A 70731-nucleotide genomic window follows, 5' to 3' on the forward strand; every position below is an offset into this window, starting at 1 on the left:
GAAGTTGTTGGTAAGCAACTTTATCCCCCCATTTTTATCATCGACACATTTTTTAGGCTTAGGGCACTTGCCATTACATCAATATCTGACTTTTTATAATCCAAGAAATTTTGCTAACATAAATGATTACTATTTACTACCAATTTTCATTCGTCCTCCAAATGGTGATGCCGCCGCACTTTGCATATTTCAAATTTCTTTCAAAAGACTTGCGTTTAGGTTTAGACGGAGGAAGATTGGAGCAAAGGAAAGAGCCAATTTTTTCCTCTCCTCTCTTCTTATTTCAAACATAACATACCCTCAAGCATGGGATCCACATGCTTGTGAGAGGTGCGCTTTCTAGTCTTAGTCATCAATTTAGCAATAGCCAACTGGGGCTCACATGTTCAACTCATTGGTTGTTATTAATTGTTAGAGCACACCATGGGTTTGTGGCTCGTAGGAAGTGAATTGACTAATAGTGATTTACGTGCCATGCTAGCCCACGAAGTCAGCCTAGATTCCACATCTTTGATTCAGATTATTCATACTTTTTCCCCTCAAAAAAGAAAGAAAAAAAAGAAAAAAAAAAGGTTATTCATACTTTTGGGAAACTGGTGGGATTTCCAAATCCACCGTTGAATAAATGGTGACCTAAATGTTTGTAAATGATTGGACCTTCCGAATAATATTCAACATTATTCAGCGAAAAAAGATAAAGAAAAGAGAGTATTACCAAACATTTACTTGAGAATCAATTCTTGCCCCCCAAAGAAAAATGAAAAGAAAAGACAAAAAACTAAATAAAATTGTTGCCACATGTTATGAATTATTATAAAGTTGTAATTTAAAAAATAACACTGGCTAAACCTTCATGAACATTTCTTTTTAGGTAAATAGAAAATTCTCTTGGAAAATCATTCAATACTCGGAACAATGCTCATCCTCAAAAATTATAGATCCTACCATCAATTTAATTAATGAAATCTGCTATTATGCTAGATGAAAAAGTATTACTCACTTTACTAGGATTCCTCCATGGTAAATACAAGAACTTTCTAACAAAGATTATTTAAGTCAATTCACAGTCCACTCAAACTATCTCATATTCTCATATCAGATATGATTCGTAAAAAGTACATAACTTAAACAAATAGTAGTCTAAACAAGAAGTGTATAGTGCCCTAAAATAAGACCATTTTGCTTGTTAATTTCTCAAGCTGCATTGAGTTATACAGGCATGATACAGAATCACTTAATTTCCAAATTCAGATGGAAAAACTCATCTCAGTGTCGAAAAACCATGTTATATCTATTCCACAATAGAGAGATATATATGCCAACATTCCAATCAGTAGAGACAATCTTTATCACAGTCCAGATACACTGACAATTGACAAAGATATCAAGACCAAGCATTTCCATAACATTATTTTGACAGTTCAGTGAATCATGAACAAGTAAACCCAAAACGTTTAAATGATCTAAACTGACAGATTCTGGAGAAATCCAAACAAAATAATTGAAACAAAGTAAAGGAATTGTATGTACAAGTATACAATCCATAAATTTTGATTACCCTTCTGAAACTATTAGTATGATGATGTGTAAATCTTCAAGAATGTGCAGATTTATAATAAACAGATTATTTATCAGACCTGTCTCAGCTCAGCAGCATTGCTTGATGTGTGCGAAATGAAGAATGTGCTGGATTCAATCTTTGTGCTTGCCCCATCATGAGCCACTCTAGAAAAGTAAATTTCTTCAACAAGCATGACTCTCTGAGTCAATAACTCTTTGCCGCATGTCTCTCCATACAACACCAATCACCCATGTCTTATTTGGCATTCCCCTTAAAACAGAAGAACTCTCTATTAAACACATCCAGCAGCATGATTTGCAGCTACAGACTTATGTTTCCCAACTTTATCAACATGTGAAAGATCTTTCAGCTTTATAGAATATGTCAACATATGAAAGATTATTGAGCTTTAAGCAAAAGTAGGAGCTTTGTGCATTGGGTACAAAACATCTTCAGCCCATCCAACATGAGTAAAACTGTTTCTCTAATCTGGAAAAGTTAGTGATATATTCTAAACTTCTAATCAGTGGCAAGTAGAAGATGTGAGAAACACCACTTTCAATTTGTATAAGGTCTGTATTTAAAATGCTAAGTTTAGCATTGTGTCTCACTCTGCCTTATATAGTCAGGTATTTTTTCTTTACACATATTTAAAACCTTTTGACGGATCTCTGGAGATAGTCTTGTCAAAAGATCTGATATGGCCAGTTCATGCTTCCTCTTTAACTCATTTAACTCGTCTTGCTGCTTTGTTAACAGAATCTCAAGTTTCTCAGCGATTATCTTGACATCTTCTGATTCAAGATAGTTGTCTTCCAAAGGATGACCTCCGTTGCTAGAATGTAGATCTGCAGCTGCACTACTGTTGTCGCCAAGGTGCAGATCAACAGGCACACTAGCTTCCCTCTCTTCACTATTATTGTCATCATCAGAAACACGCTCATCCTCAGACTCTTCATGCAAAGCATCAAAACATTGATTTTCTGTGTCTTCATGGGAATCAGGAGAGTTTTCATTATCTCCAGTTGAGCTAGATCCGGCAGCAACCGAATCCACCTGAAAAGACAAGTGTGAGGGGCTAGACTTTGCTGGAGAGCTTCCACCAAATGCCTTTGGTGAGTCAGACCAAAACTTACGACCTGAAGGAAATCTTTCCAATGCAAGATTGCCAGCAGAAAGGGTAGACTCACTCAGGAAGGGAGAGCCATCTTCCTTGGCTTCAGATGCACTGCTCTCAGAACTTACAACCTCTCCAGTAAAACTATCTTCAGGGAGTTCTTTTGACGCCCAATCTGAAATATGGGACCGGATTTCTGCATCAATCATTTCAGCAATCGTTGAAACATCTTGATCACTCAGGTCCAACTCCTCGACCATTTCACTAGCAACAGCAACTGCAGTGTCTTCCTCAATATCAAATGGGAAGTGGATATTGCGATAATGACCTGGTCCCATGTGGAAACTTTTCAATTTAACAGCTGTAAATGCTAATCAAAATATCTTCTTCTTTTGGTTTAAAATTAGAAGAACTAAAAAGAAACAGAGATGGATAGACAACCTGAGGAGTCCGCAATTCGTAGTTTCAGAAATATTGTGTGAACATCTCTCCTCTGACCTTGAACTGTGAAATCTCTACTAATCTCAGGAGATGAATCCTTAGCATTTTCACCAATATCAATCTGATCAAAACTGCCTTCTGTGTTTGACATGTCAAAATGTGAGGACAATAACATAAAGGCCTTTGATATCTGTAGAAAATACTGAAACTTACTTGAATGGCGGGTTCTAAGACTTAGAGAACGCCCTATACTTTCATAATCCTCATCTGATCGGAGAAAAGGATCCATTAGAAGTTCCTTGGCTGGCAAGCGTTCAGAGGCTTTTGCAATACATTTTTCTATAAATGCTCTAACTGAAGGGTCTGTCACTTTTGCCAATGATGCTGGCTTTATTCCCTAGAAAGAAAAAGAACTGATATGACAATCTAGATACCAATTTTTTTTTTGGATAAGTAATGAAAATATCTAGATACTAAATTTTTGATAAATAATAAGTTTTATTAAGAGAGATGGAATGCCCAAATACACATGACGCATGCTAGATGCACCTCACAACTAAGCCTTACGATTGCAATGATTTATAAACTCTAATAAGTTGAAAGAAAAGAATCCTGATGCTTTCATCCATTCAAAAAAGGTTCAGAGGAACTGCAATTACAGGTCTAGAATAGTCTGTTCACACCCCTACAAAATTCTAGCATTTCATTCCCGCCAAAGACACCACATCAAGCAATGAGTGATGGCTTTCCAAATCTCACCATTCTGATGTCTCCCAAATATTCCTTGCTAACAAGCAGGTAAATCTATAACGTATAACCCCCCAAGGCATCACCACTGAACCCCAAATAGGGAAAAAAATCATATCCCACAACTCTCTGGCAAGAGGGCAATGAAGAAGCAAATGCTCCCCATCCCCTTTACACATACAAAACCAACTCACCCATTTACTAATATAAAATAAATAATTTTCTTGCACAGGATTTCCCAAGGCTTCAAGTGTTTTTCAATCTTAAGACCTTTTATAACTCATCAAATTAAAAAATTTCAAAAAAACTTCAGTAAACAAAAAAAAAAATCATAAATGTCACAATGAAGTGGTTAAGAATATTTGATAGGATGACCCTAACTATATCTCTTTCTCTTTCAATCAAACAATCATCTCACATTTCCATATGAAATCATAAATCAGCTGCCTAACACTATTTGAACTCTATAGACCAGAAGGTTTTATTAGGTCAGCTACTAGAAACTACACCAACTCTCACTAAATTTAGGAGAGATCTCCTATGTGAGCAAAGAAAAGGGAGACCTATGTCAGAATGAGGACACGTATACTCTATTAACAACTTTCACATGCATCAACTAAATACAAGGGCTGAATTGTCCAGAAAGTGGAGATCCTATTCAGCAATGACTTATTTTCAGCTAATCCTAAACAGAATTTCAAAATTTCCCATAATAGCCCATAATGGCAATGATAAATACTGCCGGAAATTCTTCCACTATCAGTGCACTCAGAATGACATGGATTCTCTTCTTCCAAATTGTTTCAAAAAATCCTAGAGTGTCTGCTCATATTATTTGGTTCAATCTGTACCTATCTCTACACTTAAAAATTCTATCTGATTCGGTGATTTCCCCCCACCACACCCCCCCCCCCCCCCCCCGGCTCTCCTCCCCATTGGCTGTATAAAGGCATGCACATTTTTAAAAGAATGCAAGATTTCAAGAACATAAAGTATCCACTATAATCATCTGCATTTAGAATCTTGCAGAGACTAGAATATCCAATGACAAATGTACCCACATTGGCTGTGTAAAGTCATGCACTGGTTAAAAGCAAGATTAGCATGAAAAGACTATAAACATGGAGATGCCATTATCTTGCTTCAAAATTTGAACTTGTACAAACACATATATATCTTTACAAATTTGAATTTTCTAGAGCAACATAGAATCCAAAGGATCCAATGATCATATCATGTTACTGTTTTCAAAAAGACAGCTTTTCAAAGACTACAAAAGCTCTGGAATAAGACAAAGTCAAGCAATGTAAAAACATAATAGAAATTTTAAAACAAAATTCAACTGCAATAATAATTGAAAAGGATCAAAGATTATTAAGGCCTTACTGATGTCACTTTCTTGTATATTTGAGCTGCATTGGCACACTCAACATAAGGGTACTCGAAGGTGACCAACTCTAACAAGCACATGCCAAAAGCATAAATATCTACAAGCTCATTGTATTCCTCTTCATAAAGCTCTGGTGCCATGAACTCCGGAGTACCTGAAGACACAATAGCAATTATGTTGCTGCCCCCAGTAACAAAGTTTCCAAAATAAGTCTAATCTCAAAAGGACAATAATAAATAATAATACAATCCTCACCAATGACACTATGAGCTGAACGAGCCTGGCGAAGAATGGCAGCCAGGCCTAAGTCACCAATTTTCACCTCACCTTGATTTCCATTGACAAATATGTTATCACACTTCAGATCTCGATGAATAACTGGTGGGTCATGACTGTGAAGGTACTGAAGGCCCTCTAGAATCTGCCTAGACCATTTCTTCATAGCTCTCAAATCAACATATTTATGTTTCTTTCGGTATCTACACAATATTCAGAAATAAAACCCTCAACAAAAGCAAAACCAGAAACAAAAAAATGGAAATTAATAAGCTATAGTAGAATATAGAATCTCACTGCCGCAATGTTCCAGAAGTGAAAATCTCAGTAATGAAGTTAATGCTCTCATTTTTTGTGTCGACCCATGAGTAGTAAAACTTAATTATGTTCTTGTGCTTCAAAGTCTTGAGTAAATGAACTTCTGAATATAGACGCTCCAAATCTTCAGAGTTCCGTAATATATCTGCCACCTTAACCTGATTCCAAGCTACTTCAATTCCTTCCAATTCATCAAATGCTCGATATCTAAATTCCCATATTTGGATCAAGGACACAAAAATATTCCACATATAATGAACCTTGATTTTTCCAATAAGTCTAGGGACACAATATTTTTCATAAATGTTGATATGGCCTGTTATGATTTGTGCATAATAAAACTGGTGTCAGTGGTGGATCCAAGTGAAAGTGTGTCGTTCCAACCACAACCAGCCACATCAACCGTTAAGAAAAAATGTTGTGTCCTAGCATTACTCTAATTATTCACAATGCACCTAATTGCAAGGTTTAGTATAAATTCAGAATTTAACATAGCATATAGAACACAAGGATACACTTTCTTGAAAGCTCCTCTACCTAGAACCTCTTTGTACTGCAAAACCACCATTCAATTAAACAAAAAAAAAAAAAAACCCATCAATAAATCACCAAAACAAATCAAACCCTACTTGTACTTTGAACAACTAAAAAGCCATTAATCAAAGAGAAATGAAGCATTGACTAATTTTCCAAGCAAAAATAATATTTGAACAAATTGAAAAAACACTTCAATTATAAACAGCAACATAGATTAAACCAAAAAACAAAAATTGAAATTTTGAATGAAGTAGAGGAATTAACTGACCCGACCATATCGACCAGAGGGATCAACCTCAATGAACTCGGTGTCTGAATCGTCTGGGTCGTGGTCGGACGACAAGTCCTGTGGCATTCTCGGCTCCAATTCAAGCACACACACCGAAATCGGATACCCCCTAATACTTAGTTCAGTGAAATCCCAGATCAGAATTCAAAAACTGAGCCAAAAGTCACAATGAACCGAGTCAAAAAATGGCAAAAGAAACCGGTTTTTGGAAGAATCAAATGATACCCAAATGAGAAAATCAACAAAGAATAATAAATCCTAGAGAGAGAGAGAGAGAGTAAGAAGTAGAAGAAGAAGAAGATGAGGAAGCGTGAGAGAGAGCTGTTACGTCGAAGAGAAGAAGCTTTATTAATGGCTGAGCGAATCAGCCATTTGAGTGTGTCCAATTGACTTGTTGTAATTCGTTTTTCGTTTTTTTTTTTTTTTTTTGGATTATGATGGGTGAAAAGTTAAAACTGAAAACTGAAAAAAAAAAAAAAAGGAAAGTTTTGGCCTTTTGGGTAATGCAGATAGTGGGACCTACTTTCCCAAGAATATGGGGTGGAGGTGGGGGACCCAGCCAGAAGAGAAGTGATTTTGCTGAGATGGCAACAACTAGCCACCACTTCTTGATTGTCGCAGGTATGATTACCAACAGTAAATCTATCTATATACAATCCATTTCACACAACGTTTTTTTTAGTAAGTTTTTGGGGGTAAAAAACTTAGGTAGTCTCGGAGCACTCTGAACTCTTACAAAGTGAGCGGATTTAATACGTGGGTCTCACAATAAGATCCACCAACAGCTTGGAATGGTGCTCTGAAACTACTTAAGTATTGCTTAAGTTTTTAACTGATGAATGCAAAATTAATAACATTTCCAAAATTTATGTAACCGCTTCTTTATATTTTTTTAAGACTAAATTTTATGAATGCTTCCACCTATCACAATTTACAATCATAACATCTTGTGAAAAGTTATGAGATATTTCTTTTAAGAGAAAAAATATGTAATATGTTGTGTCACTAACACCGTTAATTTATGGCCGAAAGCTTGTAACTCGACTAGTATTCCTAATGTTTTTAATGGAAGCGTCCACATTCAAATCCCAATGTTTCTCAAAATAAAATAAAATAAAATCCTATCTCTCTCATTATAATGAGTAGAAAAAACATTTTTTTTTTCTCTCATGTAATTGTTAGAAGTGAAATATTTTTTTTGAGTAATGCTATAACTACAACATTTTCATGATAATTTCACACCAAATCCGATGGGGCTAGTTGTTTCTAATTTTAATTTGTGCTCATCACTGAAATCACATTTTTGTTTATCAAAACTAGCCAATAAAAACTTGTTACCTATGATATATTGTGGAATTGTTGTGAAAATGTTGTTGACATAATATTAAGCTAATATAGATATGAGATAGATGTTGGACTAATGCAAATATGAGAGGGCTGTTATATAATTTTGCTATATGCCAAAAGTTTTATAGCTCGATTGACACTTTTTTGTGTTTTTAGCTAAGATATTTAGGACATAAATCCCATCCCCAACGAAACTATATAAGTAAAAAAAAGAAATAAAAAACCAATGGAAAAACTGTATATCATTCTATATATATATATATATATAATATTTATTATATAAGGGGATAAAAATTCATAAACTAAAGAGTACTTTTCAGTAATTCAAAGACTAGTAAATTTAACTAATGTACACCCTTGGTGCGGTGGTCACTCCACAAGTATAAATGCTTGTGGGGTGTGGGGGGCAAAAGCCGAGATTAAAATTTCCAGGAGGAAATTTCATACACATATACACTTATATTAGACTAGAGTAGAAATTTTATCTTGTATAAAAAAAGACTAGTAAATATAGTATTTTAATCAACCAAGCATGTGATGAGTTACATGAGTACAAAATAAATTATTCTAACTCTGAACTATCGATATACCAAAGTATGATTCTCTAAAAAAAAAAAAAAAAAGAAGATATACAAAAGTGTATTTAAAAAAAAAAAAAAAAAAACTATTAGGTCATTTATAGTATCAAATAACAAATATATGAATTTGAAACATTTATAGCAATGTGGATGACGCTCTCAATTCCCATGAATTTAACAAATGACTAACATCAAGAATGGAGATTTTTCTTTTTTCTAAAAAAACTTTGGCATACCAGAAAAAGAAAAAAACACATGCAAGTGAAACACCTAAATTCAGCTAATAGTTTTGTAGTTTAGTGATATGTCCGATTCCTTTATAGAAGAGAACTTAGGCTCCAATCCTTCATTCTTTTTAATTTGTTGTAAGAAAGAAGGAAAGGCAATAAACAATAAAAAAGAGGACTTCTTGAGGCAAGAATACTCATATATGTGGGTGGTCTTTCACCAACTATTCAAGAGAGTGAACAGGCAATATGGTACCTTAACACCAACCATTCTAGACTCATAATGGGCTAATTGATATAACTAACAAGTAACAAACAATAACGTTGGAATTGTTGTGGCAAAGTATTTGTGAAAATGTATAGTATTAACATTATTGACTAACGAAAGCTCAATAGAAATGGGATGGCCGTACGATAACCGTTAATAAGAGTCATATATTCTTCAAAAGTATTACAAATTTACAATCATAAATCTTTTGCACGTACCTTGTAAGTTTGAATTGATCCACAGACTTGTATTTAGGCCTTCTTTAGATAAATGAGTTTAAGCAGCCAAAAAGAAAGAAAGAGAAGTTGTAATTAGGCATCAGAAAAATGAATATACCTTTTGTTGTTAGAGAAGCAATGCATGGGTACGCACGGCATGTTGCCCATTTCTATGTTGTGATTTGAACTAAAAAAACCAAATCTTTAGGATTAGGTGCCTAACTTTGCCTCAGTTTTCACGACTCTTGAAGCTTAAACCTAGGTTCGTCCAAGAAAACACAAAGATAATGAATCAATATATATACACGTACACACATATTTATATATATATATTATAATAATAAGCAAGAGAAAATGACATACTTATTTTCTTGTAAGAGGCAGGTGGTTTACTTTTGCAATTGGACAAATGGTATGCATTTTGAAAACGACTTCCCTTCGAATAAAATATTCAATCACTGTCAAAGTTTTATCCACAAAAGGAATTGCTTGGCCGTAAGTTTAATTTCTTTGTCCAAAATTAGAAAGAAAATAAAGAGAGCTTTTGGTTTCAAGTATGATAATCTACCGTGCTAAACTGCCTATTAGCCATGAATTGGCTTCTATTTTATAGGCAGAGAAGAGTTGGATTTGTATGCAAATTGGAGTTTCTACCAATCAGAAAATTATTGCAACGCATTGTTTTCACAAAGCCATTCATGCAAATATAGGTCACGCATGCCATTCTGAATTGTACAACAATGTTTGACCTCATTTATAATATCCATTCGTGGCCTTTCGGACTCGTTTTGTGGACAATTTCAACCTTCTTAAAAGGCATTTCTTATTATTAAAAAAAAATGCATATACATATTTTTAATGATTGTTTAATTTGGTAGATTCCTCTTCCACTCGGAATATTTATGCACACATGTCTAATCAACAATTCATATGCGCAGCTGATAAGTTTGATATTTTAGGGACAGATAGAATAACTTTATTAAATTTGGGTTTAAATGATAGGGACTTTTATACTTTTGTATAATACTTTACGCACACTTTACATAATGAAAACGTAACCAGGTTTATTCTGTCTGGTATAATCTCCCTAAGATACATTTAAAAAAGCTGACTTTTTTTTTTTTTTTTGGTTGCTCTTTTGTGACTTTTGTGAAGGATAAGCTTTTTACTTTAATGTTCTTGGAAAGAGGAGAAATTATATTTTAACACACTAAACTATATCTTAAATTATTCGAATGTATATTTTGCACCCTAAATTTGGATATTTATTACACTTTGCATCCCCAAAGTTAATTTTACTATTATGTTAGACAAAAATTAATAGCATGTGACTTGTATATGATATTTGCTTAGGTGGCACATAGTTTAAAGATAAAAACACCCACTGCCCAATAAATTAAAACAAAAGCTCTCTAGCATATCATCTTCCCGAAATAAAAAATCTGTCTATCCCGAAATAAAAAATCTAGCCCTCACATGTGCGTGTCCAACAGCTCCTCTTCTCCTCTCACAGGTTCCAGGTGATGCAACATTTTATGAGTGAGAAAAGGTAAGGCATTAAAGGACGTACACACCGACATGCAAAGAAACTCTCACCAGTCATGATCAGATGTGCATGCACTAGCACTAGACACAGCATAACAAATTAAGAAGAGGCTTTGTAATTTTGTTCCTTTTAATGACTCTTTGCTTTTCTCTCTGTCCCTCTTTTTTTTACCTTTTGTATTTTGTGACTACTATTTCAGCAAAATTAAAATTTTCACAGGGTATAAAACCAATTTGAAGAGTGAAAACCAACCAAACCTTAAAAATAGAAACCCAGGATGAAAAACCAAAGAAGGAAAAAATCGCCAACTAACTTAGTAGGCTGTCCTGAAAAATCGCCATAGTTTTGCAGAGAGGACAGAGACACTGAGAGAGAGAGAGAGAGAGAGAGAGAGGTGGGTTTCTCTGAGAGAGAGAGAGGGGTGTAGAATCTGTAGATACCCCCTTGTTCACTTCCTTAGCACAGAACGAGCTGTAGCTGGCTGCAGTTACTGCATACGCCATTGTTGTATTAGGTGCTGCAACAGATTTTTGATATGAGAGAGGAGGAAATGCAACACGTGAGAGAGCTTTTGTTTTTAATTGATTGAAGAGAGGGTATTTTTGTCTTTAAACTGTATAAAAATAATGTACAAGCTATGTGCTTTCAATTTTCATCTAATATAATACTAGTAAAGCTAATTTTGAGGTGCAAAGTGTAACAAAAGTTAAAGTTTAAGATGTAAAATATGCATTTGAATAGTTTAAGGTACAAAATGTAATATAGGGTATAGTTTAGAGTAGTAAAATGTAATTCTCTTTTTGGAAAGACGGAGAAGGATTCAATTTGTCAATCAAGGTTCTTTACGGACTTTAGAGTCCACTTGATTCCATAAATGGACACGATTCGTCATTCGTGTTCCAACTTGTTACAAAGACGAATAAGACTCGAATGAGAATTCATGGTCAAACATTGAACACGATAAGATTAAATTTTAAGCCACAAGAATAACATGTCAATTTGCTACAAATGGCAGCCAAAGGTTATATAATAAAAGAGTCTTATTATGAAAGTTGAATTCCATTTGAGATTGCTAAAGTTGAAGTCTGTCTAAGATTACTGCAGGGGCCGGCCCGACAAAATTTGAGACATAAAAAGGCGAAAATTTTATATGAGGTTTTTTTTATATATATAAATATTAATTAAATAAAATTATATAATATTAATTTGATGTAAATACAAAAATTGATGAATAATACTAACTAAATTAAGGTTAATTTCATATAGAATATTGAATATCATTGTTGAATCATAAATTTAAACAAAAAAAAACTAAAAAAATATTAATCTTTTAAAAAAGAAACTTACTTTAACTTGAATATATTACTGTGCATAGTTAAGTAAAGTTATAATCTAAATTTTAATTTTGTATATTCTTTTTAAGAGAAAGAGATAGATAGATATTATTTGGTGTGTGGCTTAGTAGGAGATTAGTTTACAAAAATTAAGCTCTCAAACTATTAGAGGAGATTAGTCATCATTGAAGATTTATCAAATTTGCAGCATTTTTTTTTGAAACATTTTAGGGTTTCAATTGGTTTAAATTTTTATTGATCTCTTATTTTGGAAGCCTTGTTAGAAATGAAAAAGAAAAATACTAAAGGTGTTACAAAATGTTCACAATATAATGAGATAATGACTGTAATTGATGAATTTCAACAACTTAATTTGTTTGTGTTTGAATTACTTTTTTTGTGATTGGTGACATGTCAATTAAATCTATAGTAAAATTTATTATATCTTTAGCATTACTCTTAAAAAAAGTACTAATTATTTAAAAAATGTTATATTTTAAAAAACTTTTGGGCCTTTTACAGAGGGAGATGGGGCATTTTTTTAGTAAAGATTTTATTTTATTGTTATTATTTTTTTGGTTGCGGGACCTTAGGCCTGCCCTGGATTACTGAATAGAGTTTTAAAATTAGAGTGTTTGGTAAGTTATAACTTAGAGAGCATGTTTGATAAATTGTAATAGGTATATAATAGCTATAGTAATATAAAAGTTATTTCTATGACTGAGCTGTTTTTTAGTTTGATTATGTTTTTATTAGATGGAATAGTCATTTCTTATGAATAATTATTCTTTAAAATGAGAAATAATCATTCTTCTTTAAAAAGGTTGCATAATAGTTATTCTTTTCTTTAGTAGGTGTAATAATTTATAAAATTAATATATTTCCAAAAATAAACTTTCTATATACACATAACAATTATAAAAATAAAAAATCACAAAAAATAAGTTATCTTTCTCTCAAATTTAAAATATTATTATTTTTAAGGAAATACAATTTGTATGAACAAGATATTTCCTAAAATAAATCTTGAGGTTATTTTTTTATTTTGAGAAACAAACACACACACACAAGGAAGAGGAAAATGGGTTCTAACACAAAAACACACCACAACTCCACTCAAAAGTCATGGTACATTTTAAATGAGAATGGAGTAAGTTATACTATACACGACACTTTCTTAAGCAATGTGAGACAATTACCTATTCTTTTATTTTTGAGAAACAAATACACATACACAAGGGAGAGGGAAAGAGGTTTTAAGAGCACTAGCAACAGTGAAGCTAAATAGCTATATAGCTATTTTAGTTTCACCAAAACACAAAAAATGCTCTCACAGCAGTGTATGTAAAGCTAAAAATTTTTAGCTTCAGGCTTCCGTACGAAGCTACTTTTGGCTTCGTACGGAAGGTGAAGCTAAAAGTTAGAAATATTATTTTAATTCCTAGCTCTATTAAAATAATATTTTTTTATTCTTGTTCTTTTTGCTCATTCTGCCTGTTGTGCTCTCATTCTCACCCTCTATCCTCAGATCATCAAACTCTCAAACTCTCAAACTATCGACTCTATACCAGTTCGACTTGGCCGCTCTAGAACCCAAAACTGACACAAACAAATCGAAAGATGAAATTTTGGATTTGGGTCATGATCGTTTGGTGAGGAGGAGCAAGTCTGACAAGGTTGGTGGTGTCATGGTTTGTCGTCGATATTCATCTTCACGCGGATCTTCATCTTCATCGTCGATCTGTTCTGGGTTTGGTGGTGGTTTGATTTTATTTTATTTTTTTCTTGTCGTGGGTTGTGGTTGTCACATAGAGGTTGTTGCTGGTGGAGTGGTGGTGGAGGTGGATGTGGCTGGTTGAAAGGTTTTTGTGGGTGGTTGTTCTTGGTAAGCAATGGTTGTGGATTGTGCATTGATCGGTTTGTGGTGTTTTTTTTAGTGGAATGTATTATTTTATTGTAGTAGATATATTATTTTATTGTGTTGAAAGCTAAAATAGATCCACTATTACTAGATCTTTGGTAAAATGAGTAGGTATAATAGATAAAGTAACTTTTTGTGATGCCAAATAGCTAAAAAAATAGCTCCATTGCTGTGGATACTTTAAGAGCATTAGTGGAGCCAAAGCAAAATAATTTGGTTCCACAGGTGCACAGCTACTTTTGGTTGTGCATTGTAGTTCAAAGGTAAAATATATATATATATATTCAGTCTCTCTCTTATTTATTTTTTTTTTCTCTCTTTCTCTCTCTGGCTTCTCTCAATTCTTCTCAACTTCTCTTTCTCTCTAGCGTTGCCTCTATCTCCCTTTCAACTGAACCAAGCCTTTCTTCTCTTCGTGATGTCACCTAGGTTCGTTAAGATTGCCAATGTGGGTTCTTGGTGTGGTCCGGTGTAGGTTCGTGGTGGGTTCATTGAGATCGCCAGTTTGGGTGTGTGTGTGTTTACCGATCTATATTTGGGTCTTTCTGTGGGTTTGGTGGCTGTGGTGGTGGTGATGGTGGTTGTGGTGGTGTTTTGGTGGCTATGGATTTGGTGGTTTGGTGTTTAATTTTTTTTTCTTCTGTGGGTTTGGTGGCTGTGGTGATAATGATGGTGGTTGTGGTGGTGGTTTGCTTTTTTTTGTTGGTTTGGTTGTAATTGTGGGTTGTGGTTGAAATGATGGTTTGGTAGCTGTGGTTGTGGTTGTCATAGTTTTGGTGGTTGTGGCTGTGTTGGGTGGTGGTTTTTTTTTCCCTTACCTTGGGCTATGGTTGAGGTTGTTGTTGGTGGAGTGGTGGTGGAGGTGGTTGTGGCTAGTTGAAAAGTTTTTGTGAATTTTTTTGTGAATTTTTTTATTTTAATGAGTTTTTTACATTATTTTAATCAAATAGCTAAAAATATAGATTCATTGATGTTGGGTGTATTGTAAAGTGAGAAGGTAAAATAGATAAATTAGCTTTTTGTGGAGCCATATTGCTAAATTTATGACTCCACCAATGTGGATGCTCTAACACAAAGACACACTACAACTCAACTTAAAAGCCATAGTAACTTTTAAGAGATGATGTGGACAAGTTATACTTTACATAACACGCTCTCTTAAGCAATGTGGATGCTCTAACACAAAGACACACTATAACTCAACTTAAAAGTTATGGTAACTTTTAAGAGAGAATGAGAACAAGTTATACATTACATAACACGCTCTCTTAAGTAATATGAGACAATTATTATTTTTTTTTTTTGAGAAACAAACACACACACACAAGGGAGAGAGAAAATTATCATGACTTTTGAGTGGAGTTGTGGTATACCTTTATCTTGAGGTTACTCTAATGTTATAACTCACAATTAAACTTATGGATATGTTTACTTATTCCATTACAAGTTACAACACATTTTATTTCCAGTAATAAAAATTACTATTCTTGTCATAATCCTCATTTAGTATACCAAGGGTCTGTTTAGGATCCGCTTATTTTGTTAAAACTGAAAACTTTTTGCTAAAAATACTGTAGATAAAGGTAAAAGTTAGTTGAAATAATATAATGAAACTCATGAATAGTACCAAAAAGTGTAGTGGGCCTATAAATAGTATAAAAAATAAACTGAATAGTAAAATAAGTTAACTTTTTAATTTTGGCCAAACATACACCAAATGTGCCCTTACAATAATAAAGCCTCTTGAACAAACTTGTTTGGTAACTAAATTAATGAAAAGTTTTGTCTAAAAACAATTTGTATGGGCTAAAAGGAAAAGAGACCAACGGCCTTGTGAAGATGGGTTGGACTTTGGCTAAGGCCCACAACAATTAATTTTTAGAGATGGGTTTTCGGACCAATGGTGTTGCTCCCAAATTATAGCTTTTTGACAAAGTAGAAAAAGAAATAAAGATCTTTAAACAAAGAATATTTTCTGAGTAATTCAAGTTTAATTTATGTTCCTCGGTGTGGCCAAGGAAACCTTTCTACACTATTACAAGTGGGAATAGTTGTTCTAATGGGTATTTTTCTAGATTCCAACCCTTAAGCATGAGAGTTTCCTTCCCTTTTATAGTGTTTCAACTCTCATCTTGCCTTTCCACGTGGGGGTTTACTGGCCCTTCTCCAGAATACTTGTCTCATCCTTCCTTTTTAGGTCATGCTAGGTGGGATATAGGTTGTCTTTACACTATTCAGGTGTCATTCAACCATTAATGCGGTTGGCATGGTTGGTGCAATGTATTCAATGCAGAGCTGATGGATGCTTTTCAGGAAAGTCCTCCTTTGTAATTGGCATGGACCGTGAGCTGTCTTCCTAGGAGGGTGACTGCCAATCTAGCATGAGTCCTTTCTTTACACGAGCTTCCTTCTTCGGGTGGGATACTCGGCCCTCCACTCCTCGTCGGAAACCATGGGACCCACTCCATAATTGGTGAGTGGGCTTACTAGGCTTCTCAGGCTCTTCGGATAAGGCCTAGAGGGTCCAGCTTCTCTAGCCTCTCACAAAATTTAATAAAAAGTTTTTGAAGGTGAGAAATGACACAATAGGGATACAATAAAAGTATTTTATATTTTTATACTTAGACCTAATTAAGTCAATTAATGACCAATTATGATTACTATTAGTAGCATTCTCTCTCAAAATGGGTATCCTTGGAGTCATTTTGAATAATAAATATGGACATTTATGCTAATTCATTGTTTATATTAAAATTCAAAATAATATATTCTAAACTCTTCGAATTTAAAATTTAAATTTAGTTTTTGTGTTAGAATCTCTTTTTCTCTCTCTTGTGTATGTGTGTGTGTTTATTTCTCAAAAAAAAAAAAAAGGTTTGAGTTGGGAAAAGCTCTTAAGAAAATTACCAATGGGTGGTATCTCATTCACGCAATTGTGTGCAAAAGATAATTATTGTAATACCAAACGAGATCAATATGAATAGAGACCCGTATTTTTAAAAGTTGAAATACAACTCACAACTCTCATGTATATGCAAGATTTTATTTTTTTATGATAACTTGATAATTGGGAGAGAGAGAATTTGAATCTTGGATATCTTCATTAGAATTACTAATAAGTGTCAATTGAATTATAAAGCTTTTGACCATTCGGATGGAATTCAAATCAAAGCTGGTGATTCATTTAAGTAAACATAATTTAGTTTAATCTTGATGCATTTATGACAACCAAATTAATTTTTTTAATAATCCCCATTACCGAAGGGATCTTTTAACATATTAAAATATAGGCCACATTTCTACTTACTAGGCTCCTAGATAAACATTAAACAAAAAATGAACAAATTTGACGGCCTCAAAAAAAGAAAAGAAAAAAAGAGCAGGTATTGACACCTCTTTTATTTTCTGGCCACAGAAAAGAACAAACCTGTACATGCCTTTGCATAAACAGAAGGTTTGGTGCATATTATGGTCACAGCTCTCAATGACATTAACAGAAGACAGTTTGGTGCATGGGGCAACTTCCAAAATTTGACACTAACCCACTAATCTTGTATATAACCCCACCGTATGAACAACTTAAATGAATGATCACCTCATATGTCAGATCAATTTTTTGCTATTCCCCCATAATCATATCTATGAATATCCACCAATAATACAACAGATCCAACAGAAACAAGTAGATGACACAAGCCCATTTAATATTTGTTATAGAAAACACAAATACTGCATGCATTAAAAAGATGCAGAGTCCCTATTAAAGAACATCTACTTGTGTAACAATAAATAAACCAACAATCACTTTCGTAACATTTCTTAACCTCAGCATAAGCTGTGAACATCTCAAAGATAACAAATTTGGCAAATTTCCCAGAACGCTTTTGGAATCCTCATCTCTTCCACCCACCTAAACATTTTAGAGAGATCTTAAAAATAAGCCCGACTCAAAAATAGAAAACAAAATCACAAAGAGTTAAAAGAGATCTTTTGCCATTGGGAGCCAACCCCATTACTTTTTTTCTTTTTTTGCAAAAAAATTGTTGATCTTCCACTAGTCACCAAGCTTCTATTGCTTCTTAAGCGCGTTCATTTTGTCCCTGAGATAGTAAAGCTTGGCCCTCCTTACTTTCTTCTTATCCAGCACCTTTATCACCTACCTGTCATGCATTACCCAATCCTTTGGCCATTATGCAGATTCACAAGTTATCAACTTAAAACAAACAATGAGGATCACTAACAACCACAGACATGTGACAACTTCACTACTGAAAAAGGGAACACACCTCACATAGGTATTAATAACAAAAGAAAAAGGAAAGAAAAAAAAAAAATCAGTTATATTGCTCAGTATAAGTATACCAAATAATTATTTGATTCTTCTAAGAAAACATAGAAGCAAGTAAAACCTCAAAATATGAACATCTGGGCCAAGTCTCTTTTGCAATTTTAATACTGAGTCCACAAAGCATCAGAACCAAACAATAATGATAATTTTGACCTAAACGGAATTTCCTTGTATATTTTTGTCCACAGCAAGCCCATGTGAGTCCATTTCATACTGTTGCAACAGAACTGCATGTAAGATTTGTCAAAAGATAAGCACCACCAGTCTTTTTCTCACGTCCATTTATTTGACGATAAGTACCAGTTGAGCTATGGCTCATTGGCATGTTTCTCTGGAAGGTTATGTTATTGTCAAATCCTTTATAATGAGAGTTGAGTAGTATCTGATTGCTTCTGCCAGGCCATCAAAAGTTTCTTTTCCAGTTTAAAGCAGCAAGTCAAATGCAAATTGAAGTTTCAGGAACTCCAAAATACTTACAGTAGGAAGAGAGACTCAACTCCAACCCCAGCCACAAGTCTCCTAATTCTGAATGTAGTGTTTAAACCAGCAGTACGCCTTGCTATGACAATGCCTTTCAGAATTGAAACGCGTCGCTTGTTCTCAGGTACTTCCTGTCCACATGAACAATCATATTGAACAGAATCAATAATTAATTTCCTTCACAAAAGCAACACAACAACATAAACAATATCCCCTTGAAAAGAACTTGTCTTACCACTTTGAGTTGCACAATATAACCAGGCTTTATATCAGGTATTTCTCTCATCATCCTCACTTCCTCTACATCTTCCTTATCTAATATCTGCAGAGTGTAATACCAACCACCGGCAACATGAGGAAGAGAAGAGGTTTTTATTGATTCCTACAATACCAGCGCAAAGATGCATGCCTGCATTATGTTCTTGGCAGTTTTATCAAGCCTCTTAAATTTAATGCGGGGAGCCAGATCAGAGACAGATGAAGAATAATCCTGAGACACTGATTCAACAGGATTTCCAAACGTTGTAATGCCTCTGCTGGTAAAACGAGGTAGCACAGCTGGCCATTGGAACAAACCAGCCCTAGAACTTCTGCATGACACAGATACTGATGGTAAACCATTATTAGATGGTGTTGGCGGCACTGCTTGGGAGCGAATTCTTATCTGCTACAATAATTTTGTAGGCATCATACAATGAGGTCTTGATTGAGAGAAGACAAGAACTAATAATTAATTCTCTAGAGTTTATGCTCCAAATGTATTACACAATGAAAATATTGAAGTATTATGGCCCAACTGAACTTTTATAATTCATGGTCTTACTGGTTAAGTGGCTAATAACTCATTTTTTCTCAAATTGGTAACCATATAACAAAAACTAATGTGAAAGTTCTGCTGGCATCAAATCTCAAGATTTTAAAGTCAGAGAAGTGGAGTAAAAGTAAAATAGCTAGTGAATACAAGACACTCTTCGTGAATGACATTAACAAAATCACAATTTACCCTGGTCACTTTTGCATCCATCAACAGTGACATACTTGCCAGAAGCATCTCTATATTGCATCAAAGAGCCATCATATTTCAATCAAATAATCAACCACTTAATCTCAGCTACAGTATGCATTGGAGAGAATGGTGACACCCACTTATATAATACCACAAACGAAGCAGTTTTAATAAAGTAACCTTTTTTATAAGTACTTTTAGTTAAAGCAACCTCAGATTCAGAAGATTAACAATTACTATTTTGGCCAAAGCCAGATTTCATGTGAAACAATTGTCTTGTGAGCATGAGCAGCTCACACCATCTAGAGGAAATAAACATTTACATATGACTGTGACTCAATAAGAAAATCTAAAATATAAGGAACAAAGATGTAAAGCAAAAAATTACATAAAAATTCTCTACCTAAGTCTATCTTCAACAAAATGTAGATATATCATACATGGTCCTGGACTATATAGCATCTTTTCAATCATAATAGTGTAACAAAATTGGCAAATACCAAACACATACAAAAATACAGGACAGTTCTTAGTTATATGAAAATATATATGTATTTTGATAGATAAGATAAGATTTGAAATCCATGTTTGGTGTAGGTGGGGATTTAAACCTAAAATCTCCTATTTAACGACAAAAGGCTTTATCAATTAAACTAACTGGAACCTACTTAATTCTGCAAAAATATGTAACAATAAGAGAAAGTAGTTCTACAACAAATTCATGGAAATGGTATGTAAGTCGTCAATTGAAAACAAATCAAAGATATGTACTTAAATCTCTACAATAATGCCAATACCAGTTGAGGCATTACAGCTACTGGCGTAGATTGAATCATCCAACAACGTAAAGGAAGCTACAATGAAAACCTAGTCACTGACACACACTAATAAAAGTGTAAAACTTTATCCACTCTAAATTATGGGGTGATTTGCAGTGTTCACCATAAATTACAAATTTCTGCATTCAACATTTTCTAAGTTGAGGTTAACTCGCAACCCCGCCATCTAAAATTAGTGGGCTGATTGGGGTAGACATTGCAATTTAATGGGCACTAATATGTTAATTTTGAACCATGTTCGTGCACTCCACCACTTACCTAATCAAAAAATTTGTAAATTTTGATGCTAATTATTTAAGGAAGGGTTGAAATTGCAAACTAATCTAACAGTGTTGATTGAAAAAATTTAAACTTTAAGGCACACAATGCAAATGACCTCATAGTTTAGGTAGATAACTACAATTAACCCCTTCATTCACCAACTAAACATGAAATATATACAACATTAGTCCAATGACCAATCTCATTTTGTAACATAAGTTACAACCTTAAACCTGAACCACTAAATTAGCACACTGAAACCCAAAAACAGAAAGCAAGATTACAGAACTAAAAGCATGCTAGTGCAATAGAGTACAATGAGTCAGAATTTAGAAACATACACCAAATGTGGAAACTTTTGAAGACCCATTTGAGCTCCCAGCAAATTTGGGTACACCAAAAAGAGACCCATTTGAGTAAAACCGAATTGATTTCAAATCAACGTTGTTTGAGCTGCATATGTTTTTTTTTGTCTCAGGACCAATCGGATGCTCCCACGTAAACATTGCATTGTTTTTTTTTTTTGGAAAACAAAATCTGCATTGGTTGAAAAAATAAAAAGACTAGGCATAGAATGATTTCATTTTGAATATACAGAAAAATAAAATTATTTACCTGGAGAAAAAGCAACTTTGGTCTTGCTTTGGAGCATATATTATAGAGTAGAAGTGTAGAACTAAACTGAGACTTTGAGTGGGTTTATGAATGGAGGGTTGGAACTTGGAAAGACTACCCCTGATGGAAATGAAAGATTGGAGAGATGGGCTAGTCCTGGACCTATGTTTGAGTTGGTCAGTTGGATAAATAGTTGCCATAGATTATGAAGGGCCCATATTTTAGACACTAGGGATTTTCATCCTTTTTAGCCACATGAACAGGCCCATTGGATGGCCCAATAAAGAATAATTCCCTTACCAATGAGATCAAATTCTCTCTCTCTCTCTCTCTCTCGCAAATTAATTGTTTTTGAATTTGGGTCTCTTAGCTTCAAAAGTTATAATTTATACTATTGACTACTACAATATCAATATGCTCCTTCTTTTTTATTTTTATTTTTATTATCATTAATCTATTTAAAAACAATGTTTACCTTCTATTAATATCCAAATGATCGACATTGTCTATCATGGTTAATGACAAAATTTTAATTGATATTGAAGAAAGAAGCATATTGACAATGGTGTAAATTTAGACGTGTAAATAATACGTCTTTTAGGGCCTTTTTTATTTTTATTGAAGGATGACTATACTTGTGGCCTAAGGAATCTCAATAGAAGACAATGTTGTGGAGAAGCATGCGAATGAGTTGGTGAGTTTCCTGTAGATTTCACCCAAAAAGAACGAGTGATGTCCCGATTAGTGTGACTTGAGAGCCTTAAATAGTAAAATAAACCTCAAAATTAGAATCTATGGAAAAAAAAAGTAGGGTGGGAAAATTCCATGGGCGTGCCGTAGAGATATAATGTGCCCAATCAACACTACTGGTTGGGCTGGTGTAAGACAAAGGAAAATATAGCTTGTCATGAAGGTGACATGTGGCTAATACTAGGGTTGATGTGGAAAACTTGATAGGTTGTGTGTGTGTGTGTTGCATGACTACGCATGTGAAGATGTAGGTGCGTTGCTAGATCTTTTGTTGGCGTGTGAGTGCTTGTGCGACCATCTTTTAGGGTAAGAAATGATATTTTGAAAGTTGAGATCTAAGGAAACGTTAATGGCAAGTGCTGGGATGGTGGTAGGTAGTAACTGATCCAAAAGAATATTAGTAGTGTTGAGCGGAACTGTGGTTGATGACAAGTAGGGGTGGAGCCGCGGGGTAGGGCGGGGGGCGAGAGGGGGCAACTGCCCCACTTGACTTGTCTCAAAAAATCCTTAAGATACTTTTGTTCTTAAGAAATTTTCCTACCTAATATGGTGAAAAAGCAAAATAAAAGACTCCCTTAGAGAGATAGACCCTAACACCAACCTAACAAAGGAAAAACAACCTCCCTCACATCAAAGGATTCAAATCATATGACTATTCGCCTACTTCATTATTCTTTTGAAGTAGCTTATATCTTGTGACAAGATTCTTGTCCTATGTTTTCACCCATTTCACCAGTGTTTTGTTTTGCCCTTTTATTTATTTATTTTTTATTTTTTATAATCTATTCATTATTCATATAAATTTTCTTGTTGAGTAATGCTAAGAATATTACAAGTTTTACTACATTAATCTTATAAGATGATGTATCACCATCACTGAAATCAATTAATATAATTATTTATAATATTGTCTAGTGGCACTAACTACGTTCTTACCACGTCAATTTATTATTCATGGAAATTCATTATTGGGCCCCATAATTAACACAAATAATTAAAAAAAAAAAGACTTAATGTTCTTGTGTGGTACAAAAACCCTAAAGCATCCACTACTTTTTTAAAAAAACATTCTAATCAATATCTTGACGTTTTCAATGTTTAAACTTCGTGTTTTTATTATAAACCAAATTTGCTCACAATTTTTTAATTATTTATTATTATCTATTAATATTTTTTAGATTAATTTTCTTTTTATTATTGACTTTTAATCTTGCTCTCATAGATTAAAATCCTGATTTTGCCACTACCGACAAGTGACCTAAGTAATGGTAAATAATGGGCACCTAAAACCATATTAAAGGCCATAAAAAGGTGGTTTTATTACCATGTTAAAGTTGTTGAAATGTAACTTTGATTCCATGTTAAAATAGAAAAAGAAAATAAAGCTAATATAGAAAGACAACAAAGGAGAGAGATAGAGAGAGAATGCAGAGATTAATATGGTTTGGCTTGATGAACCATGTCCACAACATAAAACACATAAGCGGTTATATTTTTGCTAATATAAATTATGTTACAATGAATCCTATTTTGGAGAATGTATAGGGGCTAACCTAAGCTAACCATAGTATTTGAATTATAAGTCTTATTTACCTTGTTTACTCTAAGTACATGGATCTACGGTATACATGTACCTATAATATACTAGTACCTCTTAGGCCACACCAACCTTTAACAAATTGTATGAAAAGCTTTATAAGCATAACATCCTTTTTAAAAGAAAGACTCTGACCCAAGGTAGGTTAGGCTACATCGATCACATTCAACTTTCATAGATCATCTTTTTTTTTTTCTTTTCTTCTCTCCCTCTCCCTATTTCCTCACTTTGGTTGATATGTTTCTTTCTAAGGGCTATTCAACTGGTAGGGGACTAGCTAGGTACTGACTGCTTGTAGACATAGTCAGCGGGACCATCCTTCACTTTGTCTTTGTGCTTTCTCCCCACCATGTTGAACAAAATAGACCCAAGCCAACCCTCGTGCATGGTACCAACCTAATTAATAAAAACACACAGAAAATTTTAAAAAACACAATACGACATTAATATGAAGTCATACTTTCTCAAAAAAAAAAAAAAAAAAAAAAAAAAACGCTGTAGAATGAAGACTCAGAAAACTTAACAGATATCTATTTATTTGCATTTTCTTTTGCAAGCTGGCACAAAGCCATAATAGGATTTTTCCTACGTTCTTTTATTTTTATTTTTTATTATTTATTTTTTTTTGGCTTAAGGGAGGTTTTAATTTATGAAATAGGTGGAATTAATACCCAATATTTTGTGGTGAACATATGTACCTTCTGGCTTAGGCAACCTTGCCCATTGACCGACGGAAAATAACTTGGAATCTAATGTTCAAAGCCCTGTTGTTTTGCAACTTATCTTTGAATGGACTTGGAAATAGCTTATCATTTATTGAAAATTTGGAATTGAAAATCCATTTTTATGGTTGGTTGATGCACTTATATTTTGCTTATTTCATTATTTTTCCCACAATTTTCCTGCCAAACTGAGGTTTGCTGGACAGCAACTATATATAGAGCAGAACAGTGAGACTGAGAGTTTGGACAAGATCTGCAACTACAGCCTTAGATTCCTCAAAACTTTTCTGCAACCATCCATCAGTAGATTCCTCTCCTACACAGCTTTGATGAAAAAAAGTTAAAAGTTAAAACCTTACATATAACATAATGTGATAATGTTTTCAAATAATAAAAAAATTGAAGACCTACTTTGGGAATGCCAACTCTTCCATCTACCATTTTTTTTCCCTAAATTTTGACTGGTCATAGTTTACCCCACTTTTCATGTGCTGTCATGCTTCCAAGGACTCTATCTGTGTTTGTTGAAATCTATACCCCAAATCTGGTGAAAAATGGCTTCTCTCCTTTTAACCATGCATGGAAATAAGTATTTTAAGTTTAGCAGAAGCAAAACCACCTTGGGTTTAAAAAAGTTGTTTAAAATAATAAAAAAAATCTGATAGAAAAATAAAGTGAAGTAAAGAAGTGAGAAATAAATAGGAAAAATCCAGGTAGGACAGGCTTAGCAGAGGTGCAGACAATTGAATATAAAATAGTTGTTCTTCACTCACTCTCACTCACTGCCAGTCTATATGCCAGTTTGGAAATATTATTTTTATTCCATTAATGCTGCCAAGAGCAGCTCTGGCAGCATCTGTGACTCATTCATCTTGCGAATAAGAAGTATCATAGTCCCTATGTTGAAGTTCTCACTCATAATTTAGCTTTCTCCAATTAATCCATCCACATCTTGTTATCCTCTTGCTCAAAACTAGGCCTTGCCCATTTGCTAGTTCATTGAAATTGAGCAACTTTTCAACAAACATGCAGGACCCTATTGGAATTCCTACTTGCTTTTCATCCAGTGAGAAATTAAGTGATGACCAGGCAGCTGTAACCAGGTCAGGTCAAAGTGTTTTCATGACTGTTTACAGAACAAAGATTGCTGATCAGTGCCGCTTAATCACCATTACATGGTGCAAAAATTTGTTACTCCATGGCCTATCAGTATCAGTGGAAGGCCCTGAAGGAGAAAGTCAGTATACTTGCAAAGTTGAGCTGAAGCCATGGTATTTCTGGAGGAAACAAGGTTCTAAGCGCTTTATAGTAGATGGTAAAGCTGTTGATATCTTCTGGGACCTTAAGGCTGCAAAATTCAATGGTGAAACGGAGCCAAACTCAGAATACTATGTTGCAGTTGTTTGTGATGAAGAGGTTGTGCTTCTCATTGGGGATCTAAAGAAAGATGCATATAAGAAGACTGGCTGTAGGCCAGCTCTTATTGATCCCATATTGGTTTCAAAGAAGGAACACATATTTGGTAAGAAAAAGTATTCTACAAGGGTCAAATTCCATGAGAAAGGTAGATTTCATGAAATCTCAATTGAGCGCAAGAATAGAAGTAGTGGTGGTGGGAACATAAGCAATGGAAATTCTTCAATTGGGGTTGAGCCAGAGATGGAGATTAAGATTGATGGGCTCTTGGTCATTCATGTCAAGCATCTTCAGTGGAAGTTTAGAGGTAATGAGTCTATATATGTCAACAAAATGAGAGTAGAGGTATATTGGGATGTCCATGACTGGCTCTTTAGTCCAGGTTTAAGGCATGCCTTATTTATTTTTAAACCAATTCTGTCATCCATATCTCTATCATCCTTATCATCTTCATCATCACCACCTTTATTTTCCTTGACATCTACACCATTATCATCTCAGACAGAGAGCTCTGGGTCCTTAGAGGGGCTGAATGCTAGTGGGTCTTCTGACTTTTGCTTGTTCCTTTATGCTTGGAAGCTAGAATGAGAACATATATCAGTGACCCCAACATTGTTTATATCATCATCAAAACCAGAAGAATAAGGTTGGAAAAGGAAATAGCTCTTCATGGTATGGACCAGCATGGACTGGTGAGGACACAGATTGGGTTGGGAGAAAGAGGATTAGATTGAGAAAGGGAAGTGGGACCCAAGTTAGTTACAGCTGGGATTCAAGCCAAATGGGCATGATTGGACAAGACAGATTGTATCACATACATGCCAATAATTCCCCATCTAGAGGCATCTCCATCTATTTTTATACAAATTCTCTTTCTTGATCTGATCTTGATAAGTGAGAAATGTTTCTTTCAAATTACATCTATCAATATGTGTACCTTTTCCTAAGTTTTATATACCTATAAAATCTTGACAACATGTTCATAGATACTGATTTCTGAATGTCTGTATCTGGAAAAGCATGGGTGATAATGCATGTGACAGTGAAAGGGTGGTGCTATATATGATGGAATTACTAACTGCAAGAGCTTGTGTTTGTCCACCGAACATGAATATATTACTATTTTCTTTTCACTTGAGTCTTGACAGTAACTTTTTTCTCTGTAATTTGGCTATTCAACAATTGAATGTTGAACTTTTTGTTAAATATTAATGATTTTCGTTCTGGTGCAATAGTCATTTCAGGAGAAACTGTGTTGTTGAAAGTCATGCTAGTTTATGGTTTTGTTTGAAAACCAAGATCTATTGCAAGATACTCGAGTTTCTGATGTTGGTTGGCAGTTATATATAAAATTATCAAAATGACATTGAGACCCTGAATTTCATGAAATAAACAAATCCCTAAATATTGGTCAAGCCACATGCTAACATGTTTATAGGAAAAACCACAAAATGATCTCCCACGTTGATCATCATATGGTATTACTGCAAGTCTCATCATATAATGCAAGCTATTACCAATTAAGTATTAACTTCATATCATATCATATCATATACTATGTAACAAAAATTAATTGGACCTAGAAATCATGATTGCGCCAAGTGATTGTACCAAATTGCAGCAATATTTTGAATTCTCTAATACTTTATCAATTTTTAGGATGTACACAAAATCTTAATAATTATTATAAACTTTTGGATAAATTTATTCAAAGTAAAAGTCAATTATCAAAATTTTTAAACTTAAATCCCACACAATCCGCATGGTTATTTTTATTTTTTTCCCCTCAAGTTGCATATTATTAAATCAATATTTATTATGATATTAAACTATAAGACTCTTGATTAAGGGATTCTATTCAAACTAAAAGTCTATTATCAAAATTTTCTAAACTTAAACCTTTCACAACCCACTTTTTTGTTTTTGTTTTTCCTCAAGTTGCATTTTATTAAATTAATATTTTATTAGGATATTAAGATACAAAGTGCTTGACTAAGGGATAAGATTTAACAATAATTTAATATAGATAAAATGTTATCATGTAAATTTTAAAAATTTAAATTCTATCCCAACTAAAAGTCTACTATCAAAATTTTCAAAACTTATATATATATATATATATATAGAGGTATATTTTTTAAAATTTTATATTTGGGCCCCCTCTTTCAAAACTTTTGAGCCACCTGCCCTACAATTTTACATTGATTTGATCGTAATAGCATTTGCATCAATTGTAGAATAACATAAGACTCCAAATTTGTCTAATTTACCCAAAAATAAACTTACATTAGTTTATGCATCATTGTGCAAAAACATATTTGTGCTATAGTAACTGTGTAAATTTACACAATCACTGTAGCACAAATGTATTGAGCAAATTTAGACAATTAATATAGCACAAATGCATTTTTATACAATGATATATAGACTGATGTGGGTGTATTTGGGGTTGATTGAGAAAATTTACACAATTATTGTAGTTATCTATACAAATGAATATTTTAGAAATTATTTAGATTGTGGACAGTGACTTCGTGATTATTTTTTACTTATAGTCTGCCCCCTAACTTGAAATCCTAGGTTTATCCCTAATTATTACACCCCATGTTGTTGTTGTTGGTTTTTTTTTTTTTTTTTTTTTTTTTTTTTTTTTTTTTTTTTTTTTTCACTGTTCCCCCTCTAAGATGCAACTTACGCTCATGTTTTAATCTAATAAATTCATCTTACTTATTGTTCTTTGCTTCTGAATTTGTTTGCTGGATATTATGCCAGATGAAATTTACTATAAAGAAGCAAAAAAATGGACACCCAACCCAAGTTTTTGTTTTTGTTTCCCTGAGTTGCATATTATTAAATTAATATATTATTAGGATATTAAGCTACAAGGCTTTTACCTAAGGGATTTTGTTCAAACTAAAAGTTTATTATTAAAATGTTCTAAACTTAAATTACACACAACCTAGTTTTTTTTTTTTTTTCATCAAGTTGCATCTTGTTAAATTAATATTTTATTAGGATATTAAGTTACAAGACTCTTGACTAATGGATCTATTTAAACTAAAAGTCTATTATCAAAATTTTCTAAACTGAAATCCCACCAACCCATGCATTTGTTTTTGTTTTGTTTTTCTCAAGTTGTATTTTATTTAATTAATAATTTATTAGGATATTAAGTTGCAAGACTCTAACTCTTAACTAAGGGATAAGATTTAATAATAATTAAATTTTGATAAAAAAGTTATCATCTAAATTTTAAAAATTTAAATTCTACTCCAACTAAGGGCTTGATTGGTAGGAGGATCTTTGTTTTTGTTTTCAGAATAGTATAAAAAAAATTTTCAAAAAATTAATAGAAATTGAAACTAGTTTTCAGATAATAATTTTTATATTATACGTGTTTGACTCCCACTTTTAAGAACAATTTTCAAAATACTAAGAAAAAAAAAAAGTTTGATAGACCATTTCTATTTTTGAGATTTAAAAAAAAAAAAAAATTTACAACCATTAAGATAAGGAAATAGAGCTCATGTTACCTTTTTTTTTTTTTTTTTTTTTTTTTTGGATAATGATAAGTTTCAAATTTGAAGTGTGAGAATTCTTTTTGTAATAAAGATAAGCTCCACGGTTTTCGATTTATTTATAACTATGTCATTAAAAACATTTTATGTATCTTGAAAACATCTTCTCAACTGTTTTCAAAATCCTATTTTGAACAAGTATGGATTGCAAAACAAAAAAAATATATTTAAATACTCTTACCAAACAAACCTTAAAAATCTATTATCAAAATTTTCAGAACTTTATATATATATATTCAGCCCTGGCTTTTTAATACAATCTCTCTTAACGAATAAGTCATCCCTATAATTAAATTCCACACAATACAACCAACGATGTTTTTATTTTTATTTTTATTTTTAACTTTTGCCCCCTAAGATGCAACTTACGCTTATGTTTTATTCTAATAAATTCATCTTACTTATTGTTCTTTACTTCTAAATTTGCATGCAGGATATTATGCAAAAGGAAGTTTACTATAAAGAAGCAAAACAATGGACACTTGTTTAAGTTCTTGGTTCTCTTATGTAAGTTAATTTTTTTTTTTTTTTCATATTCTCAATTTTTGAATTTTTTTGTGTATGTTTTGATTTTGGGTTTTCGTTATTGTATTTAATTTGTGAGTGTGTTGATTTTTTTTAATTAGACTATCACTAAGAAAAAATTAGTATTGAGGAACTATTTTGTTTATTATTGTTTATGCGGATTATGGCATAAATAAAACACAACCCAAATAGGAATGATCAAACTCATACCACATCTCATATTAAGAAAATAACACAAAGCACAAAGATAATTTTAAAATATAAAAATAGTTAAACACTGATAAAGTCTAAACTCTAAACATGTTTATAATTTTTTATTAAACTAAAAATCTATTATAAAAAATTTCTAAACTTAAATCCCACACAACCTACGCTTTTTTTGTTTGTTTTCTTTTTTCCCTCAAAGTTGCATCTTATTTAATTAATATTTTATTAGGATATTAAGTTACAAGGCTCTTGACTAAGAGATTTTATTCAAACTAAAAAGTCTATAATCAAAATATTCTAAACTGAAATCCCATATAACTCACTTTTTGTTGTTGTTTTGTTTTGTTTTTTTTTTTTTCATCAAGTTGCATCTTATTAAATTAATATTTTATTAGGATAGCAAGTTACAAGGCTCTTGACTAAAGGATCTATTATTCTATTTAAACTAAAAGTCTATTATATCAAAATTTTCTAAACTTAAATCCCACCAACCCACGTTATTTTATTTTCTCAAGTTGCATCTTATTAAATTAATAATTTTTTAGGATATTAAGCTACAATGTTTTTGACTAAGGGATAAGATTTAGCAACAATTTAATTTAGGTAAAACGGTATCATCTAAATTTTAAAAATTTAAATTATATTCCAACTGAAAGTCTATTATCAAAATTTTCAGAACTTTTATATATATATATATATATATATAAGTCATCTCTATAATTTAATTCCACATAATACACCCCACACTGATTATTTATTTAATATTATTTATTTTAACTTTTTCCCCCCAAGATGCAATAAACTTATGTTTTAATCTAATAAATTCATCTTACTTAGAGTACGTTTGGTACATTGGATGTGGATTACAACATGAATTGTAATTTTTATTACTGAGAATAAAATGTGTTGTAATGGAATAATAAAATCTATTTATTAGTTTGGTTGTGAGTTGTAACATTAGAATAAAACTTATAATCTATTTTAGGAAATATTTCATTCATACAATTATATTTCCTAGAAAATAATATATTTTAAAGTTTAGAGAGATGAGTTATTTTTTGATGATTTTTTATTTCCATAATTGTTAGATGGATAAGGAAAGTTTATTTATTTGGAAATATATTAATGTTAAACATTATTACATTTACTAAGGAATAACTATTCTTCATTTTACAATCCTTTTAGAGAGGAATAATTATTTCTTATTTTAAAGAATAGATAATTATAAGTGTAGAGATGAAATTCCCAAAATCAACAAATGGGCCTGTGGACCCACACAAAGCCCAGCCATGACCCAACGGGGAATAGGAGCCCGACTGACTTCCGGCCCAACCCTGTTGAGCCCGGTTTGATCCAAAAGACGTCCGAGGAGGGATGCCTCCTCGGACACGCGAACTTGGGCCCAACGTGTGTCCCCTCCATAGTGAAGAACCCATCCAGGTGAACGTGGGTAGGAGAGTGAGCCTCACACAGCAAGAAAGAAGAAAATGTAAGGCATCAAGGAGAAGCCACAACTGCCGCATTAAATGCAAGAAAGCTACTTTTTCAGCCGCATTAATGTGGAGAGGACAGACGAATAGTATTACATTGGCCAGTGCAACTCACAGAAGGATAAGGAAGATGTCCGATGGGACAGACACTTAAGTGAAGGGCCGGATGGCTAACAAGTGTAAGGTTCTTATCAATTCAAGGAGGCTATATAAGAGAAGGAGATCTCCTTGAAGTAGGGATCGGGGAATTAAGAAGAAAGAGAGAGAGAAAGGATAAAGAACTCTTTAGTCTGTAAACGGAGCAAGAGGTGCACGTATACGTCTCCTCGGATCGATATCTTATCAAACGTAAGCGGAATATTCTCACGTTCAATGTATTGCATGGCGTACATTTAACTGATGTTCACTTCGTCTAGTCCTAGCTCTGTAACCCACTCTCTACAAATTCATTGTCTGGGGACTTTTGGGCCAGAACCACCTGTTTGCTGGGCCTGGGCCCCAAAAACCGCCCCTACAATTGGCGCCGTCTGTGGGGAGAACTTGTGTCTCGACAAGTGAAACAATAAGAGATGGAAGGATCAGGTCCGCGCCAAACCGGACGTGCAGAATCTCAACGACAGGACAACTTTCTAAATCTTGAACGAGCGAAGGACCAAGATAATCAACGAGAGGGCAGTGTGAACACCTCTCACACGAGTAGAAGCCGCTCTAAAGGGAAAGATCACGCGTCCCACAAGTATAACGAGCGAAAGGCTCTACAGCAAGAGATCGATGATTTGAAGAAGAAGCTGCGTCGGGCCCAGCAAAAACGTCCTTCACCCGGCTCGGACATTAGCAGTGGTGAGGATGATGAATACAGACGAAGGTCAAGAACCCCTCCGAGCGAGACTTTTTCCTATGAGGAAGAACGGCCTCGCAAACGCGGCCACAAAAGCCCATCTTACCAAGGCCTGGCCAACGACGCCATGAGCAAGGCCCTGGATCGCATCTCCCAGTCGCCGTTCACATGTAGAATAGAGAGGGCAGTGCTTCCTCGGCGGTTCAATCAGCCAACGTTTGCCATATACAATGGTCGAACTGACCCAGTGGAGCACATAAGCCAATTCAACCAGAGGATGGCCGTCCACTCCAGGGACGAGGCGTTAATGTGTAAGGTGTTTCCATCCAGCTTGGGACCCCTGGCAATGAGATGGTTTGATGCCCTTCCGCCGAATTCCATAGATTCCTTTAAACAGCTGACGCAGGCTTTTGGTTCCCGCTTCATCACCAGCACTAGAGTCCCTCGGCCACTCGACTCCCTCTTATCCTTGTCCATGCGGGAAGGAGAAACGCTGAAGGCCTACTCGGACAGATATTGGGAAATGTACAACGAGATAGAAGGAAACTACGACGACGTCGCCATTAGTACATTCAAAAGGGGCCTGCCGACAGAGCATGGCTTAAGAAAGTCCCTCACCAGGAAGCCAGTTACCAACGTGCGGCAACTCATGGACAGAATAGACAAGTACAAAAGGGTCGAGGAGGACCAGCAGGTTGGGAAGGGTAAAGCGAAGGTTGTCCCTCAAGAGAGGAGGGACTTCAGGTCGGACCGCTTTAGCAGCAGTAACAGGTCGAGAAGAGATTACCTGGAACAGTCCGGACCTATTGGGGCTCAGGTAGTCCATGCTGTGTTCCGAGAACCATTGCACAAGATCCTGGAGAAGGTGAAGTGTGAACCTTTCTTTCAGTGGCCGAACAGGATGGCAGGCAACCCCTCAAAACACAATCAGAATCTATACTGCGCGTACCATCAGGAGCCCGGTCACGCCACCGACGATTGCAGGAATCTAAAAAACTATATGGATCAGCTTGTCCGAGAAGGAAAGCTGAGGCATCTATTGCACCGCCCTGAACAGTCAAATGTCGAAACCAGACAAGGTGCATTGAGGCCACCCATAGGCACGATAAATGTCATTCTTGCCGCACCTGGGAGAACCGGTTCCGGCCCGTTCAGAGTAATGTCAGTGGGCAGGTTCTCGATGGAGCCAGACGAAAGGGAATCCAAGAGAGCCAAAGTGAGGGCCACGCCATTAATCGGGTTCACGGAGGTCGACAAGCAAGGAACTATTCAACCCCACGACGATGCCTTAGTCATCACACTCAGAATAGGAGGTTATGACGTGAAAAGGGTGTTAGTTGATCAAGGCAGCGCCGTGGAGGTAATGTACCCTGATTTGTATAAGGGGCTGAACCTGAAGTAGGAAGACCTGTCGCCATACGATTTCCCCCTGGTCAGCTTTGAAGGAAAACTCGTCATCCCGAAAGGCATGATTAGGCTGCCTGTGCAAACAGACTCAGATGTGGTAGAAGTGGACTTCATTGTCGTAGATGCATACTCGCCCTTCATAGCTATTGTGGCCCGGCCGTGGCTTCATGCACTGGGGGCTGTGTCTTCAACCTTGCACCAGAAAGTGAAGTATCCGTCAGGAGGTCAAGTTAAAGAAATAATAGGGAATCAAGGAATGGCTAGGCAATGCATGGTGTCGGCAATTTCACGACAATCAAATAAGGAACCTTCCACTTCAGCCGAGAGCGGCTTATAGCAATCAATGACCCTGGTCCAAACTGCGGGTAGTGAAGGACCGGCCATGGAGGTGAACTGTGAGGAGCTGGAGAAAGTACTTGTCGGATTAGACCCTGAGAAGTTTTTTCAGATTGGCTCGGAATTACCGGCACAGGAGAAGTCAACGCTAGTTGATTTTCTTCGACGGAATCAGGACGTATTCGCCTGGGATCCCTATGAAGCCCCTGGGGTTGACTCAGATCTCATATGCCATCACCTTAATGTTAACCCGGCCATAACACCAAAGAAGCAACCTCCTCGGCGGCCGTCAAAGGAACATGCAGACGCTGTGAGAGAAGAGGTCGTAAAATTGAAGAAGGCTGGGGCTATCAAGGAAGTATTCTACCCCGAATGGTTAGCAAACACAGTCGTGCTAAAGAAGAAGAGCGGGAAATGGCGGGTCTGCGTAGACTTCACGGACTTAAACAAGGCCTGCCCAAAGGATCCTTTCCCAATGTCGCGGATAGACCGACTGATAGATGCAACTGTCGGACACCCTCGAATGAGTTTCTTGGACGCTTTCCAGGGATACCACCAGATATCCCTGGCTGCCAAAGACCAAGAAAAAACCGCTTTCGTCACCCCAGTTGGCAACTATCATTATAAAGTCATGCCCTTTGGCCTGAAGAACGTCGGGTCGACCTATCAGAGGATGATGACTAGGATGTTCGAACAGCAGATGGGTAAAACCGTTGAAGTGTATATAGATAACATGGTAGTAAAGAGCAAATTGGTGGCCGACCACATCAGAGACCTTGGAGAGGTGTTTCGAATTCTGAGGAAGTACAAGTTACGACTGAACGCATCCAAATGTTCATTTGGGGTGGGATCAGGAAAGTTCTTGGGCTATATGGTGACCCACCGAGGAATTGAAGTTAACCCTGACCAAATAAGAGCCATTCATAGCTTGCAGCCTCCTCGGAATCCCAAAGAGGTCCAGAAGCTTACCGGCATGATAGTTGCATTAAACCGTTTCATCTCCCGCTCAGCGGACAGATGTAGGCCTTTTTTCCTCCTATTGCACAAGTGGAAGGGTTTCGAGTGGACTGAAGAGTGTTCTTTGGCTTTCCAACAGCTCAAGGAATACCTCGCCCGACCACCAATCATGTCCAGTCCCGATGCTGACGAGGTGTTGTTCGCATACATCGCAGTAGCCTCTCATGCGGTGAGTTTAGTGCTAATCCGAGAAGACAACGGCACGCAGCGGCCCGGGTACTACGTAAGCAAATCGCTGCAGGAGGCAGAGACCCGGTATCTCCCCCTCGAAAAAGCCATATTGGCCATCGTACAAGCCACGCGGAAGCTCCCCCACTATTTTCAAGCACATATAGTAGTTGTGCTAACTCAACTTCCACTGAAATCAGTTCTCTGCAGCGCCGACTACATAGGTAGAATAGCCAAGTGGGGAACAACCCTGGGCGCCTTCGACATTAGATACATGCCTCGCACCGCCATAAAAGGCCAGGTCCTCGCCGATCTAGTGGCTGAATTCGCGGAGCCCACCCTAGAAGGGATGGAAATGTCGGGGTCACCAAGTGCTGATGGGAAATTGGTCAACACGGTCTCTCAACATGAGCATAATAGGTGGAGAGTACACATCGATGGTGCAGCAAACCAAAGGGGCTCAGGAGTAGGGCTCGTTCTAGTCTCTCCCGAAGGGATAACCATAGAGAAGTCGTTGAGGCTCGGATTCTCTGCCACGAACAACGAAGCCAAGTATGAGGCACTGTTGGAGGGGATGTCAATGATCCGGAAATTAGGTGGAAAATGCGCAAGCATATTCTCGGACTCGAGACTCGTTGTGGGACAAATAAATGGGGAATTGGAGGCGAAGGATGAAAGAATGCAAGGTTACCTGGCCTGGGCTAAACACCTGCAGACCCATTTCGATGACTTCCGTGTAACGCATATACCCAGGAGTGGGAACACTCATGCTGACTCTCTCGCAACACTGGCCACCTCCTCGGCTCAGCCCCTTCCGCGGGTTATTTTAGTTGAAGATCTCAGCCGTCCAACAACAGAAAAGGCTAAAGGAATTCGGGTACATAACGTCGGGGCAGGACCTAGCTGGATGGACCCCCTGGTGCTGTTCTTAAAGCACGACACCTTACCGGACGATAAGGTTGAGGCTGACAAGATCAGGAGGAAAGCTTCTCGATTCTGGCTGTCCGAGGACTCCAAGCTTTACCGACGATCATTCTCGGGGCCATACTTGCTGTGTGTGCACCCAGAGGCTATAGAACTCATACTGGAAGAGTTACACGAAGGGATCTGTGGAAGCCATACGGGGGGTAGGTCCCTCTCCCACAGGGCCATGACGCTGGGTTACTGGTGGCCGAGCATGCATAAAGAGGCTCTGGAATATGTGAAGAAATGTGACCAATGCCAAAGGTTCGCCCCGAACATACATCAGCCAGGCGGAGAACTTAACCCGCTGTCCAGCCCTTGGCCATTCGCACAATGGGGCCTAGACATACTAGGGCCGTTCCCCAAAGCGGCTGGGAACAGGAAGTTTCTTCTCGTCAGCACCGATTACTTCACGAAGTGGGTCGAAGCTGAGGTGCTGGCAAACATCAGGGACGTCGATGTCAAGAAATTTGTTTGGAAAAATATTGTCACTAGGTTCGGGACCCCGCACACCCTGATCTCGGACAACGGCCTCCAATTTGACAGCAAGGCCTTTAGAGAATATTGCAATGAGTTAGGGATTACCAACCGATACTCCACACCAGCCTACCCACAGGGTAACGGACAGGCGGAAGCCATCAACAAAACCATAGTAAATGGACTAAAGAAGAGGTTGGACGACGCGAAAGGGAGGTGGGTTGAAGAGATAGCCCACGTCTTGTGGACATACCGCACCACGCCTCGCAGGTCCACGGGAGAAACCCCCTTTTCATTGACCTACGGAGCCGAGGCTGTCATCCCACTGGAGATAAACTTCCCCACCCAGAGGACTACTGCCTTCAACCCCATTGCTAACAACAGCCTTCTGGAGAAAAACCTAGATCTCCTCGAAGAGAGAAGGGAAAATGCGATGGTTCACCTAGCTTATTATCAGCAAAAGCTCAAACGGGGCTACGACGCCAAGGTGAAGTCAAGGCCCCTTAACGCCTGGGGATCTAGTGCTGAGGAAAGTCCTGGGCACTTCGAGGAACCCTGCATGGGGAAAGCTTGGACCAAACTAGGAGGGCCCATACCGAATCACATCCGTAGCCGGCATTGGGGCGTACTTTTTGGAAGACTTGGACGAACATGTAGTACCACGTCCGTGGAATGTAAATAACCTGAAAAGGTACTGTTATTAATGAAAGACACCACGCTTGATGCCGTGTTACTGTACAACGATTCTCAATAAGTGTTAAACAGAACCTAAGTCTTGCATGGCTCCTCGGACCACAGACTTGGGGGAAATTAACCACGCAACGATTCTCAATAAGTGTTAAACAGAACCCAAGTCCTGCATGGCTCCTCGGACCACAGACTTGAGGGAAATTAACCACGCAACGATTCTCAATAAGTGTTAAACAGAACCCAAGTCCTGCATGGCTCCTCGAACCACAGACTTGGGGGAAATTAACCACGCAACGATTCTCAATAAGTGTTAAACAGAACCCAAGTCCTGCATGGCTCCTCGGACCACAGACTTGGGGGAAATTAACCACGCAACGATTCTCAATAAGAGTTAAACAGAACCCAAGTCCTGCATGGCTCCTCAGACCACAGACTTGGGGGAAATTAACCACGTAAGGATTCTCAATAAGTGTTAAACAGAACCCAAGTCCTGCATGGCTCCTCGGACCACAGACTTGGGGGAAATTAACCACGCAACGATTCTCAATAAGAGTTAAACAGAACCCAAGTCCTGCATGGCTCCTCGAACCACAGACTTGGGGAAAATTGGCCTCACAGCAATTCTGTCTAAATTATTAACTATCATTCTATGCACATTCGTTCATTCACGGTTGGCTTTCAGCAATTAATGGCAGAACAAACATCCATTTATGATAAAAACAGAAAAGAAAGTAAAGCAACAAGAATAAAAGGAAATGATACCATTCATTGAAATCCCCAAAAGCAATCCTTTTACAACCCTTAAACAGAACAAAATATGAAAAATCTAACAGAAAATCCTACACTACTTTCCCAAGTCTGATTCCTGAGCAGGCCCGGGCTGGTCAGCTGTTGGTTGTGGCCTCGAAACAGTCTCTTTAGCCTGAGCAACAACCTCCTTGATTGAAAGACTATCCTCGGGCAACTTGTCCTTTGCGGCCGGTTGCGCATCCTCAGCATCAGGCACAGTAGAGTCCGAGGTTAAAGCCTTCATTGGGAGAGGCTCTTCAGTCGCGGCCTCGTCGGGAATCTCACGAACGTCCTCAGGAAAAAAGATATTCTCAGTTTTCCTAAGATCGGAATCAGCTGGGATTGCCGCCCGGTCCAAGGCTACACCCTAAGACAGGGTAATGTATTCCTTGCATACAGTAGCCACCTCCTCGGCCAGCCTGACCTCAGTATCCTTGACCCCGCGTTCGTAAGAGGCTGCCACTGCCTTCTTGGCTGCCTCCCTGGCCAGGCGGGCCTCCCCCTTAACCTTTGCAAGCTCGGCCTTGAGGTCTGAAACCGCCTGCTTCTCTGTCCTAAGGTTTTCCTCGGACTGGCGGAGCTGTAGGCACAGATCCTCAGCTTGCTTAGTGGCATTTTTGAGGCCGGCTTCCGCGCTGTCCCACCCCTTCTTTGCCTCCTTTACTTCATGGCACAGGCTATCGTTTTCCTTCTTGAGGTCGCCAGTAGCCCTCTCGGCAATGCGGCGGGACTGAGCCTCATTATGGAGGTCCTCACGTGCCTTTTTGGCCCACTCCTCAGCAACAAAGATTTGCTGAGTGACCTGCATCAGGAAAATAAAAGCTTAATCAAAGAGGATGGTGAATAAATGGATGCATGACAAGAGAACGAGATAATAAAAGTTTTCGCTTACCATTGCCATGTCCCTCTTCAGCGACATGAAGAGTTCTGGTTGCTGAGTATTCCGGAGCCCCTTCATGTCGCGAGGCAAAAGAAGAGGCTGCTGCAGGGCCTCAGCCAGGAACGACGCCTCCCGTCGTTGGGACTCCCACATGGTTGCATCCCAGGAAATTGGAGCACCATCCAGTTCGAGCCGCGGCGACCATATCCGTTGCTCCCTCTGAATAGTCGCCTCGTCTCGGCTATCAATGGACTTGGTCCTCTTCTTTTTGGGCTCCTTGGTCTCTTTGCCCTTCTTCTGAGGTTTGGCTTTTTCTTGGCCAACCTCACCCTCCTCCAACTCCCCCACAGGCCTTTTTCGCCTTAAGTTGGGCATAGGCTGCAGCGCCACATCCGAGGTGGGAGGAGGAGGAGGAGGAGCCTTGGAGGTCGGCTGCTCCTTTTGGGCATCCTTGGAAGACTGCCCTTTGTTCCTATTGGCAAGAAGACCCTTGAGGCCAGACCTTTGTCTCAAGTCCATTCCTTCTTCTTCTTCAAGCTCTTGGCTGGTACCAACTTGTGCGGTTACTAAACCCAAGTCAGGGGCTGCTGAGGCGCGGTCCAGATCTGAATCAGAATCCGAGAGCTCTACTATCCTAGCCGACACCTCTCCCTCCTCGGCAAAGTGAAATTGGTCAATCTGATCCTCCAAAGACGAGTGCGAGGAACCGGCTTCTTCCTCTGGGATAACTACTACGGGAAAGGCACGCTGAGCAGGCGGCTGGACGGGGGGCAAATCTCTCGAAGCAAGAAAGCCTGGTACGGAGACGTCTATCCGTGCCAATCGCGGACTACCTGCCCTAATTGCTTGGCCGGGCTCCACTAGGGCACGAGTGAGGGGCACGTAATCCAAAATCAGAGGTGCGGATCGCAATTGCCCGTCCGAACTCACGTAAATCTCAGACCTTAGAAGGAAGTTGAGTGCCTGGACGTTGACCAAACTAAGCCGAGGAGTCATATGCTTCTTGTCTGCATGATCCGAAGAGAGGGATGTGTTAGTCCGAGGAGGCAAACAAGCAAAGTCAGAATCAAAAAGAAAAAAAAGGGGGGGGGGGAAGATTAAAACTAAAGTCCTTTCCAAGGGATCTAACTCTATGGAGCCCCACCTGGTTTCCCTGCCTTGACTGGGCAGTGAAGACCGTCGTGCCACGGCCTGGAGACGATCAAAAGGTCGTCCTTCAAGCCTTTGTTGGACTTGGGAAGGCAGGATATCAACCTCACCTCATCGGACCTGGACTTCAAGTAATATGAGTCGCCGAGGTTGTGCAATTCATATAGATGAACCACATCATGCCATGAAAGGCTGAGGTTCATCTGATTGTTCAGGACCTCTATGCATCCCAGGATCCGGAACATATTTGCGACGCATTGGTGAGGGGCCAACCTATGACCACGCAAGTAATCCCTAGTTATCCTCCCCATAGGGATGGTCATTCCTCCTTCCACAAAGGCTATCACCGGAATGGCCACCTGCCCCGTCCTTCTCTTGATAAAGAGGTCCTCCAGATGACAATACTCTAGACCTACCTCCGGCGGAATACGGTATTTGGCCCTGAAGCCTTCCATACCGGCCGGGGAATCTACCATCTTGTCAAGCTTACCCATCCCCCTAATCTTAGGTGACGCGAAAACGATTTACTTAAGAAATAACGCCGGGAAAAGGGCAATGGAAAAAAGGAGTGTGAACTTACGGGTGAGGAACTGGTAGGAAATCTTCAAGGGGACGACTGCGAAGGCTTGAACGCTTTAAAAGGGAGAGTGCGAGAATGCTTTGAGTGCTCGAAGTGCTTGTCCAAAAATGAGAAGGAAATGCCTTCGAAAGTCTTATGTATCTAGGAGAAGCCGGACAGACATCTTCCCGTCTAGGGAAACGGAAGTGATCCCAACCGTTGATCTAGCGTCCAACCGCTGGATCAAAATATCTAAAACCGCTAAAAGTAGTAATTAGCGCCGCATGGGGTCATTAACCACCTCCGTCATTAATGAGGCACGTGAGAAGCATACCTCCACGCAAGTGAAGCAGGGACCCACAGTAAATAATCCTATGAATGTCAAAATCCCGCCCTTCCTCCTCAGACAAGAGAGGAGGAGCAGGAATTTTGAGGGGCTATTGTAGGGATGAAATTCCCAAAATCAACAAATGGGCCTGTGGACCCACGCAAAGCCCAGCCATGACCCAACGGGAAATAGGAGCTCGAGTGACTTCCGGCCCAACCTTGTTGAGCCCGGTTTGATCCAAAAGACGTTCGAGGAGGAATGCCTCCTCGGACATGCGAACTTGGGCCCAACGTGTGTCCCCTTCCATAGTGAAGAACCCATCCAGGTGAACGTGGGTAGGAGAGTGAGCCTCACACAATAGGAAAGAAGAAAATGTAAGGCATCAAGGAGAAGCCACAATTGCCGCATTAAATGCAAGAAAGCTACTTTTTCAGCCGCATTAATGTGGAGAAGACAGGCGAACAGTATTACATTGGCCAGTGCAACTCACAGAAGGATAAGGAAGATGTCCGATGGGACAGGCACTCAAGTGAAGGGCCGGATGGCTAACAAGTGTAAGGTTCTTATCAATTCAAGGAGGCTATATAAGAGAAGGAGATCTCCTTGAAGTAGGGATCGGGGAATTAAGAAGAAAGAGAGAGAGAAAGGATAAAGAACTCTTTAGTCTGTAAACGGAGCAAGAGGTGCACGTATACGTCTCCTCGGATCGATATCTTATCAAACGTAAGCGGAATATTCTCACGTTCAATGTATTGCATGGCGTACATCTAACTGACGTTCACTTCGTCTAGTCTTAGCTCTGTAACCCACTCTCTACAAATTCATTGTCTGGGGACTTTTGGGCCAGAACCACCTGCTTGCTGGGCCTAGGCCCCAAAAACCGCCCCTACAATAAGGAATGACTATTCCCCGTAATAAAAACATAACCAAACTATTGAATAGCTAAACCATAAGAATAACTTACTGTGCCTATTACAGTCTGCCAAACGTACCCATTTAAGTTCTTGGTTCTCTTTTTTGTATGCTTTGATTTTGGGTTTTGGTTATTGTATTTAATTTGTGAGTGTGTTGATTTTTATTTTTATTTTTAAATTAGACCATCAATAGGAAAAAAATCAGTATTGTGGAACTATTTTGTTTATTATTGTTTGTGCTAGCTAGGGAATAGATTGAACATAATTCAAATAAGGATGATCAAACTCATACTGCATCTCATATTAAGTAATTAACACAAAGTAGAAAGATAATTTTAAAATATAAAAATAAATAAACATTGATAAAGTCTAAAATCTAAACAATTAGAATTTAAAGTAATTTTTTTTTTTAAATTTAGTTACTTTTTTAAAAATTTATTATTACTATTTATTTAATAATTTAGTTTTAATTATTTTCCAAAATTTTTAGCTTACATGTAAATTTTCATCAAGCCGGGCATCGCATGGAAATAATACTAGTTATTTATATATAAGTATCTTCTAAAAAATTAACAAAAAAAAAACTTTAAAAATAAGTACATGTATAAATTGGAGAAAATAAAGTATAGTGAATTTGATAGAACAAGATATAATTTCCAAATTGATTAGAAGGCATAGCATAACAATTCAATGTATTCAATAATTTAGATTTTGCAAACGTTGCTGCCAACTCAGGAGTATTTGGATTTTCTGTGAATTCATTCCATTCTATAGCTGGTTCTTTATAGAAGTTTCCGCTTAAGGCAAATAAAATCAAAAGCAAAAAAATAGAAGACATCATTCAATTGAATATGATAGCACATGCAGGACCACATTCTTAAAAATATTACTATAGAACAAATATGACAACCACACAAAACGTTTATAGTCACCATCAAAGTTGATTTTTGAACATATTATTGACTTCTAATAAGAAAGACTCAACTGTAAATTGGATCCAACATTAACATTTAGAGCTCTTGCAGCAAAGTTAGTCCTTTTAAAATTGACTTCAAGTGGCCTGCAGGCATTGACAAAAACATTGTTTAGTTCAATTACTTTCTTTTGCAGTTATATAAGCAAACTCATAACAAAAAAAATGGTACGATACTTGTTCTAAAATGACTAACGTACTATTTCTAAGGGTTAGAAACAAAACTAGTTTCTTACAGATGAGCAAGCAAAACAACTCCGACAAGAGCAATATCATCAATGATCAACCCCACATTATCATCAACATGAACAAGAAGAAGAAGAATGTTATAGAAGTGAATAGAACACAAAAGTTTTATAATACCAGTATACCACAAGCATGTTGGCAGTGACTGAGAATTATTATCTGATACAAAAATAATAATAGAATAGGCATAACAACGACTTTATACATTCTTCTTGAGACATCCTTTGTGGCACCTTTCTTCAAAACAAGATGCAGTTAAATGACAACCCCAAGCACTCATATAAATGAAGAAATAATTTGGGGGGAACCCAACTCACAAAATTTTTAACATACCAGTAATCCAAGAAATGGTTTTGGTCTCTGATTTGATCATAAATCTGGTTTCCTTTATCATAATCACAATTATGAAAGCAGTGCAGACTATTTGTTTTTATTTGATCCAAAACCAAACCAATTCGCCAGGAAGAACTTATTCTTTCCATGAGAGTTATCGGGTGCCTTTTGTGCTGGTGCTGCTGAAGGCGCTTTCACAGGTAGTGAACTAGGTTTGTCTGCAAAAGAGAGATATTGTCAATGGCTTCAGGGTTTGAAGGATGATGTGGGTTTTAGAATTGAAGTAAAATAAGTAAGAATGTGGTCTAAAGAGCCACTAATATTCAGTGTACAATTACTTAGAAATATTTGTTTTGCTGTGTAAAATTCTCTATTATTTAGATGACAACAGATGCATAAAGGGTAAAAAGAATGGGATTTAACCTGTTTTTGGTGAAACTCCGTTAGTTTTTGCACTTCCAGCATTGCTAGGATTCTTGTCTGAGTTGTGAATGATGTCTTCAGGGTGAGAAGGATGAAGCGGGATTTAGAATTGAAAAAAATAAGTAAAAATGTGGTCTAAAGAGCCACTAATATTCAGTGTAACAATTACTTAGAAATATTTGTTTTGCAGTGTAAGGTTCTCTATTATTTAGATGACAACAGATGCACAGATGCATAAAGGGTATAAAGAATGGGAATTAACCTGTTTTTGGTGAAACCCTGTTAGTTTTTGCATTTCCAGCATTGCTAGGATTCTTGTCTGAATTGTGTATGATGTCTTCAGGGTGAGATGCTGAGGTTGGCTTCTTCTCTAGCACCCTATGCTCCGCATGTGCCAGACTATCAAGGTGATCTGTAATGACAAAAAATAAAAAAATAGAGAAAATTCAAAAAGCTTCAAAATCTGAATGTTTAACAGGAGGTTGCCAATTAACACTGGAAAGAAGTTAGATAAGATATAATTTTAAGTTGAAAAAGAAAATCATCATGTTGAATGTGAAACCAATTCTAAATGTTGCATGCACAAACATAATTAAGTTTCACACAATAAAATTTCAGTATAATTATGCAATGCTTGAAGGAACATGTAAGAAAGGTCATCTGTATAGACACTTTCAAGCTCAAAACAAAAAAGAAAAAGAATTGAGTGAAATTAATTTCCATTAGTAACATTAGCCAAGTGAAATATTCTTTTATTATTAACAGGAAGTAGCAACAGAAAGCTCTAACCTTGATTCCACATGGACCTAAAGTACATGAGTTCAAGTTGGATGGTTTAGACACAGGGCAATTCCAAGCACTAAAAATCCATATGAGTGTTATTGAGCCACTAGGCAACCTTGAGTGGCACCAATAGGTAGATTTCTCAATCATTCTAAGTTACAGTTGTGATATTTACTAAAGCAGTGATACACTTTTATAAAAGCAGCAACAAGGGGCTTTAGAATCTCAATTGAGAAAAAAATTCATCAACCTCTCAAACTTGATATTTGGTGCCATCAATATCCGTTGTCCCAATAAGAATAAATCATAATCAAACTGTGAAACAGTTATAGTGAACTTGTTTTAACCATTTGAAATTCATGTGACCCATAAAATTCAAAGTCCTTAGACCTGACAACTGAAGAGACAAGATTGAACAAGGGGATTCAATGGCCATGATTAACAAAATCATCCCATTAGAGTAGAACATGTGAGTATAGGAAGCTTACTTTCATTAGGTGGTTTCCCATAATTGTGCTGCAAAGATTCAAGAAAAGATTTGTCTCTTTGTTCTTCCTTCACTGGTAGGGTATAAAGAATCAGGTGCTTTAAATTATGATAAAATAATTGACTTAACACTTTCTTAATAACAATTCTGAAAAACCATAAAAGCATACATTGATCATAAAGAGAATATCTGTAACTGGGGGCTGAGCCAACCAATAGCAACTGAACTGCCTCTGAATCTCTTGTCATAGAGGATTTATCATATGTTTTCAGATTCTGTGTGTCTAACAGAATTCCTGCAAGCTGAAACACATTAAAATCCAGTGAGAATTGTAATCCAGAAAAACCAATCTGTCATAAACCATTTCAGAGAGAAAAAGATAAGGAAAAAGGACTTTATTATTCCACAACTTAGTTAATGTAATTCACCAAAAGTTTCTTCAGCACAGGGGTTTGGAGTAGATCATAGGCCTCTTCGCAGTAATTATCTGTAAGAACAGTGCACTGAGATCCAACCTATTAAGACAACCAATGGTATAAAGTTCAGTAGACAAATTCAACTATGCCTTAAAGTGCACTTCCCTTGAAAACGATACTTTTTTACACACTTCAATTTCAACTTCATCTATGATTGGTGTATATGGACCTCGCTATTAGCTCTGAGGATATCTTGCTCAACCACGACTATGCTTAATTGCCCAGCCATCATTAGACTCTCCAAGTTCACCTGGCACAAATTTACAAAATCATTTGCTTATGTGAGAGAGATATTTTCATTGCCTTGAGCTAACACTGTACAAAGACTGTATGTTCTATAAAAGATTTAAAAAAAAAGGATATTACAATTCATTGTTCACAAACAGAGCATTATCCCATTGCAAATCTCCATAGTTATTGCTCTTGAGAAAAGCTATTATGACTTGATACATCTTCTCCAATGCGTTCACTTACTATTTCTTGCCCTTGCCCATACATCCTTTTTCAGTGCAAACGGGTGCTTAAAAAACCAGATCTGATTTTGGACTCTACATAGAAACAAACTTCCAAGAGTATTTTATCATGATTAGAGAATTAGTTGTTGCAATTACTCTCCATTGCTCTAACAAGTATATATCAACAATTTTATAATATGTATCATTGTAAAAGGGCAACTTTATCAATGATTTTTAAATGAGATTTCAAATTAACAAACACTAAAGGAATACCTCATCAGCAAAGAGCAATGAGGTTGCATCAACACCAACATGGTAAAGCAACCATGCAGCCTGTCTTTGCTTCCACATCCTCCTCCTCCTCACATTAGTCACAGGCACCACCACACAACCCCCTCCATCACCTTCACCCTTATTCTTATTGTTACTCATCCTATTCTCCAATAGCCACACGTAACATATAGCCGCCACTATGGAACTTGTACCTGCATCCCAAAAAAATCACACATTCAATGGAACCCAATCAATATATATATATATATATATATATATATATATAATTCTCTCTCTTTCCTTGAGGAAAAAAAAAGAAGAAGATAAATTGTGACTTCAAGAAGGCATTCCTGATAAGGGGTACATGTGACTGATCAGTAAAGTTAGGAATCAACTCATGACAGGTCCTATGCCAAAAAAGAAAAAAAAAACCCCTAATTTTCTATTGTACTTATAGCAAACATAATCAGTCAGCAAAAATACATAGAAATGCACTCTAATTTTGTAACTTGCATCACAAGTCATCTTGTTTCCATATAAAATCCAAAACCCATGATTTGTTTTCTCATCAATTGAAAACAAATAAAAGTGAATTCTCTATACTTAACTGTTAGAAGGCCCAGAGAGCACAATCTGCATCTTGGCATTAAGCTCCCCATTCAAGAGCTTCTGAACCTTGATCCTCTGCTGTTTCAAGAACCCATTAAGACTAACATCATCAACAGAATATTCTTCCTCTTCCTTAAACTCTTCTCCAACATTAGTAGTAGCTTTGAGCTTTGGAGCAATCTTATCAAATGAACATGTGGACGAAGATATCGACCTCCGGTCTGCTGTTGCTAGGTGGAGACAGAACCAGCTTCTGCTTCTGCTGTTGCTGTTGTTGTTGCTGCTTCTCAACAAGACTGTCTGGTAGTAATGTTGGGGTTGAGTTGTTGAGGCGTGAAGGGGTTGGGATTCCCTGTGGGCGAGGGGAGGAAGGGTCAGTTTGGAACCGGGACTTGCTGTGAGGGAGCTGGCGAGGTGGCAGAGTTTGATTGGGAGTTGGGGGGTCTGGAGTGGAAGGGAGTGATGGTGGTTTAGGGTTGTTATTGGAGGGCTTGAGGATGTTGGAGAACCATTTTTGGACTGCAGAAGCAGGGGATGAATCTGAAGGAGTTGGTGTTGTTGTGGTGGTAGTAGTGCTAAGGTTGTCAAAGGAGGTGTTGCGAGTGTGTTTTGCTTTTGCTGATTTTGAGAGGATTTCTCCACTGCTCTGTTCCTGTTTCAACAACAAAGTAGCCGTTTCAGTTTGTGAGGTTCTATTATTATTATTTTTCATAAAAAAAAATTTTTTTTTTAACTAATTCAAGATAGATTTTTCAAAATTGACCAATGGTTATAAATCATCACTCATTTTTTCTTCATAGTAATTAGGGACCAAATTTGGTCAGTTTTGAAAAATCTTGAAACTTGATGATATTAGCCCAAACCTAAAAAAATGTTAATTGTATTTTACTATTTATTTAATTCATTTTTCAATGCACATAAAAAAGAAAAAGAAAAAAAAAATCCCCCCAAAGCCCAAAAGCAACTGCACTAAGAAGAAAAGCCCATGTAAAGCTCGGATCTTTTTTGTAGGCTTGTAGGTTGTTCTAGGTTATGTTTGGATTTAAGGATTTCAAAATAATGGGATTTGAAGAACAATTACTTGAAATTTCTTAGCAAACAGTATATCATGGAGTGAGTTTTAGAGGTTTTTGCTCAAGATGTACTATTTGGATTTAAAATGACATCTCACACCTACCCATTTCAAATCCATGTATTAATAAAACTCAAATTCGTTCATAAATTTCATCAATACAAAAAATTTTATCACCCCATACTTTATTCAATTTCTAGTCATCTGAATTAAAAATTGAAATCCAAATTGCTCATTTGCTCCCTTAGTGGTCTCAATGTTACTTTATGATGGAATTCTAAAATCTCATTCATCTATTTTGAAATGAGTGAATTGGATTTTGATACTTCATCAATAATTTAAATAATTAAAAAAATACTTCCTAAAAAAAAGTCAATATTTGTTTAAATGTTGGCGATGTGTCACAATCTAAATCCCATATTTAAAAATGAGTGGATATGGTGAAGTTATTTTAAGAATTCTAATTGTAATACAATATATTGAAACTTATAACTACAGAACACATAAGTCTGCAAATTCCATCAAACAAAGGAGTTCTGTTTAGCCACGCAACTTCTGTGGTTGTGCCTTGTGCGCCAGTTACAGAAGTCTGAGAATGGCACGATACAAACTACGACCTTAATTTTTATTGCCTACTAGGCTATTGGGCCTTTAATCCAAGTTCCAACGAAAATAAAGAAATTACAAATCTTTAACAAATTTATTATGTTCTGTCATGTACATTCCTTGCAATAATCGCAACAAACAAACATGTTACAAAAGTAATGGAAAACAATCATTTTTAACTACTAATAAGCATCAAATTAAGTCAAGTGGTTCATAGTTATCACATATATATCTCTGTTTCAAAGCATAAGAAGGCTTTAATTTTAATGCAAAATTGTATTTCTATTATTATTTCTCCTTGGAAAATGCTTTGAAATGAATATAAGCTAAGATACGCATAGAACTTAAAAGGTTGTAATTGATAGAATATAAAATAGAACACAAAAAAATGGTGCCGATGATTTGTATTTGTTAGAGAGCTCTTTTATACCTTCTGGCAGACCTAGAAAGAGGGTCTCTTCGATCCAGCAATGATGGACTTCCATGAGCCGCTACAAATCTTGGTGACCCAATAAATCTAGGGGGTGTCTCAGAGCGAGAAGGAGATGAAGCCACCATGCGCTTGGCTTCTTCAAGCCATTCTTGAGTCTGCCTGCTACTATTGCTCTTAGTGCTGCTCTCAAAATCATAGTTCTCGTCCATACAACCCCCACCTGTCAAGTTATAAACTTTCTTGCTGCTCTCCACGTTCACTGTCCCAAAGAACATGTAGTTCATGAAATCGGTCGAGTCTGGAACTTGTTCTGTTTTACGCTGAGCCTCCATTGCCAGCTTCTTTTGCAGGGTTACAGACCCTTTGCTTTCTCTTGAAGGGTCTCTGTTGAATCTGACCCTGTCCATGGTGCAGAGAGAGCGAGAGAGAGAGAGCTTGGTTGAGAACACAAGAGGGGTTTTAAAATATGTAAGAGAGAGTTGGACCTTGATAATATCAGGTGGAGAGAGTGATATCATGAAAAACTTTTTGCCGGCGTTTCGGTTGATGTCTTTTTCTATGTATTTTTGTACGTGTCTGCACTTTACGAAGATGGCAAACCATGTACCTATACAATTATACCGTGTTTAGTGAAGCTTTAAGTGGCAATTATACTTCAATGCACAAGGGTCCAAGAACTTTCACCTCAATCTTCTAGAGTAGTGAGTTGCATGGAAAATCGCTAATATTGGCTTACATGATCACATTCTTCAATCTAAACCCGTATATAGTTTAGAAATAAAAGCATATCTTTTTGGGGTATGAGAAAACAGGTTTTTGGCTTCTAGAAAAAATAAAAATATTATCAAGATTAAAAAAAAAAAATTAATTATGTTACTCTTTTCTTCAAATTTCTTAATATGAATATATATATATATATATATATTTTGATAAATTTTTCCGTGTATCACATGGGTTAGCGACTAGTAATATTTAAAAGTTGAAGTATAATATTTAATATTGCAATGCTCCGATTGAGCCATATCATTGATTATGTTACATTTTTTTTAATTAATTTGTTTATCTAATTTTTTGATAATATTGAATATATTAACCAATTGACTTTGCACATCATCTTGAATATATATATATATATATATATATATTTTAATAATATCTTGGACAACTTTAACTTATTTAGAAAGAGATCTTAGTCATATATGATATGACCTTCCTTTTTTCAATACAGAATGTTGAAAAAAAAAAATGAAAAGTTCAAACATAATAATAATAATAATAATAATAATAATAATAATGTTTTGATCTTATATTAACTTATGGGTCAGGTTAATGGTATTCTTAGTACATTTGTTAATAAATTTTTTTATGAAAGTTTCAATACTACTTTTATAGAAAATATAAAAATTGAAAAAAAAACCAGTTACTTTTTTTCTTTTTTCATAAGAAGTTCCTAATAGCATTTCCTAAATGAATGTCCTTAGAGCATTCATTAATAAATAGAGACATTTAATTAGGATTCAAATCTTCCCCCTTCAATGTTATAACTTGTAACTATTGAATTATCCACCAAAAGAAAAAGATTTCTTTTTATTTTTTATATCCTTTCCTGTTTACTATAAGATAAATTTCTTTTAAGATAAAGTAATCCTACAATTTTTTTTCTCAAATAAATGAAAGGTTTGTAATTAGACCAGCTAGCTGTAATCTTAATTGTTTGTTTTTAGACTCCTTAAAATACAACCAGATTAACCTAGTTATTTAGCCAAGTGATTAACTTAGGTAAATTAACAAATCTAGGTTAACACAAATATATCATATCAATGTAAAGTGCGGAAAATAAAGAACACAAAGATATGATGATCTAGGAAAACCAAACCGGTAAAAACCTGGGGAGGATTTAACCTAACTATCCTCAAGGTAAAACGAATTCACTATGAAAGAATTGAAGTTTACACAATAGTGACTTAGACCACTCACATCCTATTGCTACCTCGAGTAGGAAACTTACTACCACAACAACGTGATAGCTCCGAGTCCACAGACTACTTCTTTCTTGAATTCACAGCAAGTACAAGCATCCCCGCTTGTGTATCTTTAAGCTCTTATTGCAGCAACTGAATCGATCACCAAGTTCTTAACATAATCTTGAATTTTGGAAACCCTAAGTATGTGTGAAGGCAACCACCTTTTGATCTCATAAAAGATTCACACACATAGAGCATAATAAGCAACCAAAAACATGGTTAGGGTTTTCCCTTTTATACTTAAGACAAAACATAAAACCCTACACATCAAACGGGCTTGGACTGAGTTGAAAATTTTTGCAGAAAAACAATCTGCACGAGTTTCGATCGATCGAGTCTAATTCTCGATCGATCGAGCCAGGCAGATTTACATAATAAATCCTACAACTACTCAATTCCAACTTTACATACAACCACATACTTTGAGCAAGTCTAAACAAGACTAAAAAGTTTTGATCATGGTTTGCTAATAATACAAATTAAAGTTCTAATACATTTAAACCTAAAGTCTTAGAACCTAATAAACCCCCCCTTTGGCAATTCGTGACAAAACCCAAACTAAACAAAAATGCTCAAAGTTTACAAAAACAGCCTATTACAAAAATATTGCCCAACACGACAAATTCAACCTAACTACTATCGATTAGTTGCAAGTGTAGACAGCAGCAAGACTGAATCAATTTGTATATTTCCTGAAATACTCAACAAACGCATAAACGCATGTGTGAAAAATACAAGTAAAACATAAGTAACTTCTTGATTTCACATAACACAAAATAAAAACATATATCATGAATAACCTCATAAATATAAATCAATAAGCAATGTGAAACAAGACACATATACAATCAATGTATCTCCCCCTATCATGAATAACCCAATCAAAACAAAGAATACATCAAGTGCCAAAAATGTAAATACACAATGAAGCACCTAGATACAATCTAATAGCTCCACAAATACAAAAATCTCCCCCTAACTACAAAAACCCTCTACAAATGTACTCCCCTTTTTTGTGACGGAATGCCAAAGGGCAATCATAATCCATCATCAAAAGGAGGCAACGGAGGCGACCGTCGAAGATGCTCCAAATCTGCTCGCAAAGCACGAAACTCAACAAGTATGTCCACCAAAATCTGACCATGAGCCGCCTGAATGGTCATGACAGTCTCCAACATAGGTCGAATGTCTGAATCATCCGAGGTAGAAGGTGGAGGAACAGCAGTAGCAGCAGCAGGATCTACAGACTCCTCAACCATAGTATCACTTGTAGAAGAGGGAGGAGGAGGTGCAACATCGGAAGGCTCAACCCTAGGACGTTTAGAGCTAGCTCTCATCTGAGCAGCTCTCTGCTTAAGAAAGATGACACTTATGGGAGCTATGATATGGACAGGCTCAGAAGCCGAAAACTCAACTAAACCTAGATTTAAAAGAATTCGGTGAATAAAAATAGGGAAGAAGAGAGCATGAGCAGTAGAACTACTCCTATGAACCTTAATCAAAGAGTGAATGAAAAGATGAGGAAAGCTTATAGGAGCATCAGAAACAAGAGCATACAAAAACGCACATCTCTCCAAATGAATGGTGTGCAGATGAGAGATAGGCCAAATGGAATGGCAAGAAATCCGAAAAAAGAGATAATAAGTCTTGGTCAACTTGTGGGAGGTGATTCGAGGATCGGAACCCCACTGGATAGAAGTACCAGTAATAAATGACATAATGTCATCAAGGGGTGGAGACTCATCATAAGGATAAACCGGATGCTGGACCAATGGCACCCCAAGGGCATTAACCACTACCGAAGGGGTAATGGTGTACCCTACACCTCGTACCCAACTCCTCATTAGAGTGTTGGCATCATAGTAGTGGACAGAGAGGTTCGAATAGAATTCTCTAATCAAGGTAGCCGGAGGAGGATGAGAAATTTCCAGCAGAGGAAGCCAACCCCTACGCTCAAAGTTTCTCCTAATCTCACCATCTAGCTCATCTAATAGAACCTTTCGCTCAGCCCAAATGTTTCTCTTAAGGTTAAGCTTCTCAAAGTTTTCTTGGTTTTTCTCACTCAAGAACCTCTCACTATCAAAGGTGGGGGAAGGAGAAGAAGTGGAGGTCCTATTAGCTCTAGTCTTCCTAGGCATGATGCTAAGGAAAGGACAAGACAAACAGAAAAGAACCAAAAAGGAAACAAGAAAAACCAAGGGCAGATTGCAAGTTAGCATAAAACAATATAGAAAATAACAATCTATATGATGCATGAACAGTATAATCAAATGATGCATGCCCTAATATAGTGAGAATAAGTTCAATTTAACTTTAAAATCACAAAATTGGCTTGAGCATAATCAAATGATGCATGAACAGTATAATCAAATGATGCATGCCCTAATATAGTGAGAATAAGTTCAATTTAACTTTAAAATCACAAAATTGGCTTGAGCATAGAGTTTATATCAAAAACTCCAAAATTTTGAAAAACCACTTGTACAATTTTCAAGAAATTGACCAATTGATCATTACACAAGATAGATAACACATTATAATGATAAAATGAATCAATCTAACAAGCCAATTTCATCAATTTAAACCAAATTGAATAAAAACCCCAATTCAGGTATTTTCAAGCCCTAGAAAATTAAAAATTCCCAATTCATCAAATTGATCAAATTAATTCACATAGAACAATTTTATAACATCCCACAATAAAAACCCACTGATCAATTGTGAAAGAAAAAGCTTAAATCATCAAAATCCCCAAAATTTTCAAGGTCCAAAAATATCCCTTAAATGCATGAAAAAATGCATGAATAATGAAAATACATTGAAAAAGAAGGGTAAAAAGGTCTTCCTGGTGTATGAAGACAAAAACCCTTGAAGAAATTTTGAAGAAAACGACATAAATCTTGCTAGGAATCTTGGACCGATCAAATAGAGAGAGAAAAGAGTTTTTGAAATAGTTTGAAAGTGACAAAACACGTGAGAAACAAAGGTTTTAAAAAACTCTCTATATGACTTTCGATTGATCGAAAATTAGATTCGATCGATCGAAAATGCCTTCGATTGATCCAAAACCAATCGAGCATTGATCAAAACACACAGAGCCAAACCAAAATTTTAATCGCAATTTCGATCGGTCGAGAAACAGGTTCGATTGATCGAAATTCTGGAAAAACGAATTTTTTGAAAAACAAAACAATTTTATGCAGAAACTCCTCAAAGCATAGTATTTTTTAAATAAAATGCATGAGTATGAGATGAAATGCTTTTCAAAAACACTTGTTTTGAACCTAGTTTTCCCAAAATTAAAAATTTCAAACAATTCTCCTTAAATTCTCAGGCTTCATACACATTTTGGATAAAATTTAAGGAATTTTCAAACTTCGTTCGCTAAACCAAAATCATACACAATAACATGTACAAAGTTTAGCAAAGAGTAACTTGCGTAGTGTGTATAACTAGCAAAAACTTGAGTTATATGTGAGGTGATATGTAAATAGAAATCAAGCACAATTTCTACAAAATTCACCACATAGATTTGAAAGAGACTATCACTTAAAGAGTTACATCATATAACTCTCACATCTCCTAGAATAAAAGCTTGCAATCATGTAAGTTTCTTGATTTGCCTTATATTGTACATACAAATTTTATTTGATCAGAAACTTATTAATAATAGTCGGGATAATGTACACATCAATTTTATTTGATTGTGAAGTTATTAACGCCCAATAATGTACACACCAATTTTAGCATTTAAACCGAGGCTACACCTTATGTTCTTTTTGTGCATGTGCTACATTTTCTTGAGCACAAAATCTTACGATATGCACTAAGGTGTTCATGATTGGCTAGTAAACAGTGGTGAGATAGTTATTTATGCCTTTCTCAATAAGTTCAAGTCCGACAATCAAAAGCATGTGACTTCAAGATCAAGATCATGTGATCAAAAACTATAAACATCGTCCCACACAACATGTATTACAACACTTCAACTAGTAAAGTGCAATAAATAAGCTCATCCAAGCTAAACAAAGTACATAAACATGTTATGTAAAAATAAATTGGCCAACCTTGATTTTAAATCCAAGAAAAATAATGCAAAACACATTTTGCTTCTTTTTTGCTTCCTTTTTTATTTTTTATTTTATTATTATTATTATTTTTTATTTTGAAAAGAAGAAACAAAATCAATCCTAGAATGAAATGCATGAGTGTTATGCAATGCAAATCCTAGAAACAAAAACAAGGAGAAACAAAAATAACAAAGAAGAATGGTCACCAAGAATAGAGCGGTGAAGCACAAGGACCATGTCAGAAAGACTCAATTAGATTGAGGTTTTTGCATCCAAAACTTTTAGATGCACCTTGAGCATTGGAGTTCTTATTCACATTAGAATTCTGAACAACTCTAGGATTTGAATAAAGGTTTAAAACCTTTACCAACTCACTAATGAGTATCATAGGATCTTGTGCTTGAGGCACAGATACTTTTGGTTTATTTGCTCGCTTAGTAACTTGCAACTTGAAATAGTTTGGATGAATGTGCCCAGACTTTCCACAAAAATGACAAACCCATGCAGGCTTATCATGCAACTTGCCCTTAGGAGGGTTAGGAGTCTTAGGTTTAGATTCTTGAAGATCAACCCTAATTTTCCTAGATGGTGTAACTTTAACAGATTTAACAACCTCATTCACAGAAGGTTTGACAACCTCACTCACAAGGGGTTCAGAAGAAGGAATAAAGTTTGTGGAATGGGGTTCAGGTACAGAGATGCTTTCTACAAAACCTAACCCAGTTTTGTCAGAGGGAGACTTTTGAACACTCAGCATGTGATTAAGTTTGGAGCTTGCAGACCTATTAGTTTGTTCTCTAGCAGCAGATAATTCAAGTTCCAAGTTCTTAACTTTATCAAGCAAAAGCATGTTCTCAGTCTTCACATTATTCAACAATTCATTAGCATCAAACAAATTCACAAGCAAAATTTTCTTTTCAAGTTCAAGAGATGCAATTTTCTCTAATCCTAGAACAACACTCATAGCATCTTTTGCAGCAACTTTGCAAAGTTTATTGTAGGCTTCTTGTAAATCTACATCCTCAGAGAGTTCCCCATCAGAAGGGTTCTCCTCAACAGCAACACTTTCATCAACTACAGCAGTAGCAGTGAAAGCAATGAAGTTTCCATTCTCATCACTACCAGACTCATTGTCAGAAACTTCATCATCACTAAAGGTTACAGCCATAGCCTTACCCTTAGACCTCAAGAATGTTGAACATTCAGATATCACATAACCATATCCTTGACACCTAAAACATTGTTGACCCATAGTATTATTAGAAGGTTGACCTCCTTTTTCTTTAGGTTTTTTAGTGTTATTAACCTTAGTGGGGTCATTCCTTCTAAAATTTCTAGGTTCAGCAGTGTTCTTACCTCTTGTTCTTCTGTTATTATTCCTAAGAAAGTTTCTAAAGTTCTTGGCAAGGTAAGCAATCTCTGTAACAGAGAGCTCATCATCAAATCCACTCACATCAACATCATCAACAGACTTAAGAGCCATTGATTTGGATTTGCTAGTCTTAGGTAGGTCCAACTCATAGGACTGAAGAGATCCTACAAGTTCATCAACAGGGATGGAGTCCACATCTTTGATTTCAGTGATGACAGTCACTTTGGGTCTAAAATCTTCAGTGAAAGATCTAAGAATTTTCCTAACAATTTTAGGTTGATCATAGATTTCACCCAGATTATAAGCAGAATTAACAATATCATTAAGTTTAGCATAGAATTCATCAAAAGATTCATTATCAGACATCTTAATGCATTCAAATCTAGAAGTTAATTGCTGAAACTTATTAATTTTAACAGCCTTTATGCCTTCATGCATAGTTTGGAGGATATTCCAAGCAGTATGAGCAACCTCAACATTAGAGATTCTCTTAAATTCCTCAATAGAAACAGTATTAAAAATAGCATTCATAACTTTGCTATTGAAAGCGGCTGCTTCTTTTTGAGAAATTTGCCACTCACTAATAGGAGTAGTGGGATTCTCCCATTCGCATTCAATGGAGTTCCAAACTCTCTCATCAATAGATTTCAGGAATACTTTCATCCTTATTTTCCAATAAGTATAGTTATTCCTATCAAAGTGAGGTGGAATAACAAGAGAGTGTCCGTATTCCATAGCAAAGGATCTACAACAACAGAGCTACTTGCTCTGATACCACTTGTTTGTTTTTAGACCCCTTAAAACACAACCAGATTAACTTAGTTATTTAGCTAAGTGATTAACTTAGGTAAATTAACAAATCTAGGTTAACACAAATATATCATATCAATATAAAGTGTGGAAAATAAAGAATACAAAGATATGATGACCCAGGAAAACCAAATCGGTAAAAACTTGGGGAGGATTTAACCTAGCTATTCTCAAGGTAAAACGAATTCACTATGAAAGAATTGAAGTTTACACAATAGCGACTTAGACCACTAACATCCTATTGCTATCTCGAGTAGGAAACTTACTACCATGACCACGTGACAGTTCTGAGTCCACGAACTACTTCTTTCTTGAATTCACAGCAAGTACAAGCAGCTCCGCTTGTGTATCTTTAAGCTCTTATTATAGCAACTGAATCGATCACCAAGTTTTTGACATAATCTTGAATCTTGGAAACCATAAGTATGTGTGAAGGCAACCACCTCTTCATCTCACAAAAGATTCACACACATAACATAATGAGTAACCAAAAACGTGGCTAAGGTTTTCCCTTTTATACTTAAGACAAAACATAAAACCCTACACATCAAACGGGCTTAGGCTGAGTTGGAAAATTCTGCAGAAAAACAATCTGCACGAGTTTCGATCGATTAAGTCTAATTCTCGATCGATCGAGCTAGGAAGATTCACATAATAAATCTTGCAGCTACTCGATTTCAACTTTACATACAACTACATACTTTGAGCAAGACTAAATAAGACTAAAACGTTTTGATTATGGTTTGCCAACAATACAAATTGAAGTTCTAATACATTTAAACCTAAAGTCTTAGAACCCAACATTAATTATTTGGATTGGAATTTGAATCGGGTAGCTTTTGCATGTACAAATAATATTTTACTAAGAATTTTGTATTATCATAAATGTTTGAAACAGTGACTTATAAACGCCCCAAATCTGCTACAAATGGTCAAATTAATTGTTAGGTTCTAAAGATTTAGGATTAAATGTTTAGATTCCTATTTTGTTTATGTTGGAAAATTGAAAATAAAAACATGTCTAGATTAGGTGTTAGAAATTGCTCAAGTTTGTACAAATCAAGTTTCAAGAACATTCAAGCTATAGAAAGGAGAGTTCAAGTTTAGTGAAGCTCGACTGATCGAAATTCACAGTAAATTAGATTCTGCAGAATGTAAATCAGGCTCAAGCCCGCGAAAATGTTTAGGGTTTCAGTTCAATACTCTTGAGTATAAAAGGAAAACCCTAACTACGTTTTAAAGAATCTTGGAAGACTTGTGAGTTACTCCTGTGAGATCTGAGAGGTTCTGTAACCTTCTAAATCTACAAGTATCTACTGGAACAAGATCGACAATTAAGTGCTAGTGGAATCTAGTTGTTGTTACAAGATCAACAACTGGTGATCTAAATCTTTGACTGGGATCTCAAAGTCATAAGTATGGGAGCTTGTGTGCTGCATTTCCAAGAGAGAAAAGTTCGTGGAGTCGAAGTTTGCACATGATCGTGTCAGTAAGTCTACTAGAGGTAGCTCTAAATTTAGAGTTAAATCTTTTGTAAACTTCAATTCTTTTTAGTGGATTTGTTTATCTTGAAAATAATTAGGTCAAATCCTTCCCAGGTTTTTACCTTGAGACGGTTCATTTCATTGATTTTCCTGGGTGATCATATCTGTGTGTTATTTTCTTTTCTGCTGTGCATATGATATTTTGCTGTTTAACCTAGATCTTATAATTAACCTAATTAAATACTTGGCTAATTAATTAGGTTAAACAATTTGTTTTAAGGGGTCTAAACAAACAAACAAACATTAATGATATTTGTTTATTTTTTTTTTTTTTTTTTTTTTTTTTTTTTTTTTTGAGAACCAATTAAGTATTTGTTCTTAGTGATGCACCGAGGCCATGTTTGTCGTATAAGACAAAGGGATTCAAAGGAGTCTGCTGACTTCGAGTAATATGTTGAACTTCAAATAATTTTAAATAATAAAAATATTTAATTAAAAAATTCAAAAATTTTAACTTGAGATTTTTCAACAAGAAGTTGTAAAAGTTTTGATATATGCTAGACTATCATATTGCATGATGAACAATTTTGAAGAGGAACCTGTTTTTGAGCACTCTCTTTCACGCACAGTGACACAAACCATGTGCGATATGAAATTAAGGTTCTCGAAATAACATAGTGAGTGATGCCATAAAGACAAAAACACTTTTGTTTATTCTTCGTTACTAGTTGATGCAGATACATTGATTATTATAGATTGCTAAAACAGTCTTCCTGGGTTACAAAGGGCATCCTTGGAGTTGGATCTACGTGCATATCCCATTATCATTCAGTATAACTAGCTAGCTAGTGATTCTTTTGCTGCTGTACCATATACTGCAACTAGCTAGCTAACCCATTATTGATTTTAACAGTCGGAAGCACTAACGCTTAAATCAACGACATCGCACCTTTCCTGGAGTTGGCTGGAGAGTGCAACACCAACACCAAAGTCGACATCAGCACCGATATCAAGATTGAGATCGAGTGCCGCAGCGTCACATTGACATGTTGCTTTGGCTCCAAGTGTGGCCTCAAAGCCTTTGATTTTCCTGAGGCCATCACAACATTTAGGAAGCGAGGGATCGCTCAGGTTTCGAGTTTGGAGAATAGGCTTACAGAGTTCGAGAACTACATTCACATCAGCACGTGGGAAGAGGAGCTGCTGCTCTAGTTGTAGTGAATAGGCAGAGAAGGAGGAAGGGGAGGAACATTGCGGAATTCATGACAAACCTCATTTTGTTTCCTTACAAAGAGTTTTGCTTTGTTAATATTTTGTGTTTGTGGCCTCAACAAAAGTCATTGCTGCCTTTTATAGAGTTTCCATGAGGTGAAATTCAAAGAGGCATTTAGTTTAGTTGGCTCACTTGAATTTTTGCTATTGGATTGCCTCTATTTTCGTTATAGCTGGTGGACCAACCAAATTGTTGCTCTTCTAATTCACAGTGTACTTCACCCTTGATCTTCATAACTTGTTAGCCCACAGGGCCACAAACCATTAAGCTATGAAAAAGGACCTGAACCATATCTGACATTTTTACGAGTGAATTATATTACCTTAAGTGACACGGCAACTCTTAATTATATTTTGTACGCCGATAGATTCCTACTCATGCCTTTATTCCTCATGATTTTTACTAATCTGTTTTATTTTTACTTTTTTTAGGGACCATTCACCGATGTATGCAATGAAGGGTGGAGGTTGGGCTGATAAGTTTTAGAGGCATAAAATGTTACAATTGTAAATAAAAGTGTAAAATATTTTACATCCAAAATGTCTATATTTTATGGTCAACTGAAAATTATTTTCAAGTAGACCAACAATTTCAGTCACCCCAAACACCTTCGAATGTGGAAAATGTTTTCGAAAAATCAATTTCCATCGAAACATATGAATACTAAGCATAGGCACATGCAGAGTTAAGCTAATGGTCTCTGATTATCTAACAATTTTGCAAACATAGAGAGTATAAGAAAAAAAAAATGTAATGCAATAATTGTTAAGAGAGTACAGAACACAAGAACAATTACAGAGCATTCAAGTGTAACGACTAGTTCTCATCCAACGGCCAGGAATGATGTTTAAGCAAACGGTGTTGTTCTATTTATGTGCTGATGAGTTTTGTTATTAAGTCCAAACGCTGTCTTTTTTCTTGGGTTTGTTAAAAGATTGCCTAGCTTTGATTAGGCTGTTAAGTCTGTTATTTATCCCTGATTTTACTCCAAACTTTATAGATCAATCCCGGATTTTAAGGGTTGTTAGTTAGACAGTTGTAATTAGCTTGGGCTGTATATATAGTTCTTTGAGTGTAATGAAATCATTAGGTGAGTATTCATCCAGAAAGTTCCAATTCTCTCTTCATCTCTCTCAAACTTCTTCTCTCTAGTTTTCTCTCTTTCTCTTTGAGTGTTTACTATAAAACCTCCATTGTTAAAGCATTTGCAAGCTTAATTTAAAGCTTTTCATGGTATTAGAGCTTCTTCGATCCAAAATTTCATAGATCTAACTATGGCAGAAACTACTTCAGCATCAACCTCTACAACTATGTCTTCAACCTCCACAACCATGCCTTCAACTTCTACATCCACTTCCACTTCCATCAATCTCACTAATCAGCCTCTGCTACTACTGTCAAACATGATGACAGTCAAACTAGATTTGTCCAATTACATTGTTTGGAAGCATCAGATTTCAATGGTGTTGGATTGAGCTTTTCGCTGAAGTTCCACTCATTCCTGAGAAATTTCTCAAGGATCTCACTGGTATTGTTACTTCAATGCTTAATCTAGATTATCTCATCTGGAAACCAAAGGAAAAGGCACTACTCACCTTTATCAATTCTACCCTCACTCCTTCAGTTTTAGCTATAATTTTTGGATGTTCATCCGCTCAAGAAGTTTGGAAGGTTCTTGAAAACAGGTTTTCTTCAATTTCAAGGTCACATGTGATGAACCTCAAGGGGGAACTGCATAATGTGAAGAAAGGATATGATTCTGTGGATGTATATCTGCAGAAAATCAAAGTGATAAGAGACAAGCTCATGGCAGTGGGTGTTCTCTTGGATAATGAAGAGCTACTTCATGTAGCAATTAAAGGCCTTCCCAAAGAATTCAATGCATTTATGTCTACAATTAGAACCAGAAGCACAAAGTTAAGCTTTGATGAGTTAGCTACTCTGTTGAATGCAAAAGAGGAGTCATTGAATGAAGGTATGGAGATCAAAGACTCTACCTTTGCAATGGCAGTTAATACCACACCAAGATTCAACAACACTGGTGGTTATAATACCTTCAATCAGTCTAATAATAGAGGAAGAGGAAGGGGTAACAATGCAAGAGGCAGAGGCAAAGGTCAAGGTTCATCATCTAACCAGTTCAATTAGTTTTCACAATCACAGTCTCAAGGTTCTAATGGGAGATAAGAAAGGTCAATCTGCCAAATTTGTGGTAAAGCAGGTCATATAGCTATTGGTTGCTACCACAAAATGGATTATGCCTACCAAGGCAAACATCCACCCATAAAGTTGGCTGCTATGGCTACTTCTTCCAACTCTTTGGTGACTCAGGAGTAACCTTGGCTGGCAAACAGTGCAACCACTGAACATGTCACCTCTAGCCTTAATCACTTGAGTTTTCCCAAACCATATACTGGCCAAGAGCATCTCACATAGGCAATGGACAGAATTTACCTATCACTCATACAGGTAACTCTCTAATCCCTTCTCCTAATTCTGATATTTAGCTTAGAAATGTGTTAAGAGTCCCTTCCATTGCTTCTAATCTTGCTTCAGTTCACAAAATATGCCATGATAATAACTGTTGGGGTTATTTTGATGAAAACACCTTGTCCATTCAGGCCTTGGCGATGGGGAGAGTTCTCTACAAGGGCAGAAGTGAAGGTGGTGTTTACCCCATCTATCCTCACAAGGCCACTAAGCTTCTTCTTTCTAATAAATTGTGCAATTCTGTCAAGCTTTCTTCTTCTAGCTAGCATTTGTGGCAGTAGGCTTGGCCAGCCTAGTGCTCAAGTTCTTAGACTTTTGTTGCAAAATAATAGTGCTAATTTTGTCAATTCTTGTATTCACTGTCTTCATGGAAAAATGCACAGACTTCCATTTCCTAGCTCAAGATTTGTAGCAACTTTTCCTTTTGAACTTGTACATACTGATTTGTGGGGTCCTGCACCTTTTGATTCAATAAATGGCTACAAGTATTATCTCATTTTTGTTGATCATTACACTCATTTTACATGGCTATATTTCCTTACTAACAAATCAGAAGTTTATTCTAAATTTGTCATGTTTCATGCTATGGTTAAAACACAATTCTCTACATCTATTAAAACTCTTAGATCAGATGGTGGAGGTGAGTATACTTCTAAATCTTTTGAGTCTTTTCTATCTTCAAATGGAATTCATCATCAACTTTCTTGTTCTTATACTCCTCAACATAATGGGTTGGTAGAGAGAAAACATAGACACTTAATTGAGACTGCTATTACCCTTTTTTCTCAGGCTTCTTTACCTTCTACATACTGGTCTTTTGTTGTTCAGTCTGCTTTAACTCTGATTAATCTCCTTCCCACTCCTACTTTAGGTTTTTTTGTTTCCTTGGTTCAAGCTTTATGGCCAAAATCCTGATATCACTTCCCTCAAGATTTTTGGCTGTGCTTGTTACCTTTTCCTCAGACCATACACTAAACATAAGCTTGACAACAGAACAACAAAATGTCTTTTCTTAGGCTATTCCACAGTGTCTAAGGGTTACTTATGTCTTGATTTACTCTCTAACAAATTGTATACCTGCAGGCATGTCTTGTTCAATGAAACCAAATTCCTTTTTACTTCTACTACATCTTCTGTCTCCAATCCTAATCCACCTAATCCTGATACCAGGCTGTCCAATCTGTTGTACTTACACTCTTCCAATCAGCCCTCTATTCTAGGTCCTTATTCTAGTCATATACCTACCACACATTCTTCTTCCTTTCCCTAATCTGTCACTTCCTCCATTTCAGCTCGTCTCTAGTCCCATACTTTCTACAATTGTTCCTAGTATTACTCCACCTGCTCTTATTAATGATTCAATCTCTATTCCTCATGGTACCTCACTATCCATGTCTATCCCTACTCCACCTTCAGATATTTCACCACCTCTTCCACCTGCTCCTACTGATGTTTCAGCTCATTCTTCTTAACTTGCCTTATCTTCTAATGTTCTTGTTCCTGTCAATACCCATCCTATGACCACCAGATCAAAGAATGGTATTTCAAAGTCTAAACTGTGTTACAAGGTAGTGATTGATTACATTTATACTGAACCTCCCTCATACAAGGTTGCTTCTAAGTTTCCTTAGTGGGTTTAGGCTATGGATGAAGAGTTTTCAGCTTTGCAAAAGCAACACCTTGGTTTGTTGTACCTGCTCCACCTGGTATCAATTTGGTTAGGTGTAAATGGGTTTATAAGTTGAAATTGCATAGTGATGGTTCCATTGCTCGTTATAAAGCAAGGCTTGTGGCTAAAGGCTTTCATCAACAGGCTGGTATAGACTATACTGAGACATTTAGTCCAGTTGTTAAGCCAGCTACAGTGAGGCTTGTTCTGACTATTGCAGTGAGCTTCCATTGGTCTCTTAGGCAACTAGATGTCTCTAATGCCTTCCTCCATGGTTTTCTGAATGAGGTGGTTTATATGTAGGAACCTACAGGATATGTGGATGCTAAATTTCCTCATCATGTATGCAGATTGCACAAGTCCTTATATGGCTTAAAACAAAGCCCAAGGGCTTGGTTTGACAGATTCACTTCTCAGCTTCTACACCTTGGTTTTGAGGCTTCTCTAGCTGATTCCTCCTTATTTGTATTTCATTCTCATCGGACCATCATCTACCTCCTTGTGTATGTTGATGATATCATCATCACTAGCAATTCCACTTCACAGGTTGATCATCTTGTCACTGCTCTCAACACCGCTTTTGAACTTAAGGATTTAGGGGTTCTTTCTTATTTCTTAGGCATTCAAATCTTGCCCACCAGGTTTGGCCTCACTTTGTGCCAATCCAAATATGCCTCTGATGTTCTCCACAAATTCAAGATGGAGAATTCCAAGCCAACTAAAACTCCATGCTGTCCCAACACACATCTCACCCCTTTTGATGGTTCTGCTTTGGCTGATCCTTTTGAGTACATGAGTATGGTAGGTGCTCTCCAATACTTGACTTTCACATGCCCAGATCTCTCATTTAGTGTGCACCAGCTATGTCAGTTTATGCAACATCCTACTACTTCACATTTGGAGGCTGCTAAGTATGTTCTACGCTATGTGAGAGGGACTTTACATTTTGGTATCCATCTTGCTCTTGGCCCTCTTACCTTCTCTGCTTTCTCTGACGTAGATTGGGCTGGTGACCCAACCGATCATAAATCCACAACAGGAATGTTGGTTTTCCTTGGTTCAAGCCCAATTTCTTGGTCTTCAAAGAAGCATCCCATTGTCTCACGCTCTTCCACAGACGCTGAGTACCGTGCCTTGGCTTCCACATCTGCCGAATTAGCTTGGCTTTGCACTTTGTTCAGAGAACTCAAGTTATTTTTACCTCACATTCCTATTCTTTGGTGTGACAATAACTCTGCAATTGCTTTGGCTTCTAATCCTGTTTTCCATTCCAGAACCAAACACATTGAAGTGGATTATCACTATGTCAGGGGCTGTGTTCTTCATCGTGATTTGGGCATCAAATTCATCCCTGGACAACTTTGCTGATATTTTCACCAAGCCATTGCCTGGTTCTCATTTCTTGCTTCTTCATGGTAAACTCTTGGCTAATTTCACCTCGTGTTTGAGGGGGGATGTTAAGAGAGTACAGAACACAAGAACAATTACAGAGCATTCAAGTGTAACGGCTAGTTCTCATCCAATGGCTAGGAATGATAAGTGTAACGGTTAGTTCTCATCCAACGGCCAGGAATGATGTTTAAGCAAACGGTGTCATTCTCTTTAAGTGCTGATGAGTTTTGTTATTAAGTCCAAATGCTGTCGTTTTTCCTGGGTTTGTTAAAAGATCACCAAGCTTTGAATAGGCCGTTAAGTCTGTTATTTATCCCTGATTTTACTCCAAACTTTATGGATCAATCTCGGATTTTAAGGGGTTGTTAGTTAGATGGTTGTAATTGGCTTGGGCTGTATATATAGTTCTTTGAGTGTAATGAAATCGTTAGGTGAGTATTCATCCAGAAAGTTCCAATTCTCTCTTCATCTCTCTCAAACTTCTTCCCTTTGGTTTTCTCTCTTTCTCTCTGAGTGTTTATTGTAAAACCTCCATTGTTAAAGCATTTGCAAGCTTAATTCAAAGCTTTTCAGTAATGATTTTGTCAAAATACACATCCAATTAAAAATTATTAAATGATGTAACATTATTAAAAGTTACACCAAGTATATATTCTGTATCGTTGAACTTGAATCAAAGAATAGAGGTTTTTATTTTATTTTTTTAAAGGCAAAATTGGATCCCTGACTATCATCGAAAAGGTCGATAGTAATTGCCTATATATATATTTTAAAAATTTTGGTATTCAATCTTGTTTGTTTATAAGTTGCATACAAATGAAAGTTGTCTGCTGACTTTTTTTTTTTTTTTTGATAGGAGTTGTCTGCTGACTTCAAGTAATAGGTTGGAGTCCAAGTAATATGATATTATCTCAAAGTTCAAAACATTAATTTCACAATAGATGTGTTAACTACGTACAGTCTACAGATTTAGACATAAATGCTAGACAACTGTAAAGTAACATGAACAATTTTAAGGAGATGCAGTCAGCGATCATTCAGGTTTCTTGCTTGGAGAATAGTCTACAGCGCTGGATACAGGTTGCTTTGTAACTATTTTCGGTTATAAAATGTGTCTGTATGGCCTCAATAGAAGTCACCAGTTGCCTTTTATAGAATTTCTTGAGTACTCTGAGAGGCTTTTTTTTTTTTTTCATTGGATTGCTTCCTATAGTTATAGGTGATTGAGAATATAATAGGATACACTGCATTTGAAATGAATTGATTTTATGGTTCAAATTAGATATTGAGCATCTGTTGTTATCTCTCTAAAAAAATTACCAATAGCACCCCAAAAAAAGAAAAGAAAAAAAAGCTCAATAGGCCAATTTTATCCAAAACAAACATCCCGACCTTTAAAAAGTTGTAAACATAATAATTTTGTCCAACAGTATGCATCAAAGACACTTAAAACAAAAAAAAAAAAAAAAAAAAAAAACCGGAGCAACTAAACAACGGAGCCGAAGGCCGAAGCCGCCCCTCTAATTCCAAATCCTAGCTCAATCCCTGTTGAGCATCCATTGTTATCTCTCTCAGTGATGCACACCTTGTTGGGAGGAAATTAAAGTTCTCGAAATAGCAGTCAGTAATGCCCAAAAAGGTAAAATAACTTTTTTATTTAATTGTTGTTCGTTTTTATTTGCTGCAGATACGTATATTATTGTGACTGCTACAACAGTCTTCGTGGGTTACGCAGAGCATCCTTGGGGGACGCAGAACCAATCATTCAGTGCTTGATTAATCTATAGCTGGCTAATGTTTTTGTTGCCGTACATACCATACATAGCAGAAGTATTACTTTTAGTAAAAACAACGATAACCAAGGAGAATGCCGTAAACCTAACGTTGAGACCGCACTCCTCCTTGAGTTTGGCGGTGGTCATCACACGAACTTGTCTAGGAACACTGCTTGGAGCTGTAGCGTTTGCAGTCACTATCGAATGGACGCAATTACATATGGCAAAACTTCCGTGGATGATGTTAAGGCCTTGACAACAATGATTAAGCGAGGGATCAGGTTTCCAGTTTGGAAAATATTCTTACAGGGTTCGAGAAAAGGAGCCAGAATAGGACATTTGGAAAGGACCTCTCCTGCTCTAGTTGTAGTGAATAGGCCAGCTCTAGTTGTAGTGAATAGGCTGAGCAGGAGGAAGGGGAGGAACAATTCTTTCATGACAAACCTCATTTTGTTTCCTTACAAGGTTTGCTTTGTTAATATTTTGCGTTGTATGAAGTGTTTGTGGCCTCAACACCAGTCATTGTGCACCCTTTTATAGAGTTTTGACTAGGAAATTTGAATTTGTGGGGCTAATGTATTAGGTCATACACCCTCCCATTTAGTTTATGCATTAAAATTGCCCTTAGGTAGGGGCACTAATACGGGTCTCATGACTTTTAATTTAGGGACCTCTAGCAAAATAGGTGTAAAAACTGTCAAATTTTTGAAACACATGAGGTCTTATTGCAGGTAATGAACTTCTTTGATGTAAAATCAAAAAAACATTTTTTTCAATCCTATAAAATGTTAACTAAAAAAAAAAAAAAACCAATAGCCTTGTAGGTTAAATCCCCCTCCATAGGGTGGAGATATCAGCAGTAAAATAGGGTCCAACACTAGTGACTGAAGCCTGCAATTAGGGATCATTCAGGTTTCTTGTTTGGAAAATAGTCTACAGTGCTGGATACTTACATTCACAACACAGATTAAATATACCATTTAAGCTTAATGGACCATGTGCTAACAAGTTGGGAGACCTAGGGTGGTACAAAATGGAATTAGAAGAGCAACAATTTGGTTGGTCCACCTATAACCATAATAGAAAATCCAATAGAAAAAACTTCAAGTGAGCCAACTATACTAAATGCCTTTTGGACTGTACCCCTCCTGAAAACTCTATAAAAGGGAGCAATGTCTTGTGTTGAGGCAACAAACACTTAATACAAACACAAAATATTAACAAAGCATAAACCGTGTAAGGTAACGAAATGAGGTCTGTCATGAAGTCAATGTTCCTCCCTTTCCTCCTGATCAGCCTATTCGCTACAACTAAAGCAGCAGCTGGCGCTGCCTTATGTGCTGATGTGGATGCAGCTCTCCAGACCTGTGATACTATTTTCAAAACTGGAAACCTGAACGATCCCTCGTTTGATGGATGTTGTGCAGGCCTCAATAAGATCGCAACCATTTCGGCCACCATCGGGGCCAAAGCAGCATGTCAATGTGTCCATGCGGCACTAGGTATTGCAGCCAATCCAACTTCAGTCGCTGTTGGAATCTCCGCCCAAGTGCCGGAAAAATGCGGTATCAATCTTGGCTTTAGCATAGATGCTACGGTCGGTTGTTAAAATTAATAATGGGCTATATATATTTACTAGTACTAGAAATAAGACTGTTGTTGCATGTGTATGGTACGGCAGCCAAAAATACTAGCTAGCTAGCTAGCTAGTTTAGTTAAGCACTGAATAATGGGTTATGTGGCTCCAAGGATGGCCTTTGTACCCCACAGGAAGATTGTTTTAGCAATCTAGCTGCAATAATAAATGTATCTGTATGATCAACTAGTAACGAATAATAAAGAGAAGTGTTTTGTCTTTCTGGGCATCACTGCATGGCTATGTTATTTCGAGAACCAAAATTTCATCCCACATGGTGTGTGTCACTGTCAGAGAGAAGAGACAAAATGCTAATAATAAAATGCTCAAAAACAGGTTCCCATTTTTCCAACATAATTTCCTTCAAGTTATCTCTTCAAAATTGTTCATCACGCATTATGGTCCTCTGGCATGCGTCAAAATGGTGACGGAGCCAGCTTAAATATAAAATTTATAAAAAAATATCCAAAGAATAACCTACACACAAAATATATTTGTAACATTTTATTTATTTATTTTAGAAATGCTATTTTCTACATATAACAAAGTATACGTATAAAATTAATAAAAATAAAAGATTTTTAACTCCTAACTATGAAATCAACTTTTATTATTTCTTTTAAAAGATTTTAAAAAATGTTTATATATCTCTAATTTTCTAAATTAAAAATTAGAAAAATCAATATTTTTTTTTATTAAAAATATTTACTTATATAGTTCTAGAATATACTATTAGAACTCTGTAATTAAAGATGTTTGGGCAAAAGTAGTATTAAGATGGGTGACCTCCTAGAAATTTCTCGTGTTGCCCTCTTTCTTTTTGTCGGTTCTAGTTAGCTGAACTAGTACAGTCTCTCTGATAGTTAAATAAGAGATCTGAAATTCAATATTTTCTTACACCAAAAATCGATTGGTGTATTGGTCTGATAATAAAAAACTATTATCATAAGCAGATGTTATAAATTGAAACTCTTTAAAAAAAAAGTGTAAGAGTAATTAATGGAAAGAAATAGTGCATTTATAATATATAACTTTTTCTATTTTATGAAATAAATTAAATACACTTTAAATTAATTTGTCATTTATAATATAAGAGTAATTAG

At 36.4% G+C, this 70731-nt stretch overlaps 8 protein-coding genes across 13 annotated transcripts; 4 read left to right on the forward strand and 4 right to left on the reverse strand.

Moving 5' to 3' along the window:
* Window positions 1-1372: 1372 nt before the first annotated feature.
* On the reverse strand, window positions 1373-7079 carry LOC126701525 (probable serine/threonine-protein kinase WNK3). 4 transcript variants are annotated; one of them, XM_050399670.1, is made up of 8 exons: window positions 6656-7079; window positions 6366-6403; window positions 5830-6057; window positions 5584-5735; window positions 5253-5410; window positions 3333-3516; window positions 3120-3257; window positions 1373-3006 (listed from the first exon to the last, which is right to left on the reverse strand). In XM_050399670.1, the coding sequence occupies exons 1-8, from the start codon at window positions 6740-6742 to the stop codon at window positions 2156-2158; spliced, it is 1836 nt and encodes a 611-aa protein (XP_050255627.1). In that variant the 5' UTR covers window positions 6743-7079; the 3' UTR covers window positions 1373-2155. The 4 variants fall into 4 exon arrangements, with proteins under 4 accessions (XP_050255627.1, XP_050255626.1, XP_050255625.1 ...); XM_050399669.1 differs by having other exon boundaries at window positions 3120-3254; window positions 5512-5735; XM_050399668.1 differs by having other exon boundaries at window positions 5512-5735; window positions 6656-7078.
* A 10639-nt stretch (window positions 7080-17718) lies between these two features.
* Window positions 17719-21583, reverse strand: LOC126703231 (50S ribosomal protein L19-1, chloroplastic-like). 2 transcript variants are annotated; one of them, XM_050402186.1, is made up of 4 exons: window positions 21391-21583; window positions 19353-19533; window positions 19179-19265; window positions 17719-19074 (listed from the first exon to the last, which is right to left on the reverse strand). In XM_050402186.1, exons 1-4 carry the CDS (start codon window positions 21459-21461, stop codon window positions 18937-18939), a joined length of 477 nt encoding a protein of 158 aa, XP_050258143.1. In that variant the 5' UTR covers window positions 21462-21583; the 3' UTR covers window positions 17719-18936. The 2 variants fall into 2 exon arrangements, 1 of the variants encoding a protein (XP_050258143.1); XR_007647976.1 differs by having other exon boundaries at window positions 18938-19074; window positions 19179-19549; window positions 21391-21528.
* A 4176-nt stretch (window positions 21584-25759) lies between these two features.
* On the forward strand, window positions 25760-26737 carry LOC126704274 (uncharacterized). The gene has a single exon (XM_050403283.1). It carries the CDS (start codon window positions 25760-25762, stop codon window positions 26735-26737), a length of 978 nt encoding a protein of 325 aa, XP_050259240.1.
* A 7209-nt stretch (window positions 26738-33946) lies between these two features.
* On the forward strand, window positions 33947-34531 carry LOC126704275 (uncharacterized). The gene is made up of 2 exons (XM_050403284.1): window positions 33947-34147; window positions 34190-34531. Exons 1-2 carry the CDS (start codon window positions 33947-33949, stop codon window positions 34529-34531), a joined length of 543 nt encoding a protein of 180 aa, XP_050259241.1.
* A 45-nt stretch (window positions 34532-34576) lies between these two features.
* LOC126704276 (uncharacterized) lies at window positions 34577-38617 on the forward strand. Its single transcript, XM_050403285.1, has 4 exons — window positions 34577-34905; window positions 35926-36846; window positions 36943-37642; window positions 38528-38617. The coding sequence occupies exons 1-4, from the start codon at window positions 34577-34579 to the stop codon at window positions 38615-38617; spliced, it is 2040 nt and encodes a 679-aa protein (XP_050259242.1).
* A 72-nt stretch (window positions 38618-38689) lies between these two features.
* LOC126704277 (eukaryotic translation initiation factor 5B-like) lies at window positions 38690-40510 on the reverse strand. The gene is made up of 3 exons (XM_050403286.1): window positions 39527-40510; window positions 39059-39436; window positions 38690-39001 (listed from the first exon to the last, which is right to left on the reverse strand). The coding sequence occupies exons 1-3, from the start codon at window positions 40508-40510 to the stop codon at window positions 38690-38692; spliced, it is 1674 nt and encodes a 557-aa protein (XP_050259243.1).
* Window positions 40511-43309: 2799 nt separating this feature from the next.
* LOC126703281 (uncharacterized) lies at window positions 43310-50384 on the reverse strand. Of its 2 annotated transcripts, XM_050402243.1 has the most exons (10): window positions 49631-50379; window positions 47522-48174; window positions 46914-47125; window positions 46355-46435; window positions 46138-46224; window positions 45879-46011; window positions 45711-45782; window positions 44702-44851; window positions 44440-44514; window positions 43310-44234 (listed from the first exon to the last, which is right to left on the reverse strand). In XM_050402243.1, the coding sequence occupies exons 1-10, from the start codon at window positions 50149-50151 to the stop codon at window positions 44104-44106; spliced, it is 2115 nt and encodes a 704-aa protein (XP_050258200.1). In that variant the 5' UTR covers window positions 50152-50379; the 3' UTR covers window positions 43310-44103. The 2 variants fall into 2 exon arrangements, with proteins under 2 accessions (XP_050258200.1, XP_050258201.1); XM_050402244.1 differs by lacking the exon at window positions 44440-44514 and having other exon boundaries at window positions 49631-50384.
* An 18857-nt stretch (window positions 50385-69241) lies between these two features.
* Window positions 69242-69601, forward strand: LOC126704278 (non-specific lipid-transfer protein 1-like). The gene has a single exon (XM_050403287.1). The coding sequence runs from the start codon at window positions 69242-69244 to the stop codon at window positions 69599-69601; it is 360 nt and encodes a 119-aa protein (XP_050259244.1).
* The last annotated feature ends 1130 nt before the right edge of the window (window positions 69602-70731 follow it).

Source organism: Quercus robur, chromosome 10 (assembly GCF_932294415.1).
Source record: "Quercus robur chromosome 10, dhQueRobu3.1, whole genome shotgun sequence".
Lineage (NCBI taxonomy): Eukaryota > Viridiplantae > Streptophyta > Magnoliopsida > Fagales > Fagaceae > Quercus > Quercus robur.

Coding starts and splice junctions, on each gene's coding strand:
- LOC126701525 (XM_050399667.1), bottom strand. CDS start 6,742: ATGCCACAGGACTTGTCGTCCGACCACGACCCAGACGATTCAGACACC. Junction 6,058..6,365: donor AGAGGAGCTTTCAAGAAAGT/GTATCCTTGTGT, acceptor ATGGGAATTTAG/ATATCGAGCATTTGATGAAT. Junction 5,736..5,829: donor ACTTCTGGAACATTGCGGCA/GTGAGATTCTAT, acceptor AATATTGTGTAG/ATACCGAAAGAAACATAAAT.
- LOC126703231 (XM_050402186.1), bottom strand. CDS start 21,461: ATGGGTCTCTTTTTGGTGTACCCAAATTTGCTGGGAGCTCAAATGGGT. Junction 19,534..21,390: donor CAAAAGTTTCCACATTTGGT/GTATGTTTCTAA, acceptor TGTGTCATGCAG/AAGTTCTAGGGCTGGTTTGT. Junction 19,266..19,352: donor CTGCCAAGAACATAATGCAG/GCATGCATCTTT, acceptor TACACTCTGCAG/ATATTAGATAAGGAAGATGT.
- LOC126704274 (XM_050403283.1), top strand. CDS start 25,760: ATGCAGGACCCTATTGGAATTCCTACTTGCTTTTCATCCAGTGAGAAA.
- LOC126704275 (XM_050403284.1), top strand. CDS start 33,947: ATGTCAGTGGGCAGGTTCTCGATGGAGCCAGACGAAAGGGAATCCAAG. Junction 34,148..34,189: donor ATCAAGGCAGCGCCGTGGAG/GTAATGTACCCT, acceptor AACCTGAAGTAG/GAAGACCTGTCGCCATACGA.
- LOC126704276 (XM_050403285.1), top strand. CDS start 34,577: ATGGAGGTGAACTGTGAGGAGCTGGAGAAAGTACTTGTCGGATTAGAC. Junction 36,847..36,942: donor GGAAGCCATACGGGGGGTAG/GTCCCTCTCCCA, acceptor CCAATGCCAAAG/GTTCGCCCCGAACATACATC. Junction 37,643..38,527: donor AACGGGGCTACGACGCCAAG/GTGAAGTCAAGG, acceptor GTTGGCTTTCAG/CAATTAATGGCAGAACAAAC.
- LOC126704277 (XM_050403286.1), bottom strand. CDS start 40,510: ATGACTCCTCGGCTTAGTTTGGTCAACGTCCAGGCACTCAACTTCCTT. Junction 39,437..39,526: donor TGAAGAGGGACATGGCAATG/GTAAGCGAAAAC, acceptor TTCCTGATGCAG/GTCACTCAGCAAATCTTTGT. Junction 39,002..39,058: donor GCGGGGTCAAGGATACTGAG/GTCAGGCTGGCC, acceptor ACCCTGTCTTAG/GGTGTAGCCTTGGACCGGGC.
- LOC126703281 (XM_050402243.1), bottom strand. CDS start 50,151: ATGATATCACTCTCTCCACCTGATATTATCAAGGTCCAACTCTCTCTT. Junction 45,783..45,878: donor ATATTCTCTTTATGATCAAT/GTATGCTTTTAT, acceptor ATACCCTACCAG/TGAAGGAAGAACAAAGAGAC. Junction 44,515..44,701: donor CAGGGTTTCACCAAAAACAG/GTTAATTCCCAT, acceptor CTCACCCTGAAG/ACATCATTCACAACTCAGAC.
- LOC126704278 (XM_050403287.1), top strand. CDS start 69,242: ATGAGGTCTGTCATGAAGTCAATGTTCCTCCCTTTCCTCCTGATCAGC.